Raw genomic sequence first — 72,089 nt, 5'->3', positions numbered from 1 at the left:
TTATGCAATTCATGATATTCTCATACATTTATGAGATTTAATGTCTAGTGATCCATATAATTTTTATTAATTAGAGAGTAGCCACAACATCTTTAACTTAATAAAAATTATATATTATGATTAGGATCACATAAAGAATATTAGACATTAATTGTAACTAATAAGACTTTATATAATAAATTTTATCCCACAGGAATTTTTATTATATTTGAGTTTATTAGTTAGGATAAAATATCAAGTTATTCATAATTTACCCACATGGATTATGAATTCATAAATAATTTGATAGTTTTATCATAAAGACAAAGTAGATATTAATTGTAATTAATTATACTTAATATAATAAATTTTATCCCACAGGAATTTTTATTATATTTGAGTATATTAATTAGGATAAAATATCAAATTATTCATAATTTGGCCACATGAATTATGAATTCATAAATAATTTGATATTTTATCATCAAGTTTACTCATAAAGAATATTGAATCTGCTTGAATTAAAAAACATTTAGCCCACAGGCAATGTTTTTTATGTCAATTGATTTGATTTTTAAGCATGATTTACATTGGTAAAGCATGATATTTTATTCAGGCCTCAGTTTTAACATCAGTATGTAATTTGTAATGTTATGCAGTTGTACAACCTGCACATTTCTCTGATATTCGTTGTGATGTCCCTGATCTTAAGGGAGATAACTATAAAGTCTGGAAAGAGAGAATACTTCTTCATTTAGAGTGGATGGACATAGATTATGCTATTAAGAAAGACGAACCACCAGTAATTACTGATACCAGCACTGTAGCTGAAATTACACTTTATGAACGATGGGAGCGATCTAATCGCCTCAGTGTAATGTTCATTAAGACTAAAATTGCTACTGGTCCTCGTGGTTTTGTTGAGCACTATGAAAATGTCAAAGACTTGCTAAAAGCCATTGATGCTCAATTTGTCAGTTCAAATAAGGCATTAGCAAGCACCCTAATCATGAAGTTCTCATCCCTAAAACACACCAGTATGAGAGGTATGCGGCTCAATTTAAAAATTTTGAGGTTGATATGTCAGAATCTTTCGTGGTGCATTACATCCTAAATTCCCTTCTGCACCAATATGGACCCTTCAAAATCTTCTACAACACACATAAAGATAAATGGTTAGATAATGAACTTTTGACCATGTGTGTTCAAGAGGAAGGGCGACTAGTCATGGAACAAGGAGAAAGTGTCATGCTGGCAACACATGGAAAGGGAAAATATCAAGCCAAACAAAAAGGGAAGGGTAAAATACCCCCCCAAGCTAGTATTAAGAAAGATTCCAAGTGTTTCTTCTGTAAAAAGAAGGGACACATGAAGAAGGAATGAGCCAAGTTTCATAAATGGCTTGCTGACAAAGGTACACCAACCTCATTTGTTTGTTATGAATCTAATATGGTTAATGTCAATAATTACACTTGGTAGATTGATTCTGGATCAACAATCCACATCTCGAATTCCTTGCAGGGTTTGCAAAACCTAAGGAAACCAGTGGGAAGTGAGTATCACATTTTCTCAGGAGACCAGATGAGCTCACATGTGGAAGCTATAGGAACTTTCTATTTAAATTTACGTAGTGGCTTTGTTTTAAAATTAGAAAAGACCTTTTATGTTCCAAGTTTCTCTAGAAACTTGATTTCAGTTTCAAGGCTTGTACCTTATGGATATTCTTTTAACATTTTAGACTCATCTTTCAGTTTATATTATAAGTTTGATTGTGTTGGGAATGGTACATTGTCCGATGGTCTTTATAGCAATAATTTACAAAACAATGCCACTTACGATTCAATACATGTTGACACTAGTAATAAAATAGGTGTTATTAATGAGGGTTCCTCTACATTATGGCACCAGAGATTAGGTCATATCTCCATAGATAGAATTAAAAGATTAGTGAATGAAGGGTACTTAATACTCTGGATTTTACTGATTTTGAGACTTGTGTAGACTGCATTAAGGAAAAGCAGACCAATAAGTCAAAGAAATATGCTAATAGGAGTTCAACCATATTAGAGATCATACATACTGATATATGTAGTCCAGACATGGACTCACATGGTCAGAAATACTTCATCTCTTTTATAGATGATTCCTCACGATACATGTATCTCTATATGCTTTATAACAAGAATGAAGCATTAGACGCCTTTAAGATCTTTAAGGTTGAAGTAGAGACACAATGTTGTAAGCAAATTAAGATCGTGAGATCAGATAGAGGTGGAGAATACTATGGTAGATACACAGAGAATGGACAAGCACCTGGGCCATTTGCAAAGTTTCTTCAAGAACATGGGATTGTTGCCCAATATACCATGCCTGGTTCTCCGGACCAAAATGGTGTAGCCGAAAGAAGAAACCGAACATTATTAGGCATGATGTGGAGTATGCTTAGCAACTCCAATCTTCCTAGATCTTTGTGGCCTGAAGCACTTAAGACGGCAGTGTATATATTAAACCAAGTTCCAACAAGGCTGTTCCAAAAACTCCATTTGAATTATGGAAAGGTTGGAAACTGAGTTTGCGACATATGCGCATTTGGGGATGCCCGTCTGAAGTGAGAATTTATAATCCACAAGAGAAGAAGTTGGACCCAGGGACCATTAGTGGATATTTCATTGGATAGCCTGAAAGGTCTAAAGGTTACAAATTTTATTATCCATCTCACAACACTAGGATTGTGGAATCAAGAAATGCAAAATTTCTTGAAAATGACTTGATCAGTGGGAAGAATCCAACTCGGAACATAGTTTTTGAGAATGATCATTCAGAATCTCAACCTTCCACCTCAACTGATAGATTGGTTATCGTTCACAGCACCCCTCAAGTACAAAGTGGTGTTGAACAACCAATCATTGAAGTTCCACAAAATGCTGACGACATTCTAGTAGATCAGGTACTTCAAGAGTTGCCAAACACTTTTGAACAACTAGTTGAACCACATACTTCTCAGGAAAATGATGGTTCTATATTAAGAAGATCTACTAGACTCAGGAGATCAGCAATTCCTGATGATTATATTGTGTATCCGCAAGAATCTGACATTGGAACTGCAAATGATCCCATGTATTTTTTAGAAGCCATGAGTTGCAAAAAATCAGAATTATGGTACAATTCCATGAAGGAAGAGATGAATTCTATGAAGAGTAATGGAATCAGAAGTATGGTACAATGCCATGAAGGAAGAGATGAATTCTATGAAGAGTAATGGAGTCTGGGATCTTGTTGAGTTGCCTAGTGGATTTAAAGTCATTGGATGTAAATGGGTCTTTAAAATAAATAAAGACTCATTAGGCAACATTGAGCGATACAAGGCAAGACTCGTTGCTAAGGGATTCACTCAAAAAGAAGGAATCGATTACAAGGAAACTTTTTCTCCTGTATCTAAGAAAGATTCCTTGCTCATTATTTTGGCATTAGTAACCCATTTTGACTTAGAGTTGCAACAAATGGATGTGAAAACGGCATTTCTCAATGAAGATCTAGAGGAGGAGGTTTACATGAAACAACCTGAAGGATTCCCCTCTAGTGATGGTGACCAATTGGTTTGCAAGCTAAAACAGTTAATATATGGATTAAAACAAGCATCCCGCCAATGGTATTTGAAATTCCATAATGTAATTTCTTCATTCGGGTTTGTAGAAAACATTATGGATCAATGTACATACCAGAAGGTCAGTGGGAGTAAAATGTGTTTTCTTGTTTTATATATGGATGACATTTTGCTAGCAACCAATGATAAGGGTTTTCTACATGAGGTGAAACAATTTCTCTCTAACAATTTCGATATGAAGGATATGGGTGAGGCATCTTATGTCATTGGCATTAAGATTCATAGAGACAGATTTCGAGGTATCTTAGGTCTGTCTCAGGAAACCAGTATTAATACAGTGTTAGAGAGATTTCAGATGAAGAGTTGTTCACCAAGCGTAACTCCCATTGTGAAGGGTGATAGGTTCAATTTGAACCAATGCCCGAATAACGACCTTGAAAGGGAACAAATGAAGAACATTTCATATGCTTCTGTTGTCGAAAGCCTAATGTATGTTCATGTCTGCACGAGACCTGATATTGCATTTGTTGTTGGAATGTTGGGGCGATATCAAAGTAATCCCGGGTTAGACCACTGGAGAGCTGCAAAGAAAGTAATGAGGTACCTTCAAGGAACCAAAGACTACATGCTGATGTATAGGCAGACAGACAATCTAGAAGTCATTGGTTACTCATATTCTGACTTTGATAGCTGTATTGATTCTCACAAATCAACATTAGCATACATTTTTTTTATGGCCAGTGGAGCAATATCATGGAGGAGTGCCAAACAGACTTTGACCGCCACGTCAACTATGGAAGTCAAGTTAGTTTCCTGTTTTGAGGCTACTTCACATGGTGTATGGATTAAGAGTTTCATTTTTGGGCTTAGAATTATGGATTCTATCTTTAGGCCATTAAGAATATATTGTGATAATTCAGCTGTTGTTTTTATGGCCAAGAATAACAAAAGTGGAAGTTAAAGTAAACACATCGACAAAAAGTATTTGGCCATAAGAGAACTTGTTAAAGAAAAGAAAGTGGTCATTGAGCACGTCAGCACTGACTTAATGATCGCAGATCCTTTGACTAAGGGCATGCCACCGTTTAAATTCAAGGATCATGTTGTGAATATGGGACTTGGTTCCATTATGTAAATTTTTCATTGTATGAACAATGTTATTTCAGTGAAATTCTTAATTAATGTGATGTTTTTTTCTCATATTTATGTGCACTTTAATTTTGAGAAAATTCATTTGTGTTGGACCAAGAGTAAACATAGGGTTTATTCATAAAGTATAAGAAATAAATATATAGTAATATATGGAAGATAATACTTGTCATTAGAGGACGTATCGCCATGATTCATATATTTATTACTTAAATTCAAATTATCGATGGGTTTAAGATTATATTAGAAGTTTGGACCAAGTGGGAGAATGTTAACCGTTTATTATGAGAAACGGTTTTCTCATAATCATGCTCTCAACTTCTGGCAGTTGCAACTCCCTCTGTAACACGAAGCCATGAACAACCTTGATGGGAGGTTGGCTTAAGATTGTTTTTTCGGTCCTCTGTCTCATCACTTAAGCCCCTTCAGTTGAACCATCGCCGTGAATGTTCAAAGATCGGAAACGCCGAGCAAGAGCAGAGAGAAGGAATCTGAAACGTATGGAAGGAGGTATGATTTTGCTTCCGTTTAAATTATATGATGAATTTTATGTTGTTAGAAATTTATGTTTAGGCTTACAGGAAGATCCATAAAAATCAATGGCGAGAGAAGGGTGGCGGTCTTGACGATGTGGCCTGATCTCATTCAAAACACCAAGGATGGTGGTCTTCATGCGATTGAGACCTACATTTTCTGGAATGCCCAAGAACCCCGTCACCGAGGATCGCCTCAATCTTGTCCAATTCATAATGACCGTGCAAGATGCCTGTCTCTACGCTGTTCTGCATATTGGTCCTTATGAGTGTGCAGAGTGGAACTGCGGAGGATTCCCAGTTTGGCTGCATCAAATGCCCAATATGTTGATTAGAAAAGACAATGAGATGTTCAAGAATGAAATGTCTTTAAGTCGGATATTCAGCAGCCTGTCGGTGCTCATCTCAACGGCGCTTCAAGAAGTCGATGCTCTGGGACGACAATAAACTGAAAAGAGTTTCTGATTCTCGGAGAAAGGCGAGTTTTCTGAAGGATATGGAATTGGAGTGAGCACGACTTGAAAAAATGGGGAGGGGGTCGTATCACAACAAACGAGATCTTATCACGTGAAATATTTTACTGATATCTGCATCTCGCTGGTTGCCATCTTCATTCGGAAACCATCTAGATTACCGCTGATTTATTTCTGGAAGTGGAACGAAGGATCGGAGTGACTCTGTTTGGATTTCCTGGTATCTCTATTGATGTTAACTGGGACAGAAACTCTATCTGCTCAGCTAGCTCGCTTATCTCCAGATCATCCAGAAAGCACTCGGTCTGGCACTCTGCTGGCATCATTATTATTGGAAGGTTACTGATTTCATCTGGATTCTTATGACGGATTAAATTTCGGTGCTGCCTGATCGTCATTCCCGTTATTCCAGACGTTGTTGACGCTACTGATTTCTCGGCTTATCTCACGTCTGGGTTACTGTTTGGAAGGTTGACATCCAAAGACGCTCCGTTTATATTTGGAAGGTTCTACGTTGCTTTGGAAAGTTGCCGACGCTCTCCCGCACTGCGTTGCTATTCCGCTTTGTTCGGAAGCAGGAAAGACGACTCTGCTGTTGCGGGGAGGAAGATGAGAAATCCAAATGTCTAAGAGGTTTTATTCTGCCGAGTGACCCGAATCGGGTCTGTTTTGTTCCATCATGGTAACCAAGTGGGAAGGAGACACTCATTCTGTTCCGCTCGGGATAATCCAGCGGGTCTGGCCAACTTAGTCCGAGTCAACCCGGTTCGGGTCAATTAGGTCCAATCAACCCGACTCTGCCTACTAGTGTTTTTGCCTTCGTTATACGTGTCTGGGTGCCGAGTTCTATAACTATTTCTTCCTTGACTTAGCTATATTAGTCTGATATTTAACTCGGCTCGACTTAGTCCATTTTTCTGTGGCTAAATTATTATCTTGGATTATTACTCAGTTCCAACATATTATTTGGTACAACTTCCTTATTTAGTGATAGACTATGAGAAGATTATTTTATGGATCCTTTTAAAATATTCATTATTTGGTACTTTTTATTGGGCCCAGGCCCATTTTAGCTATTGCTATTGTGTCTTTTTGGTTGAAACATTATTATTGAAGAGGACAACTTAGTTGCTGACTATTGTCAGTATTGGTTATTCTGATGAAGAAGAAAACACATGGTGGCCCCAGTGCACTATAGAGAGACACCGTTATGGAATAATGCCTATAGGCCCAATACCTACAGAGTATAGGAGTATGCCCAACATCTAGCATGAGTCATTTGATTGAAGTATGGAGTGATGTCTTATGGCTAAAAGTGATTTTACTCTCACTTATATTATGCCAATTGGGACTCTTGGAAGAGACCACTAGCTTAAGGGGGGAGTGCTGGAAGATATGGTGGACTATCATTTTATACGAGAAGATCATATACACCATTAATAGCAAGTTGAGCATTTATGATGTTCTATCACCCTAGGTTTACGGGGAGTGTTGGAAGATGGTCTCAAACCCACAAGACCAAGGAAAGCCCAAACATCCAAGAGAGGTGGAAGATGGGCCCAAGCCCATAGATCAAGGAGAATGCCCATAGGCCCGTTTAAGTTTCAGGGGTATTATTATAATATTATAATTTTATCAATCTATAAATTAAGCTTCAATTGGAGGGCTAGGACATAAGTCCATAACCTCTTTTTGCTCCTGTTTTCTCCCAATGGGTTTTTTTTTTTTCTCCATGAGCTAAATCCATGGAGTCCTAAAAATCAGCAAACTCAAAGGAAAACATGGAAAGACTTGAGTCAGTTTTGTTGTAGATGGATAACCTAGATTCAAGTGCCAATGTATAGGAGAATTTGCGGTATGTAACGTCGGAATACTATTTTGCCAATGGAAAGACTTCCTATTTTACCGCAGAGAACCATAGAAGAATCTAAACTGCCACTTCCACTAACAGGAGTTGAAGAATTAGCCCATGCATGCTTCTCAAACTTAACCCAATATCTGTCAAAATAATGATTATTTTTGTCACAATGAACACACTTCCTTTCTAACTTATCATCATGTCCTCTACCTCTACCTCTATAGGAATCTGTAGGGGCTGATGTAGTGTTGGAAGCATTAAGAGTTGTGGCTTCCATGATCTTACCTTCTTTACCTGTTACAAGTACAATAGTCTTTCAACCCTCATAATCCAATGAAAAGTGGAAAAGAGAGTAGGGATTTCATTTGAAGCTAAGACTTGGGCTTTAATGGCATCAAATTCAGCCCTTAAACCATCCAAATTTTTTTCAACGAGTAGCTGATGTTGTAGTTTCCTGAACTCATTTTCAACCGTAGTAAACGAAATATATACATTGATCTCTTGCCATATGTCAAGGAATGCACTATAATATTCTGTAAAAGTTCTATTTCCACTTTTCAACTAAAAAAAGTCTATACACAACTCATAAACTTGAGAGAGATTACCCTCCTATGCATATAAAAATTCTAGAGATAGCCACATAGCCTTTGTTGTCTTACAATTTATTAGCTCATTTCTAAGAGTAGAAACAATACTATTGACCATCCAGGTCATAACCTGACTATCATTTGCCTCTCAATCATCATCTGGAAGCATGGAGGATCATCTTGGATAAACTTCGACTTCTTTCTACCCTTAAGATGCATTTTGACAATCTTAATCCAATTAAGATAATTAGGCCTTGTCAAATTTTCTGAAGTAATCATGACGGTATCCTTTCCATCAAACTGTTGTGGTCCCAGTTCCACAACACGATTTGAAGGGAAGAAGAAGAAGTGGAGATGGATTGAATGACGGACTGGAAAAGGGGAGGGGTAGACGACAACGGTGGAGTGAGAATCAAAGGGAAAAAGGGGAATAATCAAGCTTAGTCGAAGGGAGGCTTGCACCTTGGGTTTATTTTCGGAGAACGCCGATCTTAGGGTTCCACGGGAAAACCGACCCTGGTTCGTTGAAGGAGAACACAAGTCCTTTGATAAATTTCTGTTTATCCATTTCATTCCTTGACATCCCTTAAATAGGACTCATGATCCAAGGTTCCAGAGAGATTCTTGGTTCTAAGTTTTCTAAAAATCTTCAATTTAAAATTTCATTAGTGCTTCATCAAATTTGGTTAGAAATTTATAAAAAAAATCTAATAGCCATTAGCATAATTTCTAAGGAAATAGTTGAAATTTTTTTTTTTAATATCAATGAATCGGCTTGAATTTGAATTTAGTAGTACAAGTTATTGCATCAACTTAGCTAAACCTAATGTCATGCATTAAAGCAAGTTAGAAGATATGTTATACAAGTTAGTTGGGGCAAAAGGTCTTAAACTAGTCAACTTGGATTTTAAGGATTCCCATATAGGATGACTATAAATTAGATTGTATTTGGTATTTGAAAATCCCACTATGCCCTACCACCTCTTCCCTACTTCATCTGCTATGGCTTCAATTTTTAACTTCACTTCACCATGTCATAATATAAAATAAAATAAATAAAATGGTTTATAACATAAATAATATATTATTTATTATAAAATATAAATATTTATTATAATAATTTTTCATATATATGATATGGTATCATATAAAAAATTAATATTTTTTAATAATAAAATAGTATGAATTATTAATATCTTTTATTAAAATAATTTTAAAGAATATTTTAGCATCAAATAAAATTTTATAAAAATATAAATTATTATTTTCTTCAACATATAAATTTTTAAGTATTTTTATAGTTTTTATAGAATTTATAAATTATCTTAAAATTAGTCAATAATTAATTTTTAAAAAAATAAGGGCAAGAACGATGAGACACGGTTGGCACCCCATGACACCTATCATCAAGAAGTGACAACAAGAACAAGTAGGGATAGCACAGAGAGAAAATAGAAGAAGAAGATGAAATCGATTCAAGCAACCACTCAAACCAGTTTCAACCAAAATAATGGATTGCTAGAAAAACTTTGAGGCTTTAGGCTGAACTTTAGAGTTCTTATAATCCAGGAGAGTGAATGTCAAAATCCGAATAGCCAAGATTTTAACCAACCTGCTATAAAAAATAATATATTTTTCCTGAAATTGGAGTCTTCTTTGGAGCTTAGTTTTTCCATCAAAAATTTGACATCTTTGCCTTTTCAGATTCAATCCAAAAATTATCTTATTTTAGTGACACCTTTTGAAGTGGAGGCATTTGATGCATTCAACTTCAACAGACTCAAAAGGTGTCCAATCTCATCGAAACAATCTTCTTTTTGGCTTTGCATAAGGAGTTTTGGACGGCCTTGTGATGCCAACATTCAGCTGTCCAATTCTCAACTAGTTGAAAGTCTATCTAATTTAGTTTATCAATTCTTGGTCTTACAACTGTACTCGAAACCTCAAATTTTGAGTCTTTTTTTCTGTCTTTGACACTTCTCACCCGACATAGAGGCGAATACCAGCTTAGTAACCCTTCATTTCAGAGAATTCTATTGTTGAAGAAAGGATGGCTTTTAGGTCCTCTATAAATAGAAAGTTCGGAGATATTTGGCAATAAGTAGCATACCAGCAAAGATGCACTACTACGGGGTGGTGACTGGGACTGATACTTAGGCACAACACAATTTTGGAACTATTGTTTTGGGTTGTTAGACTCTATGTGCATAGAATTTGGTGCATATCTTCGAGTTAAAAAGGAGTGGAGGGACTGGAACCGAAGAACTTGCGCAGAACAGCATAAGCGAAGATTTTAGCACACTAGAGATACCACTTGCTAATTTGTGAAAATGCATACTGTCAAAATGCAAAACCAAGACAAAAGGAATTTGAGAGAATACATAACATGAGAGGTTTTGTTGAAATTGTAGTAAGATACATACTTGAGGGAGAAGACATTGAAGAAGGAAGATAAATTCTTTCTTTATCACTGTAAAGAAGGTAACATAAGACCCTCGAAGGACACCTCATACAACGGATGAAATGGATGATATACAGTTTGTGGGCAACGGCTTTCGCAATTCTGCATCTCAATCAGTAGAGTCCACGTATAATTGTTACAATGTGCGACCCACCATGATCACACGAGATGGTGGGACCCTCCATGATCACGTGAGGTGGCATGATGAGTCATCACATGAGCTAGCATCCTTATCTCATGAATTGGAATATTTGGCAATCTTCCTTAATTAATGTAATCGATTTATCTTCCCTTGATATATATAAATTTGGATAATCATGATTGATGTAATTAGGGATATTAGGGATCCTATCTTATCTCTAAATATGTAATGAAAATAGTATAAAAAGGGGTCTTGGTTAAAGGTTTCAATCAAGCTCTCCACTTCTCAACTCGTGAAGAATCTCTCTCTAGCCTAAACTTTTTTTCTCTTTTTTCTCTTCTCTCCTCTCTACCCGAGCTCTCCCTCTCTCTCTCTCTCTTTGCTCTTTTTCTTCTCCCTCTCTCATCATGCTTGAGGTTTCAATCATGGGGTCCTAAATTCAACATGGTATCAGAGCATCAAATTTATAATCCCCACGTCAAAAAAATGCTTTAAGAAGTTATGATCAAAGCTACTCATAGGAGGCTTTTTGTCAAGCAAGATCGAAGCTTGTACGATAAGTTTTTCATTCTTGTTATTATTACTTCATGCTCTTTGTTTTTGGATATTTAGAAGATGGTTCAGAGATCATTTTATTACTGTCTTCATTTTATGAAATTATTGAGATTTATGCATCTCGGATTAGAAGATGTTTACCGAGGCAGTTTTGTCAGTTTGGAAGTTCTTGGCTGAAAATCGGTTTATGCTGAGATTTTCTGCATAAAAAGTTATAATTTTGTGGGAACAAGATTTTCCTGATGAAGAAAATTTTTCTTGAGCCTATTAGGAGTGGTTTTTTATCCATTGGATTTCATAAATCTAATTACTTAGCTTCTATGCTAAGCTTCTCCATTAATCGACTTGTTTGAAGAAATCTACTCGGTTTTGTGATTTTTTGGAGAATTTTTTTGAGAGCCACGAGGTGGCTGATTTTTCTTGTAAAATCAAGCATTGAATATTATGGTTTACATAAAAGGAATCAAGCACAAAAATAAGAAGGAAGTGCCTAGTTGACGCCAATCCATTTGAAGAAAGATTGTTGTTTTTGAAGATCTTATAATATCTTCTTGATTAGGCCTAATTTTGTTTGATTTTTTATCAATTATATCTTGCCTAATTCATCAGGAATTGAATAAATACTGGTTTATCCAAAGCTAGAGTTAAATATATTTTTGGAATGATCATGGAAATATCTAATTCGGAATTGCTACCTTACCTTGATCTCATGCGTATTAATTGATTTTTTTTATTCTCTACAAGGAAGACTAGAGAATTAATTATATAATTTTTTGGCCAACAAGTTGACTAGCCTAAGAGGTTTCCCTCCTTGCCTAAAGACTTGATAAGCTCGGGTCTCCTCCCATCTACCCGAGCTAGCCTTGGCTGGTCTCGAATCTCCAAGCAGCTTACTTAGGCTACTTCAAATTTGAGTACATTATTACCCTTGAATTGCTTTTTATGGCTGAAGAATACATGGGTAACAAGAATGACATTCTCAATATTACTACCATACCGTTGTGAGGGATATCAAATTTCTTGAGCTAGTCCACATCGGTTTGACGGTTCCTTATAACAAGGGATCTACGTAGTCACCTCACCAAACTTGGGTCACCCATTGATAAGAAGATATTGCTTATGCTAAGTAGTTAAAAATGATACTTTGGTAATTAGTTGGCTTATCAATAGCATGGAAGAACCTATCTCCAACAATGTTATTCATCTTGACACCGCCAAAAAAATTTGGGAGACATGTGCTAAGTTATATTCTAGCTCTGACAACTTACACAAGCCATATGATATTCTTCAAAGAATGTTCAACACTAAACAAGGAGAAAATCTCCATGAATATTTGACTCATTTTAGAGGCCTTCTTCAAGAATGGAAGCTAGCTCAGCCTACCTCCACCGATGTCTCTATCCAAGACAAGTAGAAGGAAACCTTTGCCACTGCCACTTGCCTAGCAAACATTAAGCCATATCTCACATTGCTAAAAGTCAACACCTTAGCGCCTCTGCTATTCCCACCTTTGATGAAGTAATGTGCCACATTACTCCGCATTCCAAACTCTTCTTCTCCTTCTCCTACCGAAGTTTCATCCGCTATGTACTCCGGGCATAAGGGAATATCAACCGATCGCGTCTGAGGTCATGGAAGAAATTATAGAGGAGGACGAGGAAGAGGGGGAAGGAATGATTTTGTCAGAACAAATGGCAGGGAATGCACCCATTGTGGGAAATATGGCCACACGATAGATCAGTGTTTTAAAATCCATCGCATACCGGATTGGGTTAAGGCTAATCAAGCTTCTATAAGTGATACAAAGGACAACCAGTCTACCCCATCAACAAAAAAGAAAATCCTTATCGATGATGAGTATGACTTATTTAAGAAAATGAAAACATTGATGGTCTCTCCTCCCAGTTCCTTCTCAATTGTTGCTGCCACCACCGCTTCAGGTATGCTCTCTGCCACTTCCTCCTCTTCATCCTGGATAATTGACTCAGGGGCCTCCAAGCATCTCACAGGTAAAAAAAATCTACTCCACTCAGTTTCTCCCTATCTCTCAAATAAACTTGTTACCATAGCTGACATCTCCCAAACTAAAGTTCTCAGGAAAGGATCCACCTTTGTTACACCATCACTTCCACTCACAGATATTCTTTTTGTTCCTACCTTTCCCTTGAATTTTTTAACTGTTAGTCAACTAACACAATATTTTAATTGCTTAATTATCTTCTCACCCACTTCTTATATGTTTCAAGATCTTATAATTAAGCATGTGATTGGTGGAGGCCATCAATAAGGGAGGCCTCTACTACCTGGACGTGCCTCAAATAAATGTCATCTCAACCAAGAAAACTGAGACAAATCTATGGCACAATCTGTTGGGACATCCATCCGCACAATCTCTTTATCTTCTTTTCCCTACCTTTAAGGATAGGTCAAATTTAAATTGTGATGTATGTCAATTGTGCAAACACCAGAGGACCACATACTCACCTCGTCCAGAACTTCAAAGTGTTACTCCTTTTTCATTGATCCGCACAGATGAATGGGGACCCTTGAGCGACTCAAACATTTCCCGTGTCAAGTATTTTATTATCTTTATTGATGATTTACTTGTACCACATGGCTATTTCTTTTTAAAGAACGATCTAAAATACCATCTATATTTAAATCCTTTCATGCTATGGTTGTCACTCAATTTGCTTAGAAAATCAAAGTACTTCGGTTTGATAATGCCAAAGAATATACTTCCAGAGATCTTGAATATTTTTGTCAAGATAATAGCATTATCCATCAAACATCTTGTGCCTACCCCCCCCCCCCCCCCCCCCCCCCCCCCCCCCCCCACAAAATGGTGTAGCAAAACGGAACAACCGTCACCTTCTTGAGGTACCTCGCAACTTGTTGTATACCATGAAAGTCCCATACTTTTATTGACCGCATGCCATCCTTACTGCATGCTTTCTTATAAATAGGATACCCTCTTCCATTCTCAGTCATAAATCCTCATATTCCCTATTGTTTTCACATGGTAATCTCTTTTTGCTTCCCTTAAAAGTCTTCGGTTGTACATGCTTTATTCCTATTTCCTCCCAACAACATAGTAAACTTGATCCAAAATCTATCAAATGTATCATCTTAGGATACTCTCGCATGCAGAAGGGTTATATTTTCTACAATCCCAATATATGCATATGTACTCTCCAAATCAAGTTTGGGGTCTTTTCACAAGATTTCTCCCCGAACCTGATCAAACTCAAAGTCAAGCCCACTGAGAAAAATATGAACTGACCATTGCAGAGTGCAACTAGATTAGCTCTTCGACTGTTCCTTCCCGAGATATAGTTCTACGATCAATCTCCTAGAAAATAGAAAATAGTTCATTATAGTACGTTGATAATGGCCTACCATTTTGTTTGGTAGAAAAAGATCTCTGGTTCAACTCAAATAGACAGGTTTCGTCTTATCCATCATAAAATGTTTTTGATACGACTTTCCATATCTCCTTGACAGTGGAGAGGTGAATAAATTGTTGCATTAACAACGAACTCATTGAGTCAATAAGCCAACTTTTCACTCTTTGATTTTCAGTAATCCATGCGCCAAGATTGGGATCTCCAAATTCTAGTTTTCTCATTTGGCTAGTGAGATACCCAACTTTGTTGCAAGCACCAATTAGCATCTCCATGAGCTGGGACCATAATGAGTAATTGGTCTCATCGAGGATGATTCCAGTTGGAAAGACAGAATTGTCTTGGTGGACGATAATCTACGGTGATGGTGCTGGGATAAGTTTGACTAATGCACTTGCAGTGGTAGCCATCAATTTCTGTCACTGGATTACCCGGAATAGTCCCAATCACAACTTCGTCTAGTATAGAAATTTGGTCCGGTCTGGTCTGGTTCAATTTGGTCTGGTCTAGTTTGGTTAGGTTCGATTCGGTTGGGTTTGGTCTGGTCTGAATCCGCTGGACCTGCCTATCTCAGTCGATTCGGTTGGTAGATAAATAAAGGAATAGTAGTTCCTAAGTTTTAAAAAAATTACCTCTTCTTCGGTGACAACGATGGTGCGTCAGCTTACTTTGGCGACGGTTGTGGTTTGCGGCTTAGGCTACGATTCGTCAGCTTTTGTGAGTCTGAGTCCCACCGGAGTTCGGGCGGCAGCTCGATCTTACGGCGATGAATGAAAAACTCTTCGGCAACGGCAAAGCATCTTCAGTTTTGTGGTATGGTCATCGGTGACAACGGGTTTGGTGGTGTGGTCGTCAGTAATTTTCTTCGGCTACGGGACAGTTGTGCGGAGACCATTGGGCCACATCAGAAAAACAAAGTTCTGCTCTATTTTTTTTTTAGCAACTTTATTCGGTGACGAGGATGACTATGGGAGCACTATTCTTCTCTGATCTTTGGCGACTGGAAGGAGAAGAGAATTCTCCTGCTCTGATACCATGTCAAACAGAGGTTTCAAATAATATTTTTTCGATGATCAATTCTTCTCCCAGTGGAGGCTATTTAACATACATTACATTCTAATTTTAGAGTCTAATTTAGATCCTAAAATCAGGGGAAAAAATCACGAAAAAAAATTGTTTCCTACAATCACACTACAATCATGCTAACAAATTTACAGACAACTCATTACAGCTTTGCACACAGTTTCCAGCACGATGTTGGTTTTCAGGAGAAGTTACAACACACTGCTGCTATTCTCGAAAGCTTACAGTATGATGATGATTATTTAAGAACATTTTTGTTTCTTTAAAGTTGATGTTTGGACGATTTTTCTTATCAAAAAATTTCCATATAAAAGATCATGCAGGTTATATCAAGATGATTGTTTATATTTAGCAGGACACATTGCTGCAATATCAGGCTTGTTTCTCCAACTGGATCAAACCTAGAAGAGACAAAACTAGCTGGTGAATTATGTTGTCTATTGCTGCTTGCATATATCTGAACTGCTCAACTTGCCAATTATATCTTGACTGGGGATCATCAAGGCTAACTATCTGCTGCTGAGTTGCATTTTCTGGCTCTCACTCAAATCCAGGGACACGGTTCTAGTTGGCAACTGCTTCATTCGGAAACCAGTTGTTAAAAATTTATGTTGGAAACATTATCTTCGGTCAAAAACTTTCCTTCCAGGACGCTGAAGCAAAAATTATCCAGAAACTTATCTTCCAGCGGGTTGCAGTCTACGTTGACGATTGGTTTATTTTTAGAACCAATTTTCCTCTTATAGCCATTGTCATTAATCATCGTATCATTGTAAAATCTTTCAGCTGGCTGACTGATCTGGCTTAATGACCGTGTTCATCATTTTTTCTTCCAAAAGATATTACTGCTATTTTAGGAAACTTATGATTCTCTACAAAGCTGCTTCTCCGGGATCGATGGTTCATCATCAGTGGTTGTAACGATCCATCTCAACTTCAAAGATGTTGTGATTGTCGTCTGAAGTCTCCATGGTTCTCTGGTTTCTCAAACTTTTCAGAAGCCAACATCGTCGGAGAAGACCACTTTTCTCCCGAGACTATGAGAAAATCACGTTTCTATTGCCAAGGATGACAACCCTAGACTCCGTCGAGTCATCTTGCCACGACAATACCTCCCTGGTTCTCAAAGTCTGCTCTGATTGGCGTCATTGCCGAAGAAGAAGAAGAAGAAGAAGACTGTTGCGATTAAACTTTTCCAAAGTTAGGAAAATTTAATCGAGCGCCGGTTCAGCTTCTGCTCCATCCCAGACCGGGCCGAGTTCACCCAGCAACCCGAGCGTTGCTTGCTTCTGATCTGTCGAGTTAACTTGGCTCAACTCGGTCATGGTCAACTTGACTCAGTCCAATTATTTTTTTTTGCCTTGGTATACATATCTGGGTCCCGAGTTCTATACATATTCTTTTGTGACTTGGCTATATGGGTCTACTATTTGACTCGACACAACTCAGTTCTTTGTCTCTGGCTGGATTATTATTTTAAAGTATTAGTAGCATATTCCTTGGTCAGCATATTATTTGGTGCAGATACTCGCATTGGATTATTTCACGGGTCCCAACTAGGTAACTAGAAGAGGATCATATAGAACTTGTCATATCATTGAGAAGATGATGTGGACTTCACTTGGGACACCAAATGAGGAAATAGGAACTATTTGGGATGACAATTGAGGGAAAGAATATGGAATTGACCTCGGTCATAAGAGTGGACATGCAAAAGAATTAGACCTTGGAAACATTGTGCCTCATTTGCAGTGAGGCGTAAGGATCTGGTTGGGTAACCAACAAGAGTATGTTTGTGTGTAAATAATATGATGCCTTTGTGTCTCAGTAGTATGACAAGTGTGTGTATATTAACTAGTTTTGAATTTCTAGAGAAGATAAAAACTTCATTAATTTTCTGTAATTTGAGTACATGAGCCTCTATTTATAATAGAGGAAATAAATAAAATATAATTATAATTAAACTAGCCTTATCCTAATTACACCCAAAGTTAAACACTAAAAGACAAGTCCTAGAATAATTGAACAACTAAACATAAATTGAAGACTTACATAACTAAAACACCTTTAACTGAGACTCTTCTAGGAGACCTCCTCTTGTGACACTTCTTTAAGACTGCACCATATTATTTCTGGCTCTATGAAAGTCATGTAAGGTTCTTCCATATCTACTCTTCAACTCTCCCCCTCAAGTTGGAGTTTATAACTTTAGCTTGCAATGAAAAGGATTTTTGGTCTTCAATTTTCTTGTGCTAAAAATAAATCTTCATAGATGCAAAAAATTTATCTTTTGTGCTCCCCTTTTCTTGAATATTTTGGTCACATAAAAAATTACCACAATATGTGGAACAAAATTCTTCTTTCTTGTACTTCTTCTTGTACTTGCCCTCCTAAAGCTAGGGATAAAAAAGGACATAATAGAGACCCAATTTGGATAAAACACAATCTAGGAGAAGAAAATATCTCTTAACTGTACAATAAAGCTCCGTATACCAGTCAAAATGGTCATAGTCTAAAACACATTCCGCTCAATATTTAAGGCAAAAAAATGGCCCAACTTTAGGGTACAACAAAAAGACTACTCACTTTTTAAGGGTAACTCAAACACAAATCACCTCTTGGGTGAAGCATGAAAAACTTAACTCAAGCTACAAGTTGGGCACACTCCTATACTTTTAGGTAGTGGGTCTAGGCATTGCATTGAAGTGATAAAAACACAAGATGATAAATTGAAGAAATACTAGAGGAAAACAACTTAAACCGGAAGGCAGCGACTATGCAACACTCATACTTCCAAAGTGACTTTTTTTTGTTGAAAGCTAAGGGAGAACTTAATAAATGTGACCAATTTTTTTAGGGTGACCATAATTTTTTGGAGTTAACTATGCGGTAGATACACAACCAAGTAACAAAAAACGCAAAGCTTGAAAGCAACATCGAAATAAGATATTGCATACCTTGAATGAGCACATCAGAGTGATTAAGTTTGACCAAACCTCTCTAATTAGAAGAGAAATTTGGCAAAAACTCAGATTTTAGGAGAAAATGAAACTCAATTCACATGAATGAGTGGAGAGATAATAGGAGAGAAATAGGGAAAATGAGAGATTTTTTACAAAACTAACTTTTAGTACTTATGATATCAATATCTCCAAAAATAAAGCTAAGAATCACAAATGGTTTTTGTTAAAGAAGCTATACTGAAATTTATTTAAATTGATACCTAATTTGACATAAAAAAATTCATTCTTGAATCTTTTATGACATCTTTTTTTCTTCATTCTATAGCTTGGCCCTTGTTGACTCCAATGTGAGTATCTCCTCAAATATAGATCAGATTAATGTGAATTTTTTTTCATATAAAACTAGAATTCTATACCTTTCATCTAAGTAAAATATTTAATTCATAAATATACTTCTTTTTAGATAAATAATCTAATAGATTTTGGACTCTTTAATCTAGCCAAACTGAGTACTCTTTCATCTTTGGCTAAGCAAGACCTTTGACTTGTTCAGGATTGATATCTCCTCTAGAAAACTCAAATTGAGAATTAGTTGGCTAGGTAAGAAAATAGACTTAAAAATATTTATTTTGGTATATATTTGTCAATAAAAGTTTCGTTCTTGATAGTATAAAATAGTTCAAAAGTTGAAGGTTTTTGTTGTTGCTTGAACCTCTCTCGTTGTTTGATGTTTTCTATTTCAAATATAGATTTCTCTTTGTAGAAAACTCCGATTTCCAAAATTATTTTTGTGTTGGAAAGTTCACTCGAAGATATTTTCATAATATATAATTTTCCTTAAGAAAAGTTCAATATGGAGTTGATAACGCCAATAAAACCACGGGTATTGGGAAATGAAATAAAGAAAAAGATAGAATATGAACTTAAACTACTAGAGATGATAGATCATAAACGGTTCACATTATTTTTGTGGGTTGACTATGTCAACTCATAGAACCCGCTTTGTTACCATGTTGAATTTCTAGAAAAGAGAAAACCCTTCATTAAATTGATATAATTCGAGTACATGAGCCTCTATTTATAATAGATGAAAGAAGTAGAATATAATTACAATTAAACCACCCTTATCTCAGTTACACCCAAAGTTAAATGCTAAAAGATAAGTCTTAGAAAAATTGAATAACTGAACATAAATGGAAGAATAACGTAATTAAAACACTTTTAACAAAGACTCTTCTATGAGACCTCCTCCTCTGAGACTCCTGTAAGACTCCACCATATTACTTATGCTTTTGTGAGACTTCTTACTGTAAGATTCATGTAAGACTCTTCTATATCTACTATTCAACAAGTCGGTCAATTTTTGGATGCCAACATGTCAGATTACTAATTTAAATTGAGTTATTGACTGTAGTTTTTTTTTAATTTCTTGTTCTAGTATCATTGAATGATAACCTTGGGATTAGCCTTTGTGTAGATATCTTATCCCTATTATGAAGAAGTTAATACTTAAGAGTGATGCATTTCCTTTGACACAATCATGTGATGGTAGAAAAAAGAGAGCATACATGATCTAGAAGTGAAAGAATATGCATTTCTTTACATTGTTATTGATCTTGATGATTAGGAATTTCTCTAGTATGCTTTGGAACTTCTCAATGACCAGGAGTAGGACTTATTGGGCAACCGTTCACCCATATGTGTGATATTTTTTAAGAGGAATAAGGAAGCTATATAGTTATTGCCTACCTAATTCTAAGTATAGAAAAGTTACCTATAGGAGAGTTGGGTAGGTAGCATATGGTCAATGTGAAATGTTGTGTGATATGTAAGTAGAGACGTCAACATTATACATATATGTATGTTATGGGGAGGACAAATGTCTTGAAGTCCTCCCTTGTGAGTTAAATTCCTTCATTTTGTAAGTTTTGGAAGAGTGGATTTGAGTATGGATCTTATAGTGATACAAATGGGTAGCATGATACATGGAATAAAAAAAACTACAAGAGGGAAGAAAGAAAAGTCGTCATTCTTGATGACTAGCAGATCTAATTATTGGGGTATGAAAAAAATAATTGCCTTTTATGTCAAAATGGAATAGTATCCCTTTGCCTACAAAGAAATAGTTCCTTGAGCATTAGATCAAAGTCAACTATATCTCAAAAATTCTTTTCATAAATGATTGGGAGGTTCCCACTAACGTACCAAGTTATGGAGTTTCAAAGTTTGATAAACTATTGTCGATGCTTCATCAAGGCATAATTAAGGAGGAAAACCTTGTTAATAGAACCTTGAAAGAAAAATTGAGCATGGCATTGATAACAATTGTGCCAATGCATTTGAGGACCTTGAGCATGTTTCATGCAAGAGTCATCTTGAGATCAACTAATTCAGACAAGCCATTCTAGGTGTTGACCGATAATTTAGGTTATGCAATTAGGAGATTACTTGAGTAAGAGATTAATTTGTTAGTACACGTATTAGTAATAAGACCGATCCGCTCCAATGACATGAATGAGACTCATTTAAATGAAGAATAGATTTTTTCATTCTCTCCATGTTATTCGAGGAGATCATCATAATGTTGATACATAAATACTAACACATCTGCCCATTGAGCAAGAAGGATATATCTTCCTATAAGAGAGGACTGATTGTTGGTTTCCTGCCTGTATTTGTAGAGGCACTACCATGTTGGGTGAACTTAAGTTCCCCGTGAGACACCATCAAAGAGTAGATGCCTTCATTCGTATAATTACTACTTGCAGGAACCATTTGTCATGAAGTTGAAACTATTGCCTCTAGCTAATTTGAAACATAAAAGAAGTAAAATTCTAAATCGAGCTCAACGATTAAGACTTTTTGTAGAACTCAATATGATGCTCGAATATAGCCCAAGTAGGATGAGCTATGCAATTTTCTTATGCACCAAATAGGAAGGCAGTACTTTCTACACTTTAAGTTGGAAATTTTGTGAAAAATAATATTCTAGATTAGATTCAAGAGGAACTTGAACACAATCCTCTAGTTTAAAGTTTAATTGAGAGGCTAAATAAGGAGCAATCCAAAGGTATTGCGTGAAGAAGGACTTATGTACCAAATACACTCTAATGTTTGTTAGGTGAGAAATTGGTTTGCAATCTAAAAAAAATCCATATATAGATTAAAAAAAGCATCTTGCCAATGGTATTTGAAATTCTATAATGTAATTTCTTCATTCGGTTTTTTAGAAAACATTATGGATCAATGTATATACCAGAAGGTCAGTGGAAGGAAAATTTGTTTTCTTGTTTTATATGGGGATGACATTTTGCTAGCAACCAATGATAAGGGTTTTTTGCATGAGGTAAAATAATTTCTCTCTAAAATTTTTGATATGAAGGATATGGGTGAGGCATTTTATGTCATTCGCATTAAGATTCATACAGATAGATTTTGAGGTATCTTAGGTCTATCTCAGGAAACCCCTATTAATAAATTTTTAGAGAGATTTCGGATGAAGGATTGTTCACCAAGTGTAGCTTCCATTGTGAAGGGTGATAAGTTCAATTTGAACCAATGCCCGAAGAACGACCTTGAAAGGGAACAAATGAAGGACATTCAATATGCTTCTGCTATCAGAAGCCTAATGTATGTTCAAGTCTACACAAGACTAAACATTGCATTTGTTGTAGGAATGTTGGGATGATATCAGAGTAATCTAGGGTTAGACCACTTGAGAGTTGCAAAGAAAGTAATGAGGTACCTTCAAGGAACCAAAGACGACCACTGGAGAGCTGCAAAGAAAGTAATGAGGTACCTTCAAGGAAACAAAGACGACCACAGGAAAAGCTACAAAGAAAGTAATGAGGTACCTTCAAGGAACCAAAGACTACATGTTGATGTATAGACGGACGAACAATCTAGAAGTAATTGGTTACTCAGATTCTAGCTTTGCTGGTTGTATTGATTCACGCAAATCAACATCAGGATACATTTTCTTGATGGCCAGTGGAGTTATATCTTGAAGGAGTGCCAAACAAACTTTGACTGCCACGTCCACTATGGAAGCTGAGTTAGTTTCCTATTTTGAGGCTACTTCACATGGTGTATGGCTTAAGAGTTTCATTTATGGGCTTCAAATTATGGATTTTATCTCTAGGCCATTGAGAATATATTGCGACAATTAAGCTATTGTTTTTTAATGGCCAAGAACAATAATAGTATAAGTTGAAGTAAACACATCGACATAAAGTATTTGGTCATAAGAGAACATGTGAAAGAAAAGAAAGTGGTCATTGAGCATGTAAGCATTGAATTAATGATAGCAGGTCCTTTGACTAAGGGCATGCCACCGTTTAAATTCATGGATCATGTCGTGAATATGGGACTTGGTTCCATTATGTAATTTTTCATTGAATGAACAATGTTATTTCAATGAAATTCTTAATTATTGTGATGTTTTTCTCATATTATGTGCACCTTAATTTTGAGAAAATTCATCTTTGTTGGACCAAGAATAAACATAGGGTTTACTCATAAAGTATAAGAAATAAATACATTGTAATACATGGAAGGTAATACTCGTCATTAGAGGACCTATCGTCATGATTCATGTATTTATTACTTAAATTCAGATTATCAATGGGTTTAAGATTATATTAGAAGTTTGGACCAAGTGGGAGAATGTTAATCGTTTTCATGAGAAACGGTTTCTCATAGAGACACGATTGGTCTCAACTTCTACTAGTTGCAACTGCCTGTAGTTGCATCTCCCTCGGTAACATGATGCCATGAATAATCTTGATGGGAGGTTGGCAATCATCATCTACGGTTTGGTCCCCAATCTCGTTACTCACTCACCCCTTCAGTTTACACCATCGCTGAGAGTGATCAGAGAGCGAAAATGTCATTTCTACGGAATCTAATCGTATGGAGGGATGTAAGATTTCGAGCTTTAGTTTACATTTTTATTCAATGAATTTCATGCGGATAATTAAAAATTCATGTTTAGTCTTACAGTTGATGCTCTCGTTATTTCTCTCCGTCGCCTCCAACAGTGTAAGCTCCAATCTGTAGCGATCCATGACTTGCTACCCGAAGATCTTCAACACGGATGAACGCAGCGATCCATGACCCGTGACTCGAAGATTTGTCGCTCAATTACTAGGTACTATATATGTAGCTCTAGTTCTATCCAAATATTAAAGAAGAGGGGTATTTCAGTGATTGTCTCTCACCTGGCATTTGTTAGTTAAGATGCGTCCAAAGTCAGAAAAAACAACAATTTATTTATTTATTTTTCTCTCTTTTTGCCTAAAATTAGGGGTGGCATCGAGCCAAGTCGAGTCGCGCCCAACCTGCCTATATTCGAGTTGAGCTTGATTTAAGTATTTCGAACTTGAGCTCAAGTCGAGCCCAACCTCGAGTCTAAAATTGTTATCGAACTCGAGCCCAATAATTTTAACTGAGTTCGAGCTCGAGCTCGAGCCGAGTTATAGTTCCAACATACATTTAAAATTTTTCAAAAAAAAAACTTGTCAAATAAATTGTATATAAAATTATGCATACATTTTACATAAAATTGGGCATGGCACTACTTAAAATTGGGCATGTCCTCATCCTCCAAAGGTTTTTGTGGCCACCCACTTCTCTTATAGGCTGGAAGGGACTCTTACCCACCGCTTCCAGGGTCTTCATGAATCGCAACAACGGTCAATTTCTTGCCTTTTCCTCTACCTCTATCCATTGCCCCTCCAAAAATGATAAACTCAAACAATCAAAGAAAATAGCTGCAAAACCAAGATACCAATCCTTAGGCACAAAATAAATAAATGGAAACTATATTGCCATCTCAAGAGATCTATTATGCATGATGCAAAACTGTTGAAAGCAGAAAAATCCTTCCACTACTATAAGAGTAGAGAAGAAGATAAAGCATCATCTTTAAGAGAGGGCTAAATGCATAAAAAAAGTCACAAAAGAAAGAAAAGAGAAACTCTCAGGCAAATTCTTCCATGAAGAAAGATGGCACTTGTTACAACACCCAACACAGCTTGTCGAATGATAAAAATTCCAAATGAGAAGGTGATGGCCTTATGTCCTAAAGAGTTCAAGAGGAGATTATGTGAGTGAACATACACTCAATTTTTTAACAACATAATTGCAACTATTTGCAAGAAGTTTTTGTTTAGGAAAATCAGAAACCAATTACAAGGATGGAAGAGAATATTATTATAAAGAGGGATGAATGAGATCATAAAAACAAATACTTCCAAGAGAAATAAATGAACAAGAGGATATAATTGCTACCCAAAAAAACATAAAAAAAAATTATTGGCAACTACTATTTCAACATAATAACACACAAACAAGCCAACATCAATAATCAGGGAAGAAATCATTAGTTTCAAAAGCCCCCTAGTGTCCAACATAATCTAGAAAACGAAATACAGCTATCTAAGTCCTTCAAATCCATAAAGATCTTATTTTTTTATCCAAAAGAAGATGAAGAGATATCGCAAGTTCACTCTCAACGCTCAATAACAAATTTGAAAAGAAGAAGACGATAGACAGATAAACATGGATAACTAAGTAGACAGAGATAAAGAACCACTATTGACCTTAAATTCCCAAGAAACCTAATATCCTACACCATACTCAGTACACAAAAATACTCCCGGTGCCATCTATCCTAACATATTAATAAAAAAGTTTAAGTTTCTCCAACAAAACGTAAATCTTAGAAGAAGCAGAAAATTTTATTCCAGAACTTCAAACAAACATCAAAATTAAAATAACAAGTAAACCATCAGCTATAAGTGAAAGCACAAGAACATTACAAAAGATACCAGAGAGAAAAGAGGTGAAGAAGAGGAGTGAGGAAACCATCTCTACCAATACAATAAAAAAGGAGATAATCCGATATGAAACCGAAGGACATGAAACTCAGGGAAAAAGGTTTTGGTAAGGTTTAGGTGTGAAGGGAAAGACCAGATTTAAATAGATGTAATGGTGATCTAACGCAATGAAAACAACGACCCAGATTGGAAACGAAGCAAACTGTGAAGAATCCAGTCAAGAAGATAAATATTAAAAGAGATGACGAAGCTCTGACATCTTGGCTCTGAGGTTGAAGAGTTGTGTGTGAGGAAGGAAGGAGGGAGAGGAAGGAAGAGAAGATTAGAGAAATCAATCGACCTCCCGCTTGACGCTCGCTAGTCATTCCTACTCAAAGGCTAGAGCTCTCGATTTCCCGAAGTCCTGACTCCCGCATCCCGTTCGGTGCTCGCTAGTAGCTCCTACTCAAAGGCCAGAGCTCCTGATTTCCCAAAGTCCCGACTTCCACATCCCGCTCAGCGCTCACTAGTTGCTCCTGCTCAGAGGCCAGAGCTCCCGAATTCCCAAAGTCCTACTCCCAAAATCTTGAGCGAGTTTTTCGAACCGAACCATGGTTCGGTCGAGCTCGGCTCATTAACTTAAATGAGCCTTATCCGGATCTTGAAAAGTCCTACTCCCAAAATCTTGAGCGAGTTTTTCGAACCGAACCATGGTTCGGTCGAGCTCTGCTCATTAACTTAAATGAGTCTTATCCGGATCTCAAACTCGGTTCGAGATCCAAATAAATCGAATTGAATCAAGCCAAAACCGAGTCAAACTCGAACCGGCTCACGAACCAGCTCAGTTCGATGCCACCCCTACCTAAGATCTCAATAGATTATTCAAATTTCTTTAGCGTCGCCCCTTCGCCTTGGCATTGTGCCTTTTAAATTTTGATGTGCCTCACATGACAACACTGACTATGACGACACCCCTCATAGGTATAAACATTAAAGATACATAAATGTGAAGAGAGAAAAGCTGAAAAACTTGGAAAGGTCCACTAATATTTTTTAAGAAATGTTTATAAGGAATCAATGAGCTAATCTATTAATAAAATTCTTCTATTTTTTTGAAATTATAAAATATCAATATTAGATTAAATGCCCTTATATTCGGCCTTCCCATCATAACCTGTTTTATTTAAAATAAATAAATAAAACAACCAACACAGCATTACTAAACTCAACCCTTTTGTTCTCATTTTCTTCTTCTCCAGATTGTTGGCTAATTATTTTCAAGTAGACAAAGCTTGAGTCTCTTAGGATTATGTTGTTCCTCGATATTTTGATGGAATAAAAGGTGGTCAGGAATCATGCCCCCCTCTTCGACAACAATGCCATGATTGTTTTTGTCAACTTCACCGATGCTCTCCTTCAATGGAATTCTCTCGTCATTGATCAATGTGATGTGCATCATCTCCTCTTATAGTTGCTCCCTCTTGCCAAAAAGCATCATAGCCCACATGTGGTCGAGTCTAATGGTATATCTTGTGTTGATCTTGACAACGATAGATATCTCGGCTGGCCTCAGGATGATGAAGGCGATATTGCGTCAGGTTTGTCTCTACTAGTTATTCATCTTCGGCTTTTTAAATTTTATTTTCCCATTTTTTCCTAGGGTTGCCTTGTTTATTGTCTATTGGAGAGTTAAGTAGGTTAAATTATGGTCTATTTCTTTTATTTGGAAAGACTTCTTAAAGTTTGTTACAATTTTCATATAACTAAGAAATATTGGGTCTTTAAATTTTGTATCATTTTTTTGTGACCACTGGAAGCTCTTTTGAGAATCTTGAATGTTTGTCATTTGATTGATAAAAATTATACTAAGCCAACCAAGTTTGTGGTAAGTTTTCTCATTAAGGGAGAAAGTTTTTCTCCCAAAATGTAGATATATATATATATATATATATATATATATATGGTGAGTTTATCATGTTAATAGATATAACAAACCCAAAGTGTTCAATATCCTAGATACTGAAGAGCACTACAATATTGCTTTATTACTCAACCATTATTAACTTTGGAGATAACCCTATTTTTTGGTAGAATTATATGCTAACTAACTAGACCATGATTACATCCAGGATCCCTATTGTGTGAACAATACCTTTAAATGAACTGATAATTTGCTTGATGAAAGATATAGCGGTTCCTATGTTTTATGATTGGATTGAGTTTGTCTTGATTTTTTTACCCAATATACACTACCTGATGATAGTGGTTTAGTGAGAGAATCCATCTTATGCAAGGGCTTTTAAACTATCCTATTTACATAAACTTAAGTTGTTGTCTAGGCCAATACAATATAGAATATCCATTTTTTTTTATCTTGACTTTATTTCCCTTATTAATGCAGTTAGATTTAGCCATTTTGGATTATATATTAAATGTAAGCTTATTTAGATATATGGTTGACAACAATGACATGAACAAGGGCAGAAATCCACTTCCATCTTGTAAACTATAAAGTTATTGTTAGAAGATGGGTTCGAGCCTACTCGTCCAAGAGGTGTCATCTTGGTAAATAAGAAGACTTCTCATAAAGATGACATGAAGATATAATTACATGTCAATTTATGGTTCTTCTCTTGTAAAGGTTGTAGCCCTAAAGGCATTGTAGGCATTGTAGGCATTGTAACATAAATAAATAAATAAACTATAAATTGAGGCCCTTAGCTAAGAGGTAGAGCATTAAGTTCTCTCCTCTCCTCTCAAATTCATCCAAGCTCTCATCTCCCTTCTCTTGGAAGTTGAGCTCTAAACTCTCTCTCCTTTCTCTCTTCTTATTTTTTTTTCTCCTTCTTCTTCTTCTCCTCTCCCTTCTTGGCTCGAGATCAATATGAAGGAGTCCTAAATTCTACATGGTATCAAAGGTTAGCATTTAGGATTCCCACGTTGAAGTGATGCTCAAGTACATTTGAAGGTTTCATGCAAGGTGCTCTTGAAGGAAGAGATTCAACCATGGAAAGATAAGTGATTTCTTGTTATTTTTTTCATACATTCATGCTATGTACCAAGCCTTTAATCTCTATATTACATCAAGAAAAAAATTGATTTCATATGAGAAGTTGTGAAAGCTAATACTTGGTGTTAGAGGATATTATTACCTTGATCTTCTTGCACTCAAATATTGCAAGTTTGATCAAGATCGGTTGCCTACAAGTTTTATGAAGACCTATTGATTATGAAGTTGATAGTTATATGATGGAAGAATAATATGAGACATGCATGAGACTTAGATTGATCTCTCATTATTCAAGACCAGTAGTTTGACTTGATTTTTTTGGATTAAATTAAGTTGCTTTATGGTTTATGGTACCCGGATTCTCCAAACATGAAGAGATTGCTTGCGGGATTTTGTTGAGCTCAAAGAGAAGTTGTTTTTGGTGATTTATGATTTTGGAAATTGCTAATTCCTTCTCCAAACCTTTAAGACTTATGAACAATTTCATTGCCTAAAGGGTTTTTGGAAATGGGAAAGGGAAATGTATCATTTTAAGTGATAAAGATGACACTTATCGTAAAATAAGAATTAAATCAAGCTTGGTTTTAACAATCAACCACGATTTCTTGAGTTTTTGAAGAAAAAAAGGGATTTGAATTGGTATTGAATGGGTGGATGATCTACTTCACTTAAGGCACGTTTTTTGGTTTATTTGAAGTCTGATTTAGTGTAATAAAGAATGAGTTTGAAATGAGTTTAGTTGGTGTACTCACATTCTTCGTTGGACTTCAAGTAATACAAACCGATAGTGGCACATTCATAAATCGATCCAAATACACTAACGGATTTCTTAAGAGATTCAACATTTAAAATCTTATAGTAATTAACACACGCATGAGTTCGTCCTTGAAACTTGATTTGGACAATTCCAGTAGAGCCATAGATAAAAAAAACTATATAGAAGTATGATAAGATTCCTTCTTTTCCTATTAGCCAGTAGAGCGGATATAATGTTTGCGGTATGCCTATGTGCTTGATTTCAATCCGATCCTATAGAATTTCACTTAGCGGCAGTGAAAAGATTTTTTTGTTATCTACTTGGGATACCAATCTTAGGTCTTTGGTACTCAAACTCTTTAGGCATTGATCTAGTAGGTTACTTTGATGATGATTTTGTCGGATGCAAAATTGACAGAAAGAGTACGAGTGGTAGTTCCCAATTACTTGGAAATATGCTTGACTCTTGGTTTTCCGAGAAACAACATTCATTTGCACTATCCACCACTAAAGTTGAATACATTGTATTTGGAAGTTGGTGTGCTCAACTTCTTTGGATGAAACAACAACTAGATGATTATGGCTTAGAGAAAAAAAAAATTCCAGTCCATTGTAACAAAATGAGCATCATAAGTCTAAGTAAGAACCCGATTCACCACTCTCGATCAAAACACATAGAGATTAGACGTCATTTTATCAGAGAGTTGGTTCGAACAAGGTTATTAGAATTGAGTTTGTCCCCAACGAAAACCAATTAGCAGATATTCTTACAAAGCCATTAGGATTTGACCATTTCTCTAAGCTTCAAGGAGAACTAAGAGTGAGCAATCCACTTTGATTCACTTAGGTTAAAAATATATGAGCTTATTTAACACATCCCACCTTAGTAGTACCAAAAGAGTGAAGTGGAAATTAAAAGATTACATTTCTATCACTTTGCAAAGGTCATTGATGGATCAATGCCTATTGGTTGATCGATCAACTTGAACGATTGATCCATCAATCGACATAGAATGATTGATCATCCGCGTCATTGAATGAGAAGTTGAAGAGACAAAAAACAATTTTTAACCCAATCTCTTTATTCTAAATCATTTCAAAACTCTATTCAAATGTTTCCTAAGAGTTCAAGAGTTCTATTCCTCCTTGTGTCTCAATTTTTTAGCGATTCCCATTCAAATTCGAGGCTAAAACCCTCACTTAAGCCTCTCCCTCTCTCAAAATTCGTTTTTCCACCACCGTGCACACAAAATGTCATAGCTAAGAAGAAAACCCCATCCAAGGAACCAGAAATCTTTCAAGACATGCCTAACTGGAGGGAACACTTCCGAATGAGGCAACAACAGGGTAGGTTCTCAAATTTTGTAAATAAGAGCATAGTGGAACCTTGCAAAGTCGACATAGGCATTTGCATGAGGGAGATTGATGGATTTGAGAGGATGTTTTCCTCTTACAAGGGGCTGCTTGAATTTGATGAGCTCGTCTATTACCTACTTGTGAAGTTGTTCTACTAGAACCTCGAGATAGAAGATCTCATGCCTAGGAATTTGAAGATTTCTTCCTATGTAAAGAAGACCACGATTTCAGTCTATTCTATGGATTTGAATGACTTTCTTAGGACTATATTCATGGGGATGACCCGATACGTGAAGGAAAACTGGCCTTTCGATCTTCACCCCTACTGTTGTCAAAACATTTAGGATGCCATCATGTTAGTCTTCGGGCAGCAGGTAGGAAGCTCCTACGAGGTCAAAGATCAAGGACCTTATGATGGCCCAGTGAGTTATTATGGAAGTTGTCACTGATGTCCTCAATCTGAGGAAGGGGATGTACTTAAGGTTGACTACCATCGACGTATTCTGGATGTTGGTGATCACTAGGGGGTGCAACTCAACTTCGGATACTTCATGGCCAGTCAAATGGCTGACATAGCGGTTTGCTCTTGAGTGGACTAACTTCCTTTTGCTCAAGTCATCACAGCCATCGACGGATGAAGCGGAGTTGATTTTTCAGATAAGGAATCGGTGGATATCACCAAGAAGATTTCCATTGGGGAAATGAAGGTAGTAAGCTTGGCTTCACAAAAATGGCAGCATCAATGGGTTCAGAAGGACTCTATTTAGAGATATGCCCTTCAATGAGTAGGATCCGAAGACGAGATGAGTTCGAAGCCTCAAGGATCAATTTGAATTCACAAAGAGGAGACGAATTGAAGAAGCTGCATCCTCCTCCACTGACATATTATCCACTCTTGAGGAATCAGTGGATGACATCCGGGCAACCCAATTAGCAATTCTTGCGATGCAAGAATAATTGAAGACAGGGCAAATAGAGCTACAACAAAGGCTAGAGAGTCTTCTCGAGACTATCCTTAGCCACTTACCACCTCCTACCTAGCTACCTCTCTCTAGTCCCTAGGACCATCATTTTTTTACTCTCTTTGTACTTATTGGGTCTTGCATACTTTTATGAATTCAAGCATTGTAATTAAGTACATCTTTTGTAATAAACTAAAACTCTCTCTCTCTCTCTCTCTCTCTCTCTCTCTCTCTCTCTCTCTCTCTCTCTCTCTCTCTCTCTCTCTCTATATATATATATATATATATATATATATATATATATGAAATGGCCTTCAACCAAATTTTTTGGTTACTCATACATTATTTGAATATCTTTTTGAGTATGACAAAAAGGGGGAGAAAAAGATGGGAAATTGGATCTAAAATCCTTAGGCACTCAAAACATTTCAAAATTAAAAATTAAATTGACTACAAAAAACTATGTAAAGATGATAACTTAATGTTAACTAAGTACAATGAGCTTCTATTTATAATAGAGGAAACAAGTTGAATCCACTTACAATTAAACTACCCTTATCCTAGTTACAAGCAAAATCAAATACTTAAAGATAAGTCCTACTACAATTAAACAACTGAGCACAAATAGAATACTAACATAACTAAAACACTTTTAAGTGAGATTTTTCAATGAGAAATTCTATGAGACTCTTTTTAGACTCTACCATATTAATTTTGGCTCCGTGAGATTTCTTACAATGAGAGTTAAGTATCTTTCATACCTGCTCTTCAACACACTTTTAACTGTCTTGCTTAAGTCAATCATATTAAGTACTTGTTCTATTGTCCACTTTAACTTAGACGAAAGAGTAAATAATCCTCGATGTATTTATGAGATTCTAATAAAGAGTTGGTAACAATATTCGATTTGGGTTTCTCATCTAGTAATTTACCATGGCCTTCAGTTGTAGGTGTTTTCATACATCGATACTTTACTCAAATTTGGCTAGAGTAAACTTTTTCAATAAGTTATTAATATGAGAGTCTAAGGTCTTATTGAATTTGGCTTCAACTTTATTATAGTAGAATTCTGAAATATATCAATAAAAGAGTCTTGTAAGCCCCGGAAGAACATATAAGCTAGAAATATTATTGGCCAATTTTCAATTCTTATACTGTTCAAATATTTGAAAAGAAGATGGTTATAAATTTAATAATGGAGGTTTCAGGTAGAAAATAATAAGAGAAAGACAGTGAAAAGAACCTCATGTAGCTTCCATGTAGGCTTTTTGCTTGTCACGTTGCTATTGCCTTAGCATTAGATTACATTGGCAGCGCCTTCAGGAATATGAATTATGAATAATGTTACATGACTTCCAACTGTTTGATAATATGCAAAGCATTTTCGAAAGTCAGCCTTCATCATTACACATTTCATTGCTCAATACACATGCTTCTGTTCCTGCTTTGCACTCTTAATTTTTCAGGATCCAATTAGAATGTCAATGATGAAATGGAACTTTCCCGGAAGCTCTTTTCTAATGTAAGTATTGATTGCATTCTTATTTATTCACTATTCACCTTTGTTTGGAGACTTTTTAATTAGTTGAATGAAAGATTTCTTTATTTGGATTAAACATTTATTTAACACGTTCATGTGCTGATGATGATGAATTGGATATAAGTAATTAGCATTTTCGGATTGTAGATTTCAGAATTGTCGCCGCCTCCGCCCTCGTCCGCGTATATTTTTTGTCCAGTTTTTGTTAAATTGAGAAGTTGTATTCTGAATTTGATTTATACATGGAAATATTTCGTATGATCAGATTGAATAATACCGCAAATAAGATTTACGGTTGTAACTTACAATTGGTAAGCATTTGTATTGAAAAAGTTACGCGTTTTTCTTGCCTCAAAAAAGGATTATTAAGCTGCAGCAGAGTCCAATTTCCGCCTCTTACGGACGTCAAAATTCTAGATTTGGGGCGTTTGCCCCAATGAAGCTTGTGTCGCCTTCGCGCGTTTGGATTTCTGTAAATCTTTCTATACACGAAACCAGTTAAATTTGAGAAGTTATGTTCGATTTCCTCGAAGCTTCTGGTGAAAAAAAAGTTTCTTATACGAGAAGGAATGTCATCTGCTGCTGCATGTTGTGAAGCGGCTTGTATTTCTTTTCTTAACTAATAACTGGGTTTTGCAAATCAATTTTGATTCACGGAGGACCACGCTCTCTCGAGTTCCAGGAATCATGTAGAAGAGTTTTGCTGTTTTTATTTAACTTGCGTATTCTTTCTGTGCAGTCGTTCATTGATGATTTGGATTTCACATCGGGTCCTCTTTTTCGCCGTTTTTGTTCCTGACGTTAAGATTAAGAGCGTGTGACTTGATTCCGGGTCAGAATTCGCAATTTGTCTTCTTCGTAGAGCTTATATTTTTTTGTGCTTTTACGTTGTAGTATCCTTTGTCACGCCAAATTTTGAGTTTCTTGGCCTGGTTGAATTGCGTATGTTTTGATTCGGTGGTTAGCCTAGAAAGTCTGAGTTTTGGGGGATTAGAAACGTATATTTGCGGTGTTTAGTTTTATACGATTAAATGCTGCTGTTATTTTCTCGAGAAGTTTATGGTCAAAGCTCAGAAGTTATTATTTCCACTATTTTGTTCTTCTCCTGTCAAAGAGTTTTTCTCTTTGAGGGATAGCAATCCCTGAAATCTGGAGTTGGATCTCAGTTTTTGCTGAAAATGGGTCAAAATCAGTCCAAAGAGGAGCTACTTTATCACCAGGTGAGCTACGCGAACATAGAAGGGATCCGATCACTCCATCGCGAAGGTGCTAGACTCGAGGTATTTACTCGCTTTCCAGATGATAGCATGTAGGGCCTTCGTGTTCCAAAGTTTCTATTCGATTAGAATGTCAATTCCCTTAGTATTACTTGCATGTATTATCTACAGTAGTACCTGTGAGAATTGTTCTAGACGATATTTAGCGTTTTATAATCTATGCAGTGGATTGATAAGGAAGGAAAGACTCCTCTTATTGTAGCATGCATGCAGCCTGATTTCATACATGTAGCGAAGACTCTAATTGAACTGGGTGCAAATATAAATGCTTACCGGCCAGGTACGAAACCTACTGCTGAAGTTAGAATTTGCTTGTTTCATTAATTTTTCCCTTATTTTATTGAGTTAGAACTAGACCTCTAATGTGCATATCTGCTGTCTTATTTGATTCACTGGGAAATTTAGTCAATAAAGCTGATTAATCTACTGTTACTTTTTTCATTTCTGAACTCAGTGTCTTGATGTTTATGCTGATCAAGTGGAAATGGAATGATCTGGGCGGCAGAAACTTGAAATGAAAAACGTCTGTGTGGATTGAGCATTTGGCTCAATAGCCACGTGAGAGGATAGGGGAAGAAAGAGGGGGGTGCGTAGGGGGTTTTAGCGTGAGGTCCTGGGTGCAATACACACCAAGGATTGGGGCGTACCATGTGAATTATCAACATTTAAAACAACCAAAAAAAAAGTTCTAGTCTGTTTTTTCCTTTTATAATTTGGTAACAGAAATAGTTTCATTAGGTACTGATTGATTCTGTGTGGTGTAATAATGAAGAGAACTAGATGATTTTTCATTTCTCAACACCACTATCTCCCTTTCTCTTTCTCTTTCTCTCTAATATCAACACATCTTAGCAATACTTTTTCTTACATAAAAAACGGGCTGTGAGGCTTTGTTCTAAGATCTATCAATATCACATTTTTGTCATTAATCCCTGACCAAGCTATGTCATGCTCAATTATTTGGACCCGTTTTCTACATTTTAATTATCATTTGCTAGAACTTTTGTTAGGCTGGCTTCTTCAGGCTTTTCTGATCACCCTGATCCATTTTGTTTGTTTTTCAATTTCTTATGGGCTCATCAATTAAACGTGACAAAGCCTAACATGTCTAGACTCTAAACCCCTTCCAATGGCTCTTTTTTTCTCATTTTTAGTTTAATTGACAAGGTTTCTATTGTGTGATCTTTGTTAAAATATGAATTCAGGGGTATTTTTATTATCTCATATATTATGTTTTTATCTCATATGATGTCTGTTAGGTAGGCAATGTTTTCTTATGCCTGTGGTTTAAGTTTCATTCTTTTTGGAGGTGTATTTCAGGAGATATGTAAATTTATGTTTAGAGGGGCTTTTTGTCTTTTATGTAAAAATCACTTAAAACTGATTAAAAGAAAAGTGGGCATCCTTTTTGAGGCATGCACTCCAAGGCAGCAGCTGCTGCTCCTCTCCAAGCTTTTCTTCTCTTATTTCTCTTATTTTTCACCCAAATATCAGATTTTTCGTGGTATCATAGCCATGTTAAACACTTCTTGGGCAGATTTCTCTCATTTTTGTGGTTCTTCTCTCAACCCTCAGCAACCCTTTTGGAGGATTTTACTAGATTTCTGGATTGGTAGGGTAAAAACTTCATTTTCCCCTTTTTCTACCTGCCATAGCCTCTTGGCTTATGGCTACTACTCCTAATTGAAAGATTATTGAGGTTTTGAGTCATTTAATGATCCCAATTTGAGAAATTTCTTCAATACTGCTTGACGTCTCCCTCTACCTTACTTGCATCATCATCAATTTTGTAAGCACCACCCAAATTTCATGCAATTGAGTTGTTTATTCTTCAATCCCTGGTCTTGATTGCTGAGTTTGATTATTATTAATTGGAAATTGATTGGGATTAATACTGGATAGCCCTAATTGGTTCAATTGTGGGGCCCTATTTGATTGCGCAAGCATTGAATTTTTGGGAAAAGGTTCTCATTTGATTGGTTGACGGATTGTTACATTGAGTTGTGGTAGTTTGTGGTGTTTAATGGCTGAATCCAGTGCGCAAGTTGCTTTGAAGAGGACTAATTAGGGCTCTGATGTGAAATTCTCTCAGCCTATTTAGATAATTACGATCCAATTGAATGAATCGAATTATGTTAATTGTTCACGGTCAGTTTTGATGTATTTTAGGGCTAAATACATAACAAATGATCCCCCTATACCAATTACAGAGGATTGGGTGGCTGAAGATAATATCGTGATGACCTGGTTGGTCAACAGTATGAAGTCACGATTTAGTGACCAGATTTTGAGTTGTAGTACTGCTAAGGCAATGTGGACTACCTTAGTATCTATTTTGTTTCAGGAAGGTAATTTGTCGAGAATCTATGAGTTGTATGTGATATACTTTAACATGAAGTGTGGCAATAAATTGGCGACATATTACTTCACTGTGAAATGAGAGGGGTACCACAGTAAATCAGCACATTCCAACCATTTACTGTGAATTTTGAAGACAATTCATAAGAAATAAAATCAGATTTAAGTGGCTTGGTTTCTAGATGGTTTGGGCTCTGAGATGATGTCATTTGAGCTCAGTTGTTGGCCAATGAGGATGTGACCACCCTAGAGCAGGCATTTAAGAGGGCTTTTTGGGTTGAAGGTGCAGTAGTGAGTGAAAATGACTCAGGTGGAAATCTCTCAGATGCAGCTATTCTTAACCTCCTACCGTCTACTGGCAGATTTGATGGCCAGTTTCATGGTGGTAATATTAGAGGTAGTGGTTGCTCCTCTACCCGTGGCCATGGTTGGAATGATAGGAGGGGATTGAAAACGTGTTCACTATGGTCGGTCAAACCATATTTCTAAAAAATGTTGAGAGAAATTTGGTAAACCTACTTGGGCCAACTCTATAGTCAGAGAACTAGATTCTTCTCACACTGGCTCTTATGAAGAAATTCAGCAGTTAGTACAACTATTGGGCCAATTGACTTCATCATTTGCTACTTCTCCAACTATAGAGATTCATCCTTCATCCTTAGCTGGTGCCACTATGGCGAGTACAAGTATGATTGCATGGAATGTATCCCACTCTCCATCCTGAATAATTGATTCAGGAGCCTCTACCCACATGTCAGGTATGTCTTCCTTGTTTTAGTCTATTAATCTGTCTTCTTCATATCTTAGAGTTACTTTGGTTGATGGGTCCACCTCTCCCATTCAGGGGGAGAGTACAATTCACACTACCCCACAGATATCCTCAGACTTTGTTCTATTTCTTCCTAAGTTTCTTGTTTATCTCTTGTCTGTGAGTCATGATACTAAATATTTAAACTATTCTTTTAACTTTTTATCCTTCTACCTATGTTTTCTAGAACTTGCAGATGAAGAAGACGATTAGTTTTGGACTTGAAAAGGGAGGATTCTATATGCTGGATGATGTATTTGTTTCTCGAGCTATGACACATTCCTCTAATGAGATTCCTGTTTCTTCTGAGTCTTCTTCAGATAGTCCAGTTTCAGTTGTTTTTCTGGATGTCCCAGCTCCATCAGGTTCCTCTCCACGTCTTTGTGTCTATAGTCGTAGTCCTTGTGTTGCTACAATGCCTCAATAGATAAGCCTACAAAGCTACCTTCTCATACCCCGCCATCTTCCACTTTGCTTGTAGGTTATGTCCTATCAAATTTCGACTTACCTATTAGTTTGCGGAAAGGTAAACGGTTTTGCACTTCTCATCCTATCTCTAAATTAGTTTCTCTTATTTTTTGTCTCCTTCCTTTAAATCCTTTGCTATGTCCTTGTCTACTTCTACTATACCCTGTTCAGTGTAGGATGCTTTGTGTCATCCTTCTGATCAAGGCCTAAATCCTGGATAACAAATTTTACCCACATTAGCTCACTGACGGTGTGGGCCATTGTTCTATATTCAGCTTTTGCACTGAACCGAGCAACAATATTCTGTTTTTTACTTTTCCAACTGATTAAATTTCCTCTAAAAAATACACAATATCCAGTGGTTGATTTTTTGTCAAGCGGGGAAGTTACATAGTCAGCATAAAAGAAAGCCTCAATCCTCAAGTGATTATTAGGTTCAAATAGGAGACATTTTCCTGGTGCTCCTTTTACATATCTCTAGATTCTCTATTCAGCCTTTGGGTGAATCTTACGTAGATGCTCCATGAACTAACTCATTGCAAACGAAATATTTGGTCTAGTAACCATAACATAAATAAGCTTGCCTACTAGTCTCCGATACATTGTTTTATCTTTCAATTATGGACTTTGATCATCATGAAGATAAATTCCTTCCATAGGTGTATCCGCAAGTTTGGCCCCCAAAAGTCCATACTTTTGAAGCATGTTAGTGACATATTTCCTCTGAGTAAGAGTTGTTCCCTCTTTGCTTCTTGCAACTTCAATACCCAAGAAATATTTTAGTTGACCCAAATCTTTAGTCTGAAAGCGTTTTGCCATATGGTGTTTAACTTTTTCAATGCTTGATTTGTCACTCCCAGATAGGATGATATCATAAGATAATAATTCTAGACAGTTGTTTCATAATAAATAGTGAGTGATCACATTGGCTTCTACGAAATCCCATAGATATAACCACTGGACTAAAATTTTCAAACCATGCTTGTGGTCTCTGTTTTAAGCCATAAAGAGTCTTCTTGAGTCGGCATACCTTATGTGTCTCCCCCTAAGCAACATACCCTGGAGGTTGCTCCATAGACTTCCTCCTCAAGATTGCCATATAAGAAGACATTTTTAATATCCAGTTGAAACAAAAACCAGCTTTGATGGACTGTAACAAAAATGAGTATGCGAATAGAAGACAAGCGTGCAACTGGAAAAAAAATCTTAAAAACATCCACGCCAAATGTCTGAGTATATACCCTTTGGCAACAAGACGAGCCTTGTATCATTCAACAGATCCATCAGAGTTATATTTAATAGTATAGACCTACCAACAACCAACCATAGCAGTACCTGGAGGTAAATCACATAACTCTGAAGTCCACTTAGCAATTTGTGCTTCTATCTCAACATCTATGGCTTTTTTCCAATGAGGAGTTAACAAAGCATCTTGCGCTGAAGAAGGAATAGTGCAAGTGGTGATGGACAGAGCAAACTTACGATAATTATCAGACAAAGAATCAAAGGAGACAAAATGAGATAGAGGGTGGCATATACCTTTGCGATCACCTTTCCGAAGGGCAATATGAAGGTGAAGATCACTTACCTTGGGATTAGGAGACGATGAAGAATCATGTTTTGGATCAGGATGAGATGGTTGTTGTTGGTGTTGATATATTTGTAGTGGTTTCTCATTGGAGCATCACATTTGAAACACATTCATCAACTGGAATAGGAATAATTGGACTAGGTACAAAAAGTTCAGGTGGAACTAACTCAGATCTAGAAGATTTAAAAAATGAAACATCCTCAAAGAAAGTAACATCTGCAGACACAAATGTTTTTCTCATAGACGGACATTAACATTTGTACTCTTTTTTGTGTCCGAGAATATCCCAGAAATATACATTTAACAGACCATGAAGACAATTTATCCTTGGAAGGATCAAAGACATGTACAAAGCATATACTCCCAAACACATGAAACAAAGGTGCAGTAGGTAAAACAATCCAAAAAGGAATCCCGCCATCAAGAGTAGAAGACAACATGCTATTTATCAAAAAACATGCAGTAAGAACATCACCCCAATATGGCTTAGGTACATTCATATGAATTAACATAGTGCGAGCTACCTCAAGTAAGTGACGATTCTTTCGTTCAACAACTCTATTTTGTAGTGGCGTGAACACCCAGGAAGTCTGATGAATGATTCCTTGTGGCTGACAAAAAAAGTCAAATTTATGGTTCATAAACACAAGACTATTGTCTGTACGCAAGATATAGATAGAAGTTGCAAACCGATTCTTTATTTCATTATAAAATAGTTGAAATGCATAAAAACTTAAGATTTTTCTCAGATGAGATAAATCCAAATACATCTACTAAAATCATCAATAAATGAAATAAAATACCTATAACCAAACTGACAGTCATAGGACAAGGACCCAAGACATCTGAGTGGACAAGCTCAAAAAGTTTACTCATCTTATGAGATGAAACAGGAAAGGAACTTCGGTGATGCTTGCCCAGTTGATATGACTCACATTGAAAAGTAAGACTAGAAGAAAAGTCTGAAACTACTTGAATCGGTTTTGCAGGAGACGGATGACCGATTTTGAGATGCCACTGAAGAGGTGAATCAACTGTGTGTAGTGCATGCAAAGTACTGTCTGGGTTGTGGTTGTCCAGATAGTGTATAGTTCCCCTCTCTTACGAGTGGAACCAATCATCTTCCTCGTCACGAGATCCTGAAAGACAATGAGTAGGATAAAAGGTTAGAAAACAATTAATGGACTTATCCACCTGACTAACGGACAACAGATTTAAGGGAAATTTTGGAACTAAGAGTGCATATTGAGGAGAAAGAAAAGGAGCATGTGTAACACTTCCTACTGCCTGTACTGGTGAAATTGACCCATCAGCAAGGTTAACTTGTTTAACTTGAATGAACTCTTTTAAGTAAAAATATAGTGAGGATATACTTGATATGTGTTTTGTGGCACCGAAATCAAAGACCCAAGATGGGGAATGAGACACAGAGAGTACAGGCATACCTGTGGGAGGAGTTGTATGTGCCAAGGATGCAGAAGGAATAAATAGTTGTGCCATACATTGTGAGGTCTGTTGTTGCTACTGTGAGATCTGTTGTTGTTGTTGGATTAATTTTTGTAATTCATCTAGAGCACCGTGAGATTGTAGTTTTAGACCCTAGTGTTGTACCTTTGTGTGTAATAGCGTTTGCCCATGTAGGCTTCCCAAACTTTATCCAACATCTATCCGAGTAATGATTAGTGCGTCTATAGTGAACACACTTTCACTCAAATTTACCATCTCCTCAGCCTTGTTATCTGCCTCAACTATCTTTGCCTCTGCCTCTGCCAGTCCTTCTGCATTCCCTGGATGTATTAGTGGAATCAGATATTGTAACTGATGTATTAAAGGCAGTAGCTTCACCCACTTTGGGATCTTTTCCAAGCTCTAGGCATAATTGTCTTTTCAGCTCTCTGTACCCTATTAAAGGTAGTAGAGAGGTTAGATCTTTCATCAAAGGCCTGAATTTGTGTCTTTATGCTGTTAAATTCAGCACCCAAACCATCTAAAATTTTTGCCACAAGAAGTTGAATTTTCTGTTTTCGGAGTTCCTTTTCATCCATAATAAATGGATGAAAGACATTAATTTCCTGCCAAATACTTAGAAATGAACTATAATAGCCTGTCACAGTTCTATTACCCATTTTCAAGCCAAAGAAATCTGTATATAGTTCATAAAACCTGGAAAGATTGTTGTCTTGTCCATAAAGAGCTTCCAAAGACAGCCACAAGGCTTTGGCAGTTTCAAAATCCATAACTTGGCTCCTGATATTAGATTTCATGTTGTTGACAATCCATGTCATCATTTGACTGTCTTCAGCCTCCCAATCATCATCCTGAGGGACGTGAGATTCATCCCTAATAAATTTCAGGTTTTTCCTGCTGTACATTCTAACAGATTTGGATTAAGTAAGGTAATTATCACCATTTAGCTTTTCAGAGGTGATAGTAATAATATCTTTACCATTCGGATTATATGATTTCTTTGATGGAGTGTAAACCTCACCAGAATCAGCCATGTTAGATATATAAGAATACCAAATAGTTCAAATAAACCTTCCAAAAAAAGTTTTAAATCAACAAGCTTAAGTGGGCTCCACCACCCAAAATTACAGTTAGGGCAGATAGATGATGTGTGCAGGTCAAGAAATTCAAAAAATCCAACTCAAGGATCAAATTTAGAAGATACAGTGCATTGAGAGCTGCACTAGGGCTGACATCAGCAAATGACATCAGTAGTGATAGTTCTGGAATTTGGCGCACACCTCAAAATCAACATACAAATGCCTCTTTTGGCTCTTTAGAACATCAAAATCTATTACTAGAACAGTAGAACCAGTTACCCTAAGGTTATGGAAGAGAGAGAAGGAGAAAAAAATGGATTTTTACTAACCAGTAGCAGAAAATCTGGAGAAAGATCCTTCCTTTAGGTAAACATCTGCTTCAAAAGAAAGAAAAACTTGACAAAAAGTCTTATGAAACATGATCTACTACTCTGATACCATGAAAAAGTTAAGAAGAAAGAGGGTTAAAGACAGAGAATGAAAGGGAGAGAAAGTGGAGAGGTGAGATTGAGAAACTGAACTTCGTTGGGAGGCCTGCACATCCCTCCAACCTCAATTTATAATAAGGGTTGAGTACAATTTATAAAAATGACTTACTTACGTGAAAAACCCTAATTCTCTATATTTCCTATTCTATGTGTTCTCTTTACATGAAATTTGGTCCATAGACATAGTTGGACATGTAGAACAAGATTACATCAAGAAATATAAATAACGACAAAGTAACCAAAATGGCCTTATACTTGTTTTTCAACAACTTGTCTTATGAAAATGCTGCTTTTTCACTACCTATCCTTCTCTTTTGTGAAGCATGGTTGGCCTTAGAATTGTCTTTCAGAATTTAAGTCCACCTTATTAGCATGTAAGGATCATATAGTATTGCCTGGATGAGTGTCCGTCTCAAGCATCACATTATTTTATTAGAGGCATCCTCCTCGATATCCTTCCTTCTGAAAATTTGGACATGGGTTGTCTAAAGAGGCATGCTGACCTTGGTTCTGAACCTAACCAAACTCTCATTTCATAAATTTGTCAGCTTGGGGTACCTTCGAAGTTTGAATCACTTGAATTCTAGGCCTGTCTTCATTTTTTGCTTTCTGCTTATATGTTCTCTAAATTTGTTACTGAACTTTGTATTCCACAAAGACATGCTCCAAGGGGATGTCTGTTTATATGAGCAGTTGGGTCATTCATGTTATGTTCCAAAGACATGGGCCTAAGCTTGGTGCAAGCATAAATCCAAAGAAATTGCCTGTGTCCTAATTGTGTCAGATTAGTTATAGTTTCCCTGATCCATTCTTATTACTTGGAATGCATATCCTCTTAATGTTTCTCAATTGGTTGTCAAATGAAAGAAAACTGATTTCCCAAGAAACCCTGTTAAAAGTTAAGGGTATATTAGTCATTACACAAAAAGATAGTTTAAATATAGAGAAGTAGAAGTTGTCCAGAAATTAATATGTGCTTAGAAGAGATAGAGTTGTAATTTTATTTTACTTTCTGCTCTTTTATATGCTGCTGGATGAGTTCACTTATGAGGGGCATTTTGGTCCTTTTTTAAACCACTTAAGTGAGATTAATAAAAGGAGATATGGGTTGACTTTGACCCCTAACCAGACTGCTGCACATCGTAGCTTTTCTCTTCTCTATTCTCTCTTCTCTTTTCTATTTTTTTTCTTTCTTCTTATTTTTTCTTTAAGCTTTCAACTTTTCATGGTATGAGAGCATTTCAATCCACCTTGACCCTGCTATTCCCTCTTCCTAAGTTTGCAACCTCCAGGTTGTATTTCAATTTTTTTGTTGAAAAACTAACTTAGTACTTTATCCTCTCCCTATGCCTTAACCTAAGGGTTAATGGTTTGTGTTGCTTTATAAAGCAGTTAGTAAGTATATTTTGATCCTTTAAGGATTGAATGAAGTGTCAAAGACTGGTCTGTAAGACTTGTGTTTGCATCACCCTTCTGGTGCACAAGTTTGCCTGCAAATTGTTCTGGGTGCATGTATGCTGTTGTTTTTCAGTTAATTGAAGTAATTGATACTTGTTGGGAACTGCTGAGTACTAAAATTGAATTTTCTATAAACCTTACTAGTCATTTCCTGCAACATGGGGCCCACATAAGTCTGCACATTCTTTTTCTATTTGGTAAGAGCCAATTAAAGGGTGATTGTTGGAATTATTACTCGTATATATGTTGTCGTGATAGTGGTGGTCATTGAAGTGGTTGTGGAGACAAAAGGTGTGCATTGTGGTCTATCCAATCACATTTCCAACAAGAAGTTGGTATAAATTTGTTAAACCAGCACGGGCCAATTCCAGTGTTTGAAAGTTTGGTGTGGCTAGAAGTAAGGATTAGTTGGTAATTCTCAAGATAACTTTACAGGTTGATTCAACACTACTACTACCTCTACTCCTGTTGTGATCAGCACATCCTCGGCCAATGCCACTTTGGCAACGTTAGGAACATCTGAGTCTCCATGGGTTATTGATTTTGGGACATCAACCCATATGTTAGGTATGTCATCTTTGTTTTCTGGTTTGTCTTCTTTGTCCTCTTGTTAATCTGTTAAGTTTGCAGATGGATCCTCTTCATTTGTCACAGGTGTAGGTGTGTAATCCACTCTACACCTCAGCTTTCTTTTTCTTCTGTTTTATATGTCCCAAATTTCCAATTAATTTGTTATTAGTGATTCAACTCACAAAATCCTTAAATTGTTCTGTTAAATTATTTCCTTCCCATTGAGCATTTCAAGATTTGTAGACAAGGAGGATGATTGGCTCTGGGCATGAGAGCGGAGGGCTTTACTACTTAGATGTAGATCCACACAGTTCATTAGCGGCACTCAAGGCTGTTTTTGAGACTCCCTTTTTGTGGCATTTATGATTGGGCCATCCATCTCCATTAAAACTTTGTCAGTTTATCCTTGCCTTCGGATTTATCATTTGAGTCTAGGTGGTGTCAACTTGGAAAGCACCGTAGAAGTCAAGAGTCAAAGTGCATTTAAGTTAGTTCATTATGATGTTTGGTGTCTGTGTTAGACTTCCAATTTGTTTGGTTTTCAATATTTTTTAACTTCGAGTCAAGTCACTTAGGTGTACCTCCTTCTTGAGAAGTTTCAAGTATTTGATGTATTTGTCAAAATTTTCAATTAATTTGGTTCTTTAATTCGTATTTTCTGTTTAGGTAATAATATTGAGTTCATGAAACTTGAGCTCAATTTGTGCTCTATATGTAATTATTCATTATGATGTTTGGTGTCTGTGTTTGACTTCCAATTTGTTTGGTTTTCAATATTTTTTAACTTTGAGTCAAGTCACTTAGGTGTACCTCCTTCTTGAGAAGTTTCAAGTATTTGATGTATTTGTCAAAATTTTCAATTAATTTGGTTCTTTAATTCGTATTTTCTGTTTAGATAGTAATATTGAGTTCATGAAACTTGAGCTCAATTTGTGCTCTATATGTAATTATTCATTATGATGTTTGGTGTCTGTGTTTGACTTCCAATTTGTTTGGTTTTCAATATTTTTTAACTTTGAGTCAAGTCACTTAGGTGTACCTCCTTCTTGAGAAGTTTCAAGTATTTGATGTATTTGTCAAAATTTTCAATTAATTTGGTTCTTTAATTCGTATTTTCTGTTTAGATAGTAATATTGAGTTCATGAAACTTGAGCTCAATTTGTGCTCTATATGTAATTATTCATTATGATGTTTGGTGTCTGTGTTTGACTTCCAATTTGTTTGGTTTTCAATATTTTTTAACTTTGAGTCAAGTCACTTAGGTGTACCTCCTTCTTGAGAAGTTTCAAGTATTTGATGTATTTGTCAAAATTTTCAATTAATTTGGTTCTTTAATTCGTATTTTCTGTTTAGGTAATAATATTGAGTTCATGAAACTTGAGCTCAATTTGTGCTCTATATGTAATTATTTATCAATCTTCATGAGTTTATCCCCTTAATAAATGGGGTGGCAGAACATAAAAACAAACATCTTCTAGAAGTAGCACACACTCTTTTATTCCAAATGAATGTTCCTAAGTTGTTTCGGGAAGATGTTGTTCTAACATCTTGCTACTTGATTAACAAAATGTCTTCTTCAGTTTTGGGAGAGAGTTATTGTGTTATTTCAAAGAAAGTATGTCACTAATATGTTGCATGAGTATGGGGTTATTAGGAGCTAAACCAAATAAACTTTTATGGAAGTTGATCAACTTTTGTTTGATGAAGAGAATCCCTTATTGAGAGAGTAGACCATGTACAAGATATTGCTTGGACAAGTGATCAATGCAACAATGACAAGGTAAGACTTCTATAACCTTTTTGAGTTTAGGTTTGGCTCTAAAGATCCAATGATACTAAAGTATGATAACAAAGCGGCCATTTTATTTCAAGTAATCTTGTGTTCAATGAAAAAACCAATCTATTATAGGTTGTTCTTCATTTTGTCCTTGATGCAGGAACATGTTGGTAGGTAGTTACTCTGTATTTAGAACCACTAAACAGATTGGTAATATATTCACAAAGGCACTTGGAAAGCAAGATTTTAGGAAACTTTGTAACAGATCTGGGGTTATTTGATAGATATGCCACAACTCGAGGGGGAGTTTTACACGTTAAGGGTATATTAGGCACTTACACAACTTTTTTTGGAAAATGGCGAGCTTTATTAAGCAAAGAACAGGCTACAAACAATCAAAGATGGGAGCCCGAAGCAACAAGAGATTGGAAGGGGATCCCATCCTTAGCAAGAGTGTGAGACAAAGAATTGGTCGAGCGTTGTATATGAGTCCAAATACAAGAAAGACCAGTGGTTTAGGAAACTTTGTAACAGATCTGGGGTTATTTGATAGATATGCCACAACTCGAGGGGGAGTTTTACACGTTAAGGGTATATTAGGCACTTACACAACTTTTTTTTGGAAAATGGCGAGCTTTATTAAGCAAAGAACATGCTACAAACAATCAAAGATGGGAGCCCGAAGCAACAAGAGATTGGAAGGGGATCCCATCCTTAGCAAGAGTGTGAGACAAAGAATTGGTCGAGCGTTGTATATGAGTCCAAATACAAGAAAGACCAGTGGTTTAGGAAACTTTGTAACAGATCTGGGGTTATTTGATAGATATGCCACAACTTGAGGGGGAGTTTTACACGTTAAGGGTATATTAGGCACTTATACAACTTTTTTTGGAAAATGGCGAGCTTTATTAAGCAAAGAACAGGCTACAAACAATCAAAGATGGGAGCCCGAAGCAACAAGAGATTGGAAGGGGATCCCATCCTTAGCAAGAGTGTGAGACAAAGAATTGGTCGAGCGTTGTATATGAGTCCAAATACAAGAAAGACCAGTGGAGACGTCCATAATGTTGTGAAAAGTAGTCTAGTGGCGCCAAGGGGGCACCACCTTGGAGTCATCTTTGATGATAAGTAGCCTTGATAGATGATCGTAGAAGAAAATGAGGCCTTGATAGATGATCGCAGAAGAAAATGAGGCCTTGATAGAGGGCCTTGAGCTCCGCAGTGGTTGTGTCCGACGTTCAAAGAGGTGATGAATATGTGAGGAGTGTAGTACCATCCGAATTGGGGAAAGCCCCACCAACACCGGCTGGACCCGGGTTACCGTGTGAGCTATCGTCAAAGTTGAGCTTGATAAAACCTAGAGGCGGAGGGGTTCACTCATGAACGGGTGGGCTGGGGGGAGAGCCTGACATCCGAGCAATGAGATGCCAGTTATTACGGATGGGAAGGTCGCCAAGGTGGCCGAATTCCTTTCTAGTGAGGACCCAAGAGGACACCCATCTCACTTATAGTAGCAAATTCCAAGTTGAACCTGGCCAAGGCAAGCAGAATGGAGCTCATTCCTGTGCGAGGGATGGGTACCCTAGAAGCTGGTGGCACGTGGCGGCAAGGTCATGGCACTTACACAAGTGGGGAGTTTAAATATGGAAAAATGGAAGATACCAAGAAATTAGTATGTGTTTAGAAGGGACAGAGTTGTAATTTTCATTTTATTTTATGCCCTCTTTTATGGTGCTGGACGAGTTCACTTTTGAGTGACATTTTGGTCCTTTTGTAAACCCACTTAAGTGAGATTAATAAAAGGAGCTAGGGGTCCACTTTTGACCCCTAACCAGAATGCTGCAGATCCTAGCTTTTCTCTCACTTCTCTCTTCTATTTCTTCTTCTTTCTTCTAATTTCTCTTTAATCTTTCAACTTTTCAAACATTAAAAAGAAAAAATGCATTTATTATTTATTCCCTTGTATGAAACAAAAAGGTGACCTCCTATGTGTCTATTTGATTTGTCTTATACTCAACAAGAATCTGGATTTGTATTTTAATGCCTCGCAAGGTTTTGTGCTGGCTGTCAACTTGATGCAAGCCTTCTCCATTTACTTGCGATTTTGACCGGCAGTTGAAATATCTGTTGTTTTTTAAGTTCTATGTGATGCAACTCTACCAGTCCTAGATATCTTTGTGGATGTGTTTTGCGATGTACTGAGGCATTTTCTTGGTTAGTCAGCAATGAGTTAGGATTTTTTTTTCTTTTTTCTTTAGAAAATATAAAAAGAAGCATAGGAGCTGCTATTAGAGAGTTACCGACTCTGATAGATTTTTATTGTATGCTGCAGGTTGTCATGCAGGCACTCCATTACACCATGCTGCCAAAAGAGGCCTAGAGCAGACTGTGAAGTTACTTCTTTCTCATGGAGGTATAACTCATTGCAGACATAGTGGGTGAACAAGTGTGTTTTCTGGTGTCTATTTCATATGATCTCTGTTAAACTTCCGAATATCCTTAAATATGGGAAGATCTGATAAGCAAAAAGAGCACAGTTTTTTTTTTCTCATCCCAACTTTTTTTTAGATAAATATTACTGGTTCATATTGTTCATTTTTTTGTGATATCGTGTTATGTTTATATCAGTTACTAAAAGAATTGGCCTGCTAATTACAAAAATTGTATTGCTGATTCAGTCAATTGCTAGCAAAACCAAATGACAAGCTGCTAATAGGAAACAGGAGTTCTAGTATTATTTGTAATATGATCCTGTTTATGCTTTGTGGATTGAGATCCTGCATATAAATGCATGTCCGAACACATGTAGAAGTTATGCTCATAGAGAATTATTAGTTGTTGGATGTGTATACGCTATATATTTTCAGGGAGTCCTTGTATCATGAATACCTTTTGTGCTTTGTCGATTTAAGGTCTTAAATATGCATGCATGTAGTAGACATTACACTTGTTGTGAGTCTGTTTTCTATATTGATTTTTTTGAAATTCCCCCCGATCACTGGAAAATCAGAAGACCTTTGTTATGGACTCAATAAGACTGAGTCATCTACTTTACTTTTATTATTTATGTTGCTTTTAATTTCGAATTTTATTGATTTGTAATAAGACTTAAAGGTAGGGGTAGAATTGGGTTTTGTAACCCTAACCTATGTTGATGTTAATTACCCTATTTAAGGGGTAAGGATAGAGAAATAAAGCAAGTTCGGAATTAGCATAAACTAGGGTAATTTAGGTTCCTTCTAGGCTCTCTATTCTAGGGTTCTTGGTGTGAACTCTCTTGGGAGTTTGCTGCATCCATTGGGGAGTCTTTGAGGAGATCTTGGAAGGAAAAGGAGGAGGAATCAGCCTTCTCTTCCATGCTGCAATAGTCATCCATCTCTTCCACGAACCAGCAGTGAGGGAAGGAGGATTTGTGTGAGCCTTAGCATCAAGAAAGGGATTTTCAAGTTGCTGAATTGAAGGAGGTCTTCAAGAGGTATTTTTATCTATCTTTTCCGAGTTTAGAAGAGCTAGAGACTGCCCTCTTTACATTCAGCATTGGTAGTTGCATGAATTCAGAAACCCTACTCATTGACGTGAGGTATAAAGTGGGGTTTCATAATTGGATCCTTAAAATAGTCTCTTGATTGAATTGGTGCGTCTATAATTGAGAAAATGAAACTCCTTTTCAATTATAACGTGTGAGGGAAGTAAAAGAGAGTTTCTTTTCACAAAATGTGTTAAGAAACCCTCTAACAGTGCTGGATCCTTATTTGACTCGCCAAGTTACTAGATCCATGGCTAGGGACCATAACAACCTTTAACATTACTTGTTGTGAGTCTTATTCTGTATTGGGTTCTTTTGAAAGCCCCCCAGATCACTTGAAACTCGGAAGAGCTTTAGAATTTCTAGAAAGCTCTGAGTTTACCTGCTCTGAAAAGGCTCTATAATTACTTTTATGATTCTGACTGTGGCCAAGGGCATTTTTATGTGATTTATGTTAAATGTGGTGTAGGGGGCTTTTTTGTCATTTGACATGATCTCTATATTTCAGTGCAAATGTCATCATGTTCAGTACGTTCATATGTGTCTGTGGTCCAGTTTTTATATTGTTTGGAAGTGTAGTTATGGAGTTAAAAGGAGTTGTATGAAAGAGGGGCAACGAGGCCTTTGTCTTCCAAAATCACTTGAGTGAATAGGAGGAAAGGAGGTCGAAGTCTGATCCCCATCAAGAGCATTCTATACGTTCTCTTGTAACACTTCTTTTTGTCTCTTCTTCTTCCTCTCTTCCTTCATACTTCTGTTTTTCATCGTTTCATATGGTATCAGAGCAATAAGGTCCTGGTTTCAATCCTGGGAAGTGCACCTTCTCCCTTATTTTGAATCCAACTTCTTCTAAGAGAATGGAATCTCGAGTTTCTATATTGATTGAGAATCAAATTTAGATTTTTGCGTTCTTTTTTTGCCATAACCCTAGGGTTGATGGTTCATACTTCCTATTGAGCAGTTCTATGTCTGACTAATGCTCCAAGAGTCTTTTTACTTGTAATAGTCCCACCTAAAAAGTAGAACTCAACCTTGTGCCCATGTCCATGTCACCTCTAGGAAGGTTGACGTTAGCCTTGATTTTTTTGCCAATTTTGGTACTTTTAGGCTGAAATTGATTCTATTCTAGACTTGATGTGCATGGTTTATATGTGAACCTTTGATCAAACCCTAATTCAACACAGTAGGTCCCACGTAGTCTGTACAAGTTTACAGTTGTGATAAGGTTATTGGTTGATTATTCTTTGTGCCTATGGTTGATTCTGGTGAAAAAATTACTCCCTCAAGAGAGTTTAGAGGCTCTGAGGGGAAATACACAATTCTAATTATTAAGAGAGGTTGAATAGACAAAATTACCTTAGTTGGTCTAAGTCAGTTCGTATCTATCTTAAGGCTAGACAGAAATCTAAGTTTATTTGAGATGATCCTCTAGTTGCTCTTACGGATAATTGGGAAGCAAAGGACAATCAAGTCATGACCTGGTTACTTAATTGTATGGATTCAAGGTTGAGAAATCACATCATGAACTGTGAGACAACCAATGAAAAATGGATGTCCTTGGAGTCTATGCATAGGAAAACAACTTATCTCGAGTATGGAGCCATGTATTATGGCTAAGAGTGTTTTTACTCTCTCTTATATTATGCCAGCTGGATCTCTTGGTAAAGAACAAAGAGACCACCAACTTGAGGGGAAGTGTTGGAAGATATGATGGATTGCCATTTTATACGGGAAGATCTAATACACCATTTGCAGCAAGTTGGACGTTCATGATGTTCTCTCACCCCAAACTTGAGGGGGTGTTGGAAGATGGGCCCAAACCCACACGACCAAGGAAGACCCACACGTCCAAGTGTGTGGAAGATGGGCTCAAGCCCACAGACCTAGGAAAAGGTCCACATGCCTACATAGTGGTGGCATGATGCTAAATAAAGAGTCATCTCATAAAGATGACATTGATGTAATTAGTTTATGATTTAAGTCTCTTATTCACTCTTACTAGGGTGAAGGTTATTCTTGTAATATTAGTACTTTTGATATCTATAAATACAACTTAAGGGGGAGTATTCTTCCTCCTCTTTTCTCCAAATTCGACACTCTTCCACTTCTCCTCCTAAATCCTTCTCTCCACAACTCTTCTTCTTCTTCTCACCCCTTAAATCCTCTTCTACTGTGATTTTACATCATGGAATCCTAAGTTTCAACAACTTTCTTGGTATAAAAGTTGCTAAAAGCAAGGCAAGAATCGTGTTAACACAATGGAAGTGTATTACGAATATGCTACCAGATTATGGTTTGTTGGGTGCAATAGAAACACCCATGGATGTTGGCAATGATCTTCATGATGAAAATAGTGATGAGCTTAAGGATAAAATAATATTTCAAAGATTAGTTGGAAAATTGATCTATGTCACTACCACTCACCTTAATATATATTATTTGGTTAGTGTGGTAAGCCAATTCATGGAACATCTGCACAAAGTACATTCAAAGGCTGTTTAAAAGGGTCACCCAAAATAGTTGTTCTTTAAACCTCACAATCATTTGAAGATAAAAGTTTTTTTAAATGTCAATTGTGCTAGCTCCAAACTTGCTAGAAAATCAACTAGTGGGTATGGTGTGTTTGTTGTCAATGGATTTCTCCGAACCAAGATTTATCGAGAGATCAATTTTCTGTGTATTCATCTCTCCCGATTTCCTTCCGTTATACATATATACACTTTTAACTTCTAATCTATAGGAAATTACAATAATACACTCCCCTTATCATAATTCATAAATACAAAACCGCTTAAATACGATAACATCCCCCCTCAAATTGATGCTAGTAAGTCAACCAACAACAATTTGCCAACCAAAAATTGATGCCGCTGTCGAGTCATTGCTTTGGTGAAGACATCGGCTACTTGAAGATCCGAAGAAATGTAAGGAAGATATATCACCCGACTATCTAAGGTATCTCGGATAGAATGACAATCAACCTCAATGTGTTTGGTGCGTTCATGGAAAACAGGGTTGGTGACAATTTGAATAGCACTAGTGTTATCAACATGAAGAGGAGTAGAAATAGTTTGAGGGAACTCAAGCTCCTAAAGAAGACCGCGTAGCCATACAATCTCAGAACAAGCAGTAGACATGGCACGATACTCAGCCTCATTAGAGGATTTAGAAACACGATATTGTTTCTTACATCTCCAAGAAATTAAGGCATCACCTAAAAACATACACCAACCTGTAGTAGATCGACCTGTATCCGGACACCCAGCCCAATCAGCATCACTATAAGCAATAAGTTGAAGAGAGGATCCTGTAGGAAAGAATAACCCACGAGTAGGAGAACCTCGAAGATAGCGGACGATGCGTCGAATTGCAGTAATATGGAGATGATGAGGAGAGGACATAAACTGACTGACCTGATGAACGGCATAAGAGATATCAAGGCGAGTAGCGGTCAAGTAGATGAGACTCCCGACTAGGCACCGATAGAGAGTAGGGTCATCTAGAAGTCTCCTTCATCTTTCTTGTATTTGGCATTTATCTCCATCGGAGTATCAACAGAAGAAGTGCCCTCCAAAGCAGCCAAGGTAATAATATCTTGAAGATACTTATGCTGGTTTAAGAAAATACCATTGGCCCGATGATGGACTTCCATTCCGAAGAAGTATGTGAGCTGGCCAAGATCTTTCATATGGAAAGTGACATGCAACAGCTGTTGAACCTTAATAATCAAACCACAGTCAGTGCCAGTAATGATAATATCATCCACATAAACTAAGAGAAGGACTATACCCGATGCCGACTCAAGCCTGGGGAGCTTGCTTGAGTCCATATAGAGAACGCATTAGCTTATAGACATCATGAGGAGAAGTAGTCATACCATAGGGAAGCTTCATGTATATCTCTTCGTGAAGATCACCGTGAAGAAAGGCATTCTTCACATCCATCTGATGCAGTTGCCATGACTGGGAAGCAGCAATAGCTAAGATAGTACGAATTGTGGTCATTTTGGCAACAGGAGCAAATGTATCCTCATAATCAATCCCACATTCCTGTTTGTTGCCCAGAGCTATTAGGCGAGCTTTGTACCGATCCAAAGATCCATCAGAGCGAAGTTTTACAGAGAAAACCCATTTACTCCCAAGAGGCTTAATTGTAGGAGGGCAAGGAACAATATCCCAAATATGATTCTCCTCAAGTGCTCGAAGTTCTGTATGCATTGCATTCTTCCAACATTCATGTGTCATGGCTTGTTTGTAATAAGTGGGAATGGAAATAGAGGATAAAGTAGCCACAGAAGAGACAGTGGAGGAGAATACCATACCAATGAGGAGGCCAAGAAGGACGAGTAGACCGGCAAAGAGCGGTGGAAGCTGGAGCAGGAGTAGGATCAGGCGCTAGGACAAGATTGTGAGGGGGCATAGAGGAAGTGGAACCAGACTCATGTCGACTACGTCTTCCATACAAAAAACCAGGTTTGAACCTTTCCACAATTGTCAGAGAATCATCAAAGCTAGGCAGAAGAGATAAAGATGCAGATGGCAGCTCAACATGAGATGGAAAGAAATATTGATTTTCAAAGACAACCACATCTCGACAAACACGTATACGATGAGCATGTGGATCATAACAAACATAACCCTTTTGAGGTATAACATAACCAAGAAAAACATGCTTAACTGATTGGGTAGTAAGTTTATGTCGTTCATGAGCAAGGAGATGTACAAAACAAACACAACCAAATATCCGAACATCAGAATATGAAGGAGAATGGCCAAACAATTTAAAGAAGGGAGAAGCATGATGTAATGTAGGAGAAGGTAAGCGATTGATCAAATGAACTGAAGTAGAAAGCGCTTCACACAAAAAACGAGAAGGAAGAGATGATTCAAGTAAAAGAGTTCTGACCACATTAAGAAGATGACGATTTTTTCGCTCAGCAACACCATTTTGTTGTGGTGTCGAAGGACAAGAGTGCTGAGAGACGATCCCTTTGCTTTGAAGAAAGTCCTGAAACTCATTAGACATGTATTCGCTGCTAGAATCAGAGCTCAAGACCTTGATGCTGGCAGAGAATTGAGTCTCTAGAAGTGCAAGAAAACGCTTAAATACTAAAAAAAACTTCGACCTTAGCCCATAGAAAGTAAACCCAAGTAAACTGACTACAGTCATCAATAAAGGTGACAAAGTACTTGTAATATTCATGAGAAACAACAGGTGTAATCCCCCAAACATCAGTATGAATAATATCGAAACATTGTAAGGCATGAGATGCTTGCTTAGGAAAAGGTAAAACTTTACTTTTGCCAAGTTTGCATGATGGACATTCAAAAGAAAGATCAAGAGAAGAATATGCTTTTTGTCCCAATACACCAGAATTAAATAATTTTCGAAGTACATTAGAGTTTGGGTGGCCTAGACGTTTATGCCTCATCTTAGGTCCAAAACCAACAACATTACATGCAAAGGAAAGGAAAAGAAAACTAGGACTAATGGTGGAAGGAAAAACATAAAGAGGAAAGAGTCGTTCCACTTTAGGCCCCTTCGCAATCATCGTCCCTGACACTTGATCCTGCACAACACAACTAGATCGAGAGAAATTGACATTACAATTATTATCGACTAATTGACCAACAGAATTAAGATTTGTGGAGAGGTCAGGAGACACAAAAACATCAGTTAAGCAAGAGGAAAGATCACCAATAGCACTGATAGGCAGTGAACTGCCATCAACGGTGTTAATTTTCTGATTTTCATCATAATTTCTGACATTGGAAAGAGAAACAACAGTATTGGTCATATGGTTAGAAGCTCCGGAGTCAAAATACCATGGCTTAAAAGAAACTTTATGATTACCTGAGAGCCCAAAAGTAGAGAAAACATAAATGATCATATGTTGTACCATCTCAGGAGTGAGTATGTTCGGGTTTGCTGAGGTTGTAGGTGCAGCAGGAATAGGAACAACCGGCGAGGCAGCAGGCATTGCAGTAGAACTAGAGGCATCAGTGGCAGGCAAAGATGATATGACCCTGTTTCTTGCAGTAGTTACAGAACTTCCTAGGGCAATCCCGAATAATATGACCAAAAGCTTTACAACTAAAACACTGAACAACACGCATGTCTCTTCCCTTATTCCTCCCCTGTGCTGGGGCACTAACAGTAACCTGATGTTCCATGCTAGCCTAAGTTACTATACGTTGCTCCTCACGAAGAAGTTCACTAAAACAAGCATCTAGAGATGGTACAAGATGACGATTCATTAGATTAGACCGTGCAATTTCAAAATCGGAATGGAGCTTCATCAAGAATTGATCTCTCTTATTGGTTTCATGCACTACTTGAATAGCAGAGAGAGCTACAATGGAAACATTAGAATAAACAATGTCTGCATAGTCAGCCCAAATGTTTTGAAAATCAGAAAAATATTCCTCAATGGAGAGGCTTCCTTGTGTGAAATTAGCCATCTCATACTCCAATTGAAAACGCCGAGCCGTGATGTCTTGATGGTAAACCTTGGCAAGGTAACTCCACATGTCAACCGCCTTTCTATAAGGCCTCAGATTGAGAACAAAGTGAGGCTCAATGGAGCCATGGATCCAGGTCATGACCCTAGCATCCTTGACTATCCACTTGGACAAAGCCTCGGCCTCTCGAGGTGTGGGATCACTCCCATCTATATGACCCCTTAACTCTTTTCCCATAACGAATAAACGAAACTGAAATTCCCAGGCAGTGTATTTTTTACTCGTGAAACGGATAGGGAATGAGTCTAACCTATCAGATGACATGATAAAATCCAGATGACACCTCTTTGGCCAGAAATCCACAAATTGCAGAAAAGAAATACTATTGTATTTCCTTTCTTTGCCCTCTTTACGTAGCTCAAAAATCACGAGCAGCAGCAAATGAACACCACGCGGAACCCCCTGTCACTGCTGGATGTTCGAGATGCAAAAATTTTGGTGCCCAACTCTAGTGATTGTTCTTCACCAGGCCGACTTACCTTGGTCTAAGCAGAACAGACAGGCCTGAGTCAAGTTGTATCAGATTTAACAGCCAACAAATCGAAACCAGAGCTGCGAACAGCAACGAAAGCTTCTCCTACTCGAAGGAAGAAAACTGTCACAATTTCGATTCCCACAAGGACGGATCTAATTGAAAAGCTAAGAAATGAAGCTAAAGCAGCATCATCGACTACCTGGTCTTTGTGGATTCACAAACTGGTCCTACCGAGACAGCTGAACCATCATCCTCTCCCGTCCCACGGCCAGACAGCGTCGTCGACTATTGTCGGAAGTCCTCGTCGAACACCAAAAACGAAAATCCGAACCCGAAACCCTCTCTGGATGTTCCCGTCGAACACAAAAAACGAAGCCAATGACTTCGTGAGAACTAGATGAGTGTTGGATGTTCCCGTCGAACACCGCAGAACTCTCCCCGACGATCAACTCGCGACGCAAAGGACTCCGTGAGAGTCCACCGAAACCAAATCAAAACTGAGAACCTAGATCCGACGAACTGGGAAATCGGGAGGAAGATAACTTACCTCTGAGAGCACCGAAAATGTCGAAGAATACTCTGGCTCCGATGATCTCCCTCAGTTCTGATACCATGTCAATGGATTTCTCCGAACCAAAATTTATCAAGAGATCGATTTTCTATGTATTCATCTCTCCTGATTTCCTTCCGTTATACATATATACACTGTTAACTTATAATCTATAGGAAATTACAATAATACCCTCCCCTTATCATAATTCATAAATACAAAACCGCATAAATATGATAACATTTGTAGGGGGAATTTTAGTGAATGGAAAAGCGAAAAGCAGAATATTGTGGCCCCGCTCTAATCTAGAAGCTAAGTATAGACTCATATTGTCAGTGCATTGAAGTGCATGAGATAGGTACTTCAAGAATTGAATCTGTAGGTTGTCAAAACTATGACCATGTATTGTGATAGTCAGGTAACTATTTTTATTGTAGGCAACCCAGTGTTTCATGAGAAGACCAAACATATGAAAGTTGACTGCTACTTTATTCGAGATACAGTAATGCAGGTTCGATCTTGTGATCAAGTTGGTGATATATTCACTAAGACTTTAAGTAGACTTGAATTTGAGACATTTTGTAACTAGTTGTGGCTTCTAGACATATATGCTCTAGCATGAAGGAGAGTATTTAATTTAATGTAAGGAACAGTTTGGTCATTTTACATGATCTGTACATTTCAGTGTGAGTGTCTTCATGTTCAGTATGTTCAGATGTGTGTATGGACCGGTTTTTATATTGTTTGGAAGTGTAGTTATGGAGTTAAGGAGTTATATGTAAGCGTGGCAAAGAGGTCATTGTCTCTCAAAATCACTTAATTGAATTAGAGGAAAGGGGGTCGATTTCTGATCCCCATCTAGAGCAGTCTATTCGCTCTCTTCCAGCATTTCTCCTTCTCTCTTCTTCTTCCTTTCTTCCCTCATACCTCTATTTCTCATCATTTCACAATTTTTTTCAAGACAAATGGGGATTTTGCTCTTTTTGTTTACAACATTTTTCGATAACAAACTGTTAATGTTAAATATTTCAGCAAATGCAGCTGTCATGAATGATGATTGTCAAACTCCTCTTGATTTGGCTAGAGCAAAGGGACATGTAAATGTTGTGCGTGCCATTGAGGTATGTGAATAGTCTGTAAACTCTTCCAAGAATAATTTGTAAATTCGAATCTCTTTTTGCTTTATTATGTGGGATGGGTTACACTGAATTCTGCTACACTTATTCTTCTCTAATTCTTGACTTCTCAGGGTGACATATGTCTTTTTTCTGGTTGGCTCCGGGAGCTTAATTTACCAGGCTTCCTAGGAGTATTGGCCCCTCAGTGGGTGTCCAAAAGAATGTGGGTAGTCTGCACACCTTGTATTCTTCTTCACTGTTTAATATGCTCAATCGTTTCATCAGAAAAAAGATATGCTTATTTAGGGCAATTTTGTAACATTAGTTATGTCAAAACTGTATTCGTTGTTCATATGTTCATTGATGGACCTAATAGGAGTTTGGATACTTGCAGTTGGGCTGTGGTCATTCCTTGTGGATCCTGTAAACCTCGGATGCCAAGCAAATTTGAGCTAGTTATATATTCAGGACTAGAGGTATTACCATGATCTAATGTCTTATATCTTTCTACATAGTAGTAATTATACTATTTATTCCTAGGACTCTTTTAGACAGTTGTTGCAATCACCAATTTTATTCTCTAGAATGCTGCTTGAGTGTGCTAACCGGAGAAGCATTTATGGCCTTTTCTAGGTTTTGAAGTCTGTTTTGGAACATTCATTGTGGTATTTAGGGAACACTTTCACATTTTGTGGGTTTTTTGTAGATTGAAAACTACCAAAAGGATATTGCTTATTTTGGGTGATGCTAAACATGTCAGTCTTATTCAGATTGTCAATTAGTAAAAGTCCCACTTCGGCTAAGGATTTGGAAGATCCTGGTGATCCTGATCTTATATAATGGGGCCTGGCCACCTGAGATTGACTAGTGAGCTTCGAATGGAACCAGCCCAACTAATCATAGTAATGGAGCAGGTTTCAGGACCTTCATCAAGTTTATCCATATCTGAAGAATCACAAAGGTGGTCTCAATGTTCCATTTAGATGTGAAGTAATCTACAATTTAGTATAAGAATTGACTCAATTTGTTAAAATCCAAGGCAATGTGCAAGTCCAATTCTGTTTCTACACCCTTGTATTCATGTCCCAGGCCTGCTTTTTTGTTTGTATAGTTGAGCCTGGACATGAAGGGGGTGTAATGAGGCAAAAATCCCCTATTAGCTGGGGTTTGGAAGATCCTGTGCTTATTATTTGCAGAGCAGTTTCTCAACATTAGCTAGTTATTTTGGTTGCAAACAACCCAATTTATGACAGATCTTAGATGAAATAATTGTTGTGCTTTTGGTGGCAAAATATTGTTAATTCTCCTCTTGTTCTCTCATATGTTTCTCTAGCGCTTAGTGTTTTTGTAATAATAGTTACTTATTGGTAAATGGAATTCATTTGTTATGCCTCCAGTTCAAATCTTATATTTATAGGTTACTAGAGATAACATGAAATAGTATTTATAGGTTATTAAGGAGAGCATGAAATTGTATTTATATGTTAATATGATTTGAAAAGAAGTATTAATAGGTTATAAGCAAGGACACGAAATAGCTGCCGAAAGTTAAGGGCTGCAGGGCCCATTGATATATGTACGCATGAAGCAAGCTTTTGAAAATAAATTTCCCTAGGTTTTCTCCACATTCTTTTTGAATAGAATCTAGGAGGGGGTGTTGTATGTAGCTACCAATGGGAAAAAATCATTGATCTTCCCTATGAATTTTACCCACATTTGTTTGCTTATAAAGTAATTGTGATGATTAACAGATAGCTCAACCACGTACAGTTATTCAACTTTGGAAGTCCAAACTTGAAGAACCAAATTTTAGCCATTCAGACCCTGCATTAGTCATTGTTGACAAGTCCAGGAGTAAGTCATGTTCTTTTTTATTTTCTTTTTTGTTTTTTGTTTTTACTCTATTCTTGCTCCTAGTTACAGTTTTTTCTGAGAGAAAGCGGTTTGTCATACTGGGTTCTCCAAAACATTTGCTAGCTTTCTGGTGTGTGGGTTTTCAAAAGTTTTCCTTGTGCTTGGCTTTTCTTAATAAAGACCTTTTTTTATGGAATTATGTGGCATTTATGTACATCTCCAATCTGATCTACATTCACTGTTCTGTCATTGGTGATTTTTTTGCAGTTTATTGTGGTCTGAACCACAAAACTTGAACTAGGAAATGTTCTGTGCTAAAAGAGGACTTTTTAATTCAACAATTGTAACTCTATGAATCATGGGATTACTTGTGACTATCATCTCCTGCTAACTTTTCTTATGTGGTTTATCTGCATCACTTGTAGAAACAAAGTTCAAGTTTTTTTCGGCAAATGAGGGTGACAAGCAGCAACTGAATTGGTTCTATAGTTCCTGTAATGGAGTGGTTCAGGTACTGAAGAGCTTGACAGATTAATGTTTGGATTCTCTTAATTATGTTGTTTATACTTTGCAATGAGCATTTTAAATTGATTTTTCCAGCAATTTTCTGATGCAATATTTGATTTGGTCCTGCTTTAATGGAATCTCTCCCTGCAGCCAAATGTACCTACTCCAGTCCCTGTGAATGTACCAGTTTCTTCCGAGGATTTGGACCTAGCAATGGCCATTAATGCTTCTTTGCAGCTAGCTAGACAGGAGAGACCTCTAGGCTCTGAAATAAGTGGCACAAATGGTTGGGGTAGCTCCACTGCTGATGTGGATCACCATGGTTGGACCCCAGAAGTTCTGTCACCTCCATCAAAACTTAGCAGCAGTAGTTGTTTGTTGGATGACTCAGCTAGTAGTAGCAATGTACCAAATGGTAGTTTGGCTGAGTCTGCTCGGCGTAGCCAGCCAACAGGTGCATCGATCCCTGGTGTTCCACCTGCGGTTGATGCCACTCCTTCAGCTCCACCTGTTCCTGACAATATTCAATTTGATAGCCCAGTTCACTATCCTACTATAGATTCAAGCCCCATTGATTTAGCTACGCCATCCGAAGAAGCAAAGCCGGTTGGACGTGAAGAAGACACTGATGACTCGTCTGCCTTGTGCGTGATTTGTTTGGATGCCCCAAAAGAAGGGGCATGTGTTCCATGCGGTCATGTTGTTGGTTGCATGTCTTGTTTAAATGACATCAAAGCCAAAGGTTGGGGATGTCCTGTTTGCCGTACCAAGATCAGTCAGGTTATAAAGCTCTATACAGTATAATTCGAATTCAACACTCGGCGAGTGTATATATTGTCAATGGTCAGAGAGTTTCAAAGATTGGCTGTGACTTGAGGAGCCTGCTCAACTGGTTCGAGTTTTACTTGCAGAGCATTAAAGAAGAAAGTGTATAGCTGGTTAATGTTTTAATTCGCACAGACAAAGGTCCAACGATGCATGTAGAGAAGTTAAAATCCTTTTGAGTTTCATCTGTTGGAAGCATCGTTTGCCTCATGAAGATTGGTTCCAGAAAAGTTTTAGTAGGTTCACGATTGGCCAAAACAATCTTCTGATTGTTAGTGTTGTAAACAATTAGATATACCTTTGACAGTAGTAAACTAACAATTAGATATACCTTTGACAGTAGTTGGGTCTGTTCTGCATGTAAATTTTTTTGCTGAAACTAATGATTTTATACAATTATAGGATTATATTAATGCATATTTTAAGGAAAGGCTGGAAAAATATTTCTAAGAAAAATATGTTTCGAAGCACCATTAGTGTCACATGTTTCTCATAAACAGTTTTGAAGTTGAAAATTCAAACCTAGAAAATTGTGGGGGTTGGTAATTTTTGCGGAAACAAATGACTTTATACCACTATAAGGCTAAGTTAATGAATATTTTTAGGTAAGGTTGGAAAAATATATCTAGTAAAAATACATCTCTTGGGACTATTAGTTTCTCATGTTTCGTGGAAATAGTTTTGAAGCTAAAAATTCAAATTCAAAAAATTGTGTGGATATGCAATTTTTATTGAAACAAATGACTTTATACAACTATAAGACTATAATGCGGTTTTTATCAAAGGTTGGAAAAATATTTTTAGTCAAAATACATCTCCAAGCACAATTATTGTCTGATGTTTCCTTGAAATAGATTTGAAGCTGAAAAATTCAAACCAGGAAATTTTTTTGCTTAGGAATTTTTTGCTGAAACTGATGACTTTATATAACGATAGGACCATGTTAATGCATATTTTAAGGAAATGCTGGAAAAATATTTCTAAGAAAAATACTTCTCCAGGCATCATTAGTGTCTCAAGTTTCTTAGAAAACAATTTTGAAGTGGAAATTCAAACTAGAAATTTTTCATGGTTAGGAAATTTTAGCTTGAACAAATGACTTTATACAATTATAAGGCCATTTTAATGACTTTTTTTAGGAAAGTTTGGGAAAGTATTTCGAGTAAAATTATGTCTCCTGGCACTATTAGTGTCTCATGTTTCCCTGAAATAGTTTTGAAGCTGAAACTTCAAACCTGGAAACTTATCTGTGTAAGCAATTTTTGCTGAAACAAATGACTTTATACAACTATACAACCAAGTTAATGATTATTTTTAGGAAAGTTTGAAAAACTATTTCTAGTAAAAATACATCCCTTGGGACCATTAGTCTCTCATATTTTCTGGAAACAATTTTCAAGCTAAAAATTTTAACCAAAACATTTTTGTGGATAGGCAACTTTTGTTGAAAAAAATGATTTTATACAACTATAAGGCCACATTAATGCATTTTTTAGGAAAGGTTGGAAAAATATTTCAAGTAAAAATATGTTTCCAAGCACCATTAGTATCTAATGTTTCTCTAAAACAGTTCTGAAGGTAAAAAATTCAAACTAGAAAAATTTCTTGGTTAGGAATTTTTTGCTGAAATTGATGACTTTATAAAACTATAGGACCATATTAATGCATATTTTTAGGAAAGGCTGGAATAATATTTGTAAGAAAAATATCACTAGGCACCATTAGTGTCTCATGTTTCCCAGAAACAGTTTTGAAGCAAAATTTTCAAACTAGAAAAATTTCATGGTTAGGAAATTTAGCTGAAACAAATGACTTATTACAACTATAAGGCCATGTTAATGCTTTTTTTAGGAATGTTTGGAAAATTATTTCTACTAAAATTATGTCTCCAGGCACCATTAGTGACTCATGTTTCCTTGAAACAATTTTGAAGTTGAAAATTCAAACCTGGAAAATTGTGTGTGTAAGCAATTTTTGCTGAAACAAATGACTTTATATCCCTATAAGGCTAAGTTAATGATTATTTTGAGGAAAGGTTGGAAAAATATTTCTAGTTACATCTTTTGAGACCATTAGACTCTGAAGTTTCATGGAAACAGTTTTGAAGCTAAAAATTCTAACCAGGAAATTTTTTTGGATAGGCAATTTTTGTTGAAACAAATGACTTTTATACAACTATAATGCCACATTAATGCATTTTTTAAGCAAGGTTGGAAAAATATTTCTAGTAAAAATACGTTTCAAAACACCATTAGTGTCTGATGTTTCCCTGAAACAATTTTGAAGTTGAAAAATTCAATCCAGAATTTTTTTTTGCTTTGGAATTTTTTGCTGAAATGGATGACGTTATAAAACTATAGGACCATGTTAATGCGTATTTTTAGGAAAATGCTGGAAAAATATTTCTAAGAAAAATATATCTCCAGGCACCATTAGTGTCTCATGTTTCCCACAAACACTTTTGAAGCTGGAAATTCAAACTAGAAAAATTTATTGGAAGACAATTTTTGCTGAAACAAATGACTTTATACAAGTATAAGGTCAAGTTAATGATTATTTTTAGAAAAGGTTTGAAAAATATTTTAGTAAAAATACATCTCCTGGGACTATTATTCTCTCATGTTTCTTGGACATAGTTTTGAAGTTAAAAATTCTAACTAGGAAATTTTTGTGGATAGGCAATTTTTGTTGAATAAAATGACTTTATACAACTATAAGGCCATGTTAATGCATTTTTTAGGAAATGTTGGAAAAATATTTCTAGTAAAAATACGTCTTCAAGTACCATTAGTGTCTGATGTTTCCCTGAAACAGTTTTGAAGCTGAAAAATTCAAACGAGTAATTGTTTTTGGTTAGGATTTTTTTGCTGAAACTGATGACTTTATAAAACTATAGACCATGTTAATGCATATTTTTAGACATGGATGGAAAAATATTTCTAAGAAAAATATGTCTCCAGGCACCATTAGTGTCTCATGTTACCCAGAAACAGTTATGAAGGTGAAAATTCAAACTAGAAAAATTTCATGGTTAAGAAATTTTAGCATGAAATTTTAGCTGAAACAAATGACTTTTTACAACTGTAAGGCCTTGTTAATGATTTTTTAGGAAATTTTGGAAAATTATTTCTATTAAAATTATGTCTCCAGGCACCATTAGTGTGTCATGTTTCCTTGAAATAGTTTTGAAGCAGAAAATTCAATCCTGGAAATTTGTGTGGGTCAGCAATTTTTGCTTAAACAAATGACTTTATTGAACTATAAGGCCATGTTAGCTGGAAATTCAAACTAGAAAAATTTCATGGTTAGGAAATTTTAGTTGAAACAAATGAATTTTTGTAACTGGAAGGCCATGTTAATGCTTTTTTTAAAGAAATTTTAGAAAAATATTTCTAATAAAATTATGTCTCTAGGCACCATTAGTGTCTCATGTTTCCTTGAAACAGTTTTGTAGCAGAAAATTTAAACCTGGAAAATTGTGTGGGTATGCAATTTTTGCTGAAACAAATGACTTTATACAACTATAAGGAAAAATTAATGATTATTTTTAGGAAAGGTTGGAAAAATATTTCCCGTAAAAATACATTTCCTGGGACAATTAGTCTCTCATGTTTCCAGGAAGCAGTTTTGATGCTAAAAATTCTAACCAGGAAATTTTTGTGGATTAGCAATTTTTGTTGAAACAGCTGACTTTATACAACTGTAAGGCCATGATAATGTATTTTTTAGGAAATGTTGGAAAAATAGTTCTAGTAAAAATACATCTCCAAGTACTATTTGTGTCTGATTTTTCCTGAAATAGTTTTCAAGCTGTAAAATTCAAAAAGGGAAATTTTTTTGGTTAAGAATGTTTTGCTGAAACTGATGACTTTATAAAACTATAGGACCACGTTAATGCATATTTTTAGGAAAGGTTGGAAAAATATTTCTAAGAAAAATGTGTCTCTAGGTACCATTAGCGTCTCATGTTTCCTAGATGTTACGATATTTTGAGATGTATATTAGGTGCCACTTATGCTTGTTTTATGGTGTATTATGTACATAGCTTAATGGGTTGGGTGGGATTGTGGTGGGCCCATGGGCTGATATGTCTTTGGTAAACCTAAGTATAAATAAGAAAGAGGAGAGGGAAGGCAGATTTTGCATTCCCGTCAACCTTTCACCTTCCTTCTGGTCACCGTCGTCCTAGCCGAGAAGCAAGAGAGCGTAAGGCTCTCTGTCGGGACTGTGCCGTCAGCCCCCGGAGGTCGTGGTGGTTCCGTCCACCACTAACGGAGCTTAGAGGTCTCCGTGCGAGAGGATCTGTAAGCCGTGCCGTGCGGCGTGGCGTTTCGTCCCCGAGAAGACCAGTTCGTGAACACTGGTCTCGACTGATTCGTCGGCCCTCGTTCTTGAAGAAGATCTCGGTTAACAGGTAGCTGCTGTCCGAAATCATTCCTTGCCGTCGAGCTGCTGTCCAAAGCCTTCCCTTGCAGACGAGCTGCTGTTCGAAACCATTCCCTTGGCGATGAGCGGCTGTTCGAAGCCTTCCCTTGCCGACCAGCTGCTGTCCGAAACCATTCCTTGCCGATGAGCTGATGTCTGAAGCCTTCCCTTGCCGACAAGCTGCTGTCCGACGACTCAGAGGTCGGCTGGATCTCAGGCGAGATCGGAAACCGTCGTCCGACCTCAGAGGAGTGGTCCAAAACCACCGACGGAGCTCAGAGCTCCGTCCTCGCCCAGAAGGTGAATGGCGTGAATTTTTTTTCACGTATGTTCTGGAAATTTTTTCGTAAGTTATGAATGATTTATTTGCTTAATGTGGTTTTTGGAATTTCAAAGATTATGGGGATAGAACTTGAATTTCTGAGATTGTGAGGAAATAACTGGAATTTCTGAGTTTGTGGGGACAGAACTGGAATTTCTGAGATTTTTGGGACAGAACAGGAGTTTATGTTATTGTGGGGGAACAAGTGGAATTTACGAAATCGTAGGGGAAAATCTGGAAATTTCAGTGGGTATCATGTCAACGGACAGGTTAGATTTCTCCCCCATTCGTTTCACGGGTAAGAACTGTAGTACCTGAGCATTTCAGTTCCGACTATTTGATTATGAGGAAACATTTGATTCAGTTGCCAAGATGACCACTATCCGCACTATGTTAATAATTGCAGCCTCCCAGTCTTGGCCACTACATCAGTTGTATGTGAAGAATGCCTTTCTCCATGGTGATATACAGGAAGATGTCTACATGAAGCTCCCCTCGGATATGACTACTTTATCTCCTGATTATGTTTGTAAGTTACGCCGTCCGCTGTATGGGCTGAAGCAAGCTCCTCAGGCTTGGTTTGAGAAGTTTCGCAGCACACTTATTCTCCACAAGTTTACAAAGAGTCAGTAGGATTCATCTTTATTTTATCATAAGTCTGACGCCGACATGGTCATTCTCTTGGTTTATGTGGATGACATCATCATTACTGGCACTGACTCGGGTCTGATTACCAAGTTTCAGTAAGTGTTGCATGCCACCTTTCATATTAAGGACCTTGGACACCTCACGTACTTCCTAGGGCTGGAGGTACATCGCCGTCCCAATGTTATTTTCATAAACCAACATAAGTATACTGAAAATCTTATTTCTCTAGCTGGATTGGAGGACACATCTTCAGTTGCTACTCCTATGGAGGTCAATGTCAAATACAGGAAAGATGAATTGACACTTCTTGAGGATCCTACTATATATCGGTGACTAGTTGGGAATCTCATATACTTGACTACTACTTGCCCAGACATCTCTTATCAGGTCAGTCAGTTTATGTCATCACCTCGGCACCTTCATCTTGCAGCGGTTCGGCGCATCATCTGCTATCTGCGTGGTTCTCTTACTCAGGGGTTATTCTTTCCTACAGGCTCCGCACTACAACTGGTTGCCTATAGTGATGCAAATTGGGCCGGATGCCCAGATACTCGTTGATCTACTACAAGCTGGTGTATGTTTTTAAGGGATGCGTTGGTTTCTTGGAAATGTAAGAAATAGGACTGGGTGTCCAAGTCATCCACCGAGGCTGAGGATCGCACCATGTCTACTACTTGTTCTGAAGTTATCTGGATCTGTGGCCTTCTTATTGAGCTCAAGTTTCCTCAGACTTCCACTACACCACTTCATGCGGATAATACGAGTGCGATTCAGATTGCGGCCAACCCTGTTTTCCATGAGCGTACCAAGCACATTGAAGTCGATTGTCACTCTATCCGCGGCACTTTGGAGCATCGGGTAATATCTCTTCCGTACGTTTCTTCAGATCTTCAAATAGCTGATATCTTCACCAAAGCATTGTCTCATCCACAACATAATTTTCTGGTTGGCAAATTGTTGTTGGTTGACTCACCAACATCAATTTGAGGGAGGATGTTACGATATTTTGGGATGTATATTTGGTATCACTCTGTTTGTTGTATGTTGTATTATATACATAGCTTAACGGGTTGGGTGGGATTGTGGTGGGCCCATGGGCTGATATGTAATCTTTGGTAAACCTAAGTATAAATAAGAAAAAGAAGAGAGGGAAGGTAGATATTGCACTCCCATCAACATTTCACCTTCCTTCTCACCGTCGTCCTAGTCGAGAAGCAAGAGAGCACGAGGCTCTCTGTCGGGATTGTGCCGTCAATCCCCGGAGGTCGTGGTGGTTCCGTCCACCACCAACGGAACTTAGAGGTTTCCGTACGAGAGGATCTGTAAGCCGTGCCGTGCGGCGTGGCATTTCGTTCTCAAGAAGACCAGTTTGTGAACACTGGTCTCGGCTGATTCGTCGGGCCTCGTTCTTGAAAAAGATCTCGGTTAACACTAGAAACAATTATGACACTGGAAATTCAAACTAGAGAAATTTCATGGTTAGGAAATTTTTTTTAAAACAAATGACTTTTTACAACAGCCATGTTAATGTTTTTTTAAGAAAAGTTTAGAAAAGTATTTCTAGTAAAATCATGTTTCCAGGCACCATTAATGTCTCATGTTTCTCTGAAACAGTTTTGAAGCTGAAAATTCGAACCTGGAAAATTGTGTGGGTAGGCAATTTTTGCTTAAAAAATGACTTTATCCAACTATAAGGCCATGTTAATGATTATTTTTCGTAAAGGTTGGAAAAGTACTTCTAGTAAAAATACATCTCTTGGGACCATTAGTTTCTCATGTTTATTGGAAACAATTTTGAAACTAAAATTTCCAACTAAGAAATTTTTGTGGATATGCATTTTTTGTTGAAACAAATGGCTTTATACAACTATAAGGCCATGTTAATGCATTTTTGAGGAAAGGTTGGAAATGTATTTCTAGTAAAAATAAGTTTCCAAACAGCATTAGTGTCTGATGTTTCCCTGAAACAGTTTTCAAGCTAAAAAATTCAAACCAGGAATTTTTTTTGGTAAGGATTTTTTTGCTGAAACTGATGACTTCATAAAACTATAGGAACATGTTTATGAATAATTTTAGAAAAGGCTGGAAAAATATTTTAAGAAAAATATGTCTCCACGCATCATTAGCGTCTCATGTTTCCTAGAAACAGTTTAGAAGTTGAAAATTCAAACTAGATAAATTTCATGGTTGGGAAATTTTAGTTGAAACAAATGAATTTTTACAACCGTAAGGCCATGTTAAAGCTTTTTTTTTTTTTTTTGGAAAGTTTTGAAAAGTATTTCTAGTAAAATTATGTCTCCAAGCACCATTAGTGTCTCATGTTTCCCTGAGCAGTTTTGAAACTGAAAATTCAAACCTTGAAAATTGTTTGGGTAGGTTATTTTTGCTGAAACAAATGACTTTATATTACTTTAAGGCCAAGTTAATGATTATTTTTAGAAAAGGTTGGAAAAATATTTCTAGTAAAAATACATCTCCTGGGACAATTAGTCTCTCATGTTTTCTGGAAACAGTTTTGTAGCTAAAAATTTTAACTAGGAAAATTGTGTGGGTAGGCAATTTTTATTGAAACAAATGACTTTATACAACTATAAGAAAAGTTTGGAAAAGTATTTCTAGTAAAATCATGTCTCCAGGCACCATTAATGTCTCATGTTTCTCTTAAACAGTTTTGAAGCTAAAAAGGCAAACATGGAAAATTGTGTGGGTAGGCAATTTTTGCTTAAACAATTGACTTTATACAACTATAAGTACATGTTAATGATTATTTTTTGGAAAGGTTTGAAAAATATTTTTAGTAAAAATACATCTCTTGGGACCATTAGTCTCTCATGTTTCTAGGAAACAATTTTTAAGCAAAAAATTCTAACCAGGATTTTTTTGCGGATAGGGAATTTTTTATGTAACAATTGACTTTATAAAACTATAATGCCATGTTAATGCTTTTTAAGGAAAGGCTGGAAAAGTGATTCTAGAAAAATTATGTCTCTAGGCACCATTAGTGTCTCATGTTTCCCTGCAATAGTTTTGAAGCTAAAAATTCAAACTTGGAAAATTGTGTGGGTAGGCAATTTTTGCTTAAAAATTTGACTTTATACAACTATAAGTCCATGTTAATGATTATTTTTTGGAAAGGTTGGAAAAATATTTTTAGTAAAAATTCATCTCTTGGGACCATTAGTCTCTCATGTTTCTTGGAAACAATTTTTAAGCAAAAAATTCTAACCAGGAAATTTTTGTGGATAGGCAATTTTTCTTGAAACAAATGACTTAACACGACTATATGGCCACGTGATTGCATTTTTTAGGAAAGGTTGGAAAAGTATTGTAGGAAAAATACGTCTACAAGCATCATTAGTGTCTAACGTTTCCCTGAAATAGTTTTCAAGCTGAAAATGTTTTTGGTTAGGAGTTTTTTGCTGAAACTGACGACTTTATAAAACTATAGGAACATGTTAATGCGTAATTTTAGGAAACGTTAGAAAATTATTTCTAAGAAAAATATGTCTCCAGGCACCATTAGTGTCTCATGTTTCCCAGCTGAAAATTCAAACTAAAAATGATTTTTTACAACAGTTAGGTCATGTTAATGCTTTTTGAGGAAAGTTTAGAAAAATATTTCTAGTAAAATTATGTCTCATGGCACCATTAGTGTCTCATGTTTCCTTGAAATAGTTTTGAAGATAAAACTTCAAACTTGGAAAATTGTCTATGTAGGCAATTTTTGCTGAAGAAATGACTTTATACAACTATACGGCCAAGTTAATGATTATTTTTAGGAAAGTTTGGAAAAATATTTCTAGTAAAAATACATCCCTTGGGACCATTAGTCTCTCATATTTCCTGGAAACAATTTTGAAGCTAAAAATTCTAACCAGGAAAATTGTGTAAATAGATAATTTTTATTGAAACAAATGACTTTATACAACTATGAGGCCATGTTAATACATTTTTATGGAAAGGTTGGAAAATTATTTCTTGTAAAAATACTTCTCCAAGCACCATTAGTGTTTGATGTTTCTCTGAAAAAATTTTGAAGATGAAAAATTCAAACCAGGAAAATATTTTGGTTAGGAATGTTTTACTCAAACTGATGACTTTATAAAAGTTATAGGACAATTTTAATGCATATTTTTAGGAAAATCTTGAAAAATATTTATAAGAAAAATATGTCTCCAGACACCAATATTGTCTCAGGTTTTTTAGAAACAGTTTTGAAACAGAAAATTCAAACTAGAAAAATTTCTTGGTTAGGAAATTTTTACTGAATCAAATGACTTTATACAACTATAAGGATATATTAATACTTATTTAAGAAAGTTTGGAAAAGTATTTCTAGTAAAATTATGTCTCCAGGCACCATTAGTGTCTCATGTTTCCCTAAAACAGTTTTGAAGCTGAAAATATAAACCTGGAAAATGGTGTGGGTAGGCAATTTTTGCTTACACAAATGACTTTATACAACTATAAGTCCATGTTAATGATTATTTTTTACGAAAGGTTGGAAAAATATTTTTAGTAAAACTACATCTCTCAGGACCATTAGTCTCTCATGTTTCTTGGAAGCAATTTTTAAGCTAAAAATTCTAACCAGGAAATTTTTGTGGATAGGCAATTTTTCATGAAACCAAAGACTTAATACAACTATAAGGCCTTTTAAATGCATTTTTAGCAAAATTTTTAAAATTATTTCTAGGAAAAATACAACTCCAAGCACCATTAGTGTCTGGTGTTTCCTTGAAAC

The 72,089-nt window shown here is 36.7% G+C and overlaps 1 protein-coding gene across 1 annotated transcript; it reads left to right on the top strand.

Moving 5' to 3' along the window:
- Positions 1 to 34,049: 34,049 nt before the first annotated feature.
- On the top strand, positions 34,050 to 62,369 carry LOC137962381 (putative E3 ubiquitin-protein ligase XBAT35). Its single transcript, XM_068809212.1, has 10 exons — positions 34,050 to 34,065; positions 34,400 to 34,513; positions 34,676 to 34,790; positions 48,907 to 48,987; positions 58,679 to 58,767; positions 58,896 to 58,987; positions 59,159 to 59,240; positions 60,516 to 60,618; positions 61,044 to 61,129; positions 61,276 to 62,369. The coding sequence occupies exons 2-10, from the start codon at positions 34,412 to 34,414 to the stop codon at positions 61,927 to 61,929; spliced, it is 1,404 nt and encodes a 467-aa protein (XP_068665313.1). The 5' UTR covers positions 34,050 to 34,065; positions 34,400 to 34,411; the 3' UTR covers positions 61,930 to 62,369.
- The last annotated feature ends 9,720 nt before the right edge of the window (positions 62,370 to 72,089 follow it).

The sequence above is a fragment of the Aristolochia californica genome, unplaced genomic scaffold, assembly GCF_029961685.1.
Source record: "Aristolochia californica isolate CCGP_79_NKW_82.1479 unplaced genomic scaffold, dmAriCali1.0.hap1 SCAF_4, whole genome shotgun sequence".
Lineage (NCBI taxonomy): Eukaryota > Viridiplantae > Streptophyta > Magnoliopsida > Piperales > Aristolochiaceae > Aristolochia > Aristolochia californica.
Note: the sequence above shows the minus strand (reverse complement) of the source record. Positions and strands in the feature narration are given on the sequence as shown.

What these genes read in the sequence shown, in the direction of transcription:
- LOC137962381 (XM_068809212.1), top strand. Translation starts at nt 34,412, where the DNA reads ATGGGTCAAAATCAGTCCAAAGAGGAGCTACTTTATCACCAGGTGAGC. An exon ending in GTTACTTCTTTCTCATGGAG is followed by an intron (nt 48,988 to 58,678) that starts GTATAACTCATT and finishes TAAATATTTCAG; the next exon opens with CAAATGCAGCTGTCATGAAT. An exon ending in ATGTTGTGCGTGCCATTGAG is followed by an intron (nt 58,768 to 58,895) that starts GTATGTGAATAG and finishes TTGACTTCTCAG; the next exon opens with GGTGACATATGTCTTTTTTC.